This window comes from Lycium barbarum, chromosome 1, assembly GCF_019175385.1.
Source record: "Lycium barbarum isolate Lr01 chromosome 1, ASM1917538v2, whole genome shotgun sequence".
Taxonomy (NCBI): domain Eukaryota; kingdom Viridiplantae; phylum Streptophyta; class Magnoliopsida; order Solanales; family Solanaceae; genus Lycium; species Lycium barbarum.
The window spans coordinates 160,187,730-160,248,609 of NC_083337.1; the positions used below are offsets into that span (position 1 = coordinate 160,187,730).

General features: G+C 36.2%; 5 protein-coding genes across 9 annotated transcripts; 2 read left to right on the forward strand and 3 right to left on the reverse strand.

Annotated features, from left to right (window-relative positions):
- Positions 1 to 3,844: 3,844 nt before the first annotated feature.
- Positions 3,845 to 7,165, reverse strand: LOC132601752 (probable pectate lyase 18). The gene is made up of 5 exons (XM_060314821.1): positions 6,934 to 7,165; positions 6,028 to 6,386; positions 5,262 to 5,643; positions 4,549 to 4,687; positions 3,845 to 4,373 (listed from the first exon to the last, which is right to left on the reverse strand). The coding sequence occupies exons 1-5, from the start codon at positions 7,047 to 7,049 to the stop codon at positions 4,152 to 4,154; spliced, it is 1,218 nt and encodes a 405-aa protein (XP_060170804.1). The 5' UTR covers positions 7,050 to 7,165; the 3' UTR covers positions 3,845 to 4,151.
- A 9,831-nt stretch (positions 7,166 to 16,996) lies between these two features.
- On the forward strand, positions 16,997 to 23,053 carry LOC132601759 (probable UDP-N-acetylglucosamine--peptide N-acetylglucosaminyltransferase SPINDLY). Of its 2 annotated transcripts, none has more exons than XM_060314830.1 (11): positions 16,997 to 17,277; positions 18,366 to 18,579; positions 19,342 to 19,434; positions 19,506 to 19,607; positions 19,731 to 19,898; positions 19,986 to 20,074; positions 20,927 to 21,048; positions 21,230 to 21,411; positions 21,555 to 21,839; positions 22,210 to 22,357; positions 22,477 to 23,053. In XM_060314830.1, exons 1-11 carry the CDS (start codon positions 17,105 to 17,107, stop codon positions 22,827 to 22,829), a joined length of 1,929 nt encoding a protein of 642 aa, XP_060170813.1. In that variant the 5' UTR covers positions 16,997 to 17,104; the 3' UTR covers positions 22,830 to 23,053. The 2 variants fall into 2 exon arrangements, with proteins under 2 accessions (XP_060170813.1, XP_060170810.1); XM_060314827.1 differs by having other exon boundaries at positions 16,998 to 17,277; positions 21,224 to 21,411.
- Positions 23,054 to 27,331: 4,278 nt separating this feature from the next.
- LOC132601777 (chaperone protein ClpB1-like) lies at positions 27,332 to 33,646 on the reverse strand. 4 transcript variants are annotated; one of them, XM_060314851.1, is made up of 11 exons: positions 33,453 to 33,643; positions 32,647 to 33,090; positions 32,252 to 32,536; positions 31,796 to 32,113; positions 31,380 to 31,709; positions 31,038 to 31,241; positions 30,001 to 30,378; positions 29,554 to 29,912; positions 29,192 to 29,477; positions 28,816 to 29,031; positions 27,332 to 27,771 (listed from the first exon to the last, which is right to left on the reverse strand). In XM_060314851.1, exons 7-11 carry the CDS (start codon positions 30,043 to 30,045, stop codon positions 27,718 to 27,720), a joined length of 960 nt encoding a protein of 319 aa, XP_060170834.1. In that variant the 5' UTR covers positions 30,046 to 30,378; positions 31,038 to 31,241; positions 31,380 to 31,709; positions 31,796 to 32,113; positions 32,252 to 32,536; positions 32,647 to 33,090; positions 33,453 to 33,643; the 3' UTR covers positions 27,332 to 27,717. The 4 variants fall into 4 exon arrangements, with proteins under 4 accessions (XP_060170834.1, XP_060170839.1, XP_060170827.1 ...); XM_060314856.1 differs by having other exon boundaries at positions 29,192 to 29,465; positions 32,647 to 33,646; XM_060314844.1 differs by having other exon boundaries at positions 31,414 to 31,709; positions 32,647 to 33,643.
- LOC132617098 (chaperone protein ClpB1-like) lies at positions 30,127 to 32,688 on the reverse strand. Its single transcript, XM_060331996.1, has 6 exons — positions 32,647 to 32,688; positions 32,252 to 32,536; positions 31,796 to 32,154; positions 31,550 to 31,709; positions 31,038 to 31,241; positions 30,127 to 30,378 (listed from the first exon to the last, which is right to left on the reverse strand). The coding sequence occupies exons 1-6, from the start codon at positions 32,686 to 32,688 to the stop codon at positions 30,127 to 30,129; spliced, it is 1,302 nt and encodes a 433-aa protein (XP_060187979.1).
- Positions 33,647 to 53,992: 20,346 nt separating the features above from the next.
- On the forward strand, positions 53,993 to 58,659 carry LOC132601797 (zinc finger CCCH domain-containing protein 43-like). Its single transcript, XM_060314862.1, has 6 exons — positions 53,993 to 54,789; positions 55,681 to 55,749; positions 56,619 to 56,738; positions 56,815 to 57,090; positions 57,559 to 57,831; positions 58,209 to 58,659. The coding sequence occupies exons 1-6, from the start codon at positions 54,103 to 54,105 to the stop codon at positions 58,290 to 58,292; spliced, it is 1,509 nt and encodes a 502-aa protein (XP_060170845.1). The 5' UTR covers positions 53,993 to 54,102; the 3' UTR covers positions 58,293 to 58,659.
- The last annotated feature ends 2,221 nt before the right edge of the window (positions 58,660 to 60,880 follow it).

Here is a 60,880-nt window from a genome sequence, read left to right on the forward strand (position 1 = left end):
CATTCAATTACTTCTTTCGAAACGCTCGCCGATGCCTTCATAAAAGCACACGCCGGAGCCAAAAAGGTGCAGGCTCGGAAGGCGGATATTTTCCGTATTGCCCAAAGAAACAATGAGTTACTGCGTGAATTTGTCAGCCGGTTCCAAAGGGAACCAATGGAGCTTCCCCCGGTTCCGGAGGAATGGGCTGCACAAGCTTTCACAAAGGGGCTCAATGTTCGGAGCTCGACGGCTTCGTTCAAATTAAAGGAAAGCTTGGTGGAATACGAGGCTGTGACATGGGCAAATGTCCATAACCGGTACGAGTCGAAGATTCGGGTGGAGGATGACCAACTCGAGCTTCCCCCGGGGCCCGTAAATATGAACAAAAGTCTGGAGAGACCAAGGAAGAATTACGAACCGGAGGCCAGATCGTCAAGGGAGAGGTATCGGCCATATTCTCATCCTGAGAAACCAAGCTTCAGGTCGGACTAAGGTATGGACTCCTCGTGTTTTTCTATTGACCTCTTTCTTTTTTTGCAGGAAGTCAAGTACTGGATAAAGTTAGAATCTAGGTCTGAAAACACGTGTTGCACTCTTTTCCTTAGTACGGATTTGTCCCAAAATGGGTTTTCCAACTAGGTTTTTAATGGGGCAACAAGTACAACGTGTTACTCAACAAAGATAAGGGACCAGCACCCGGAAACTCGAGGTCATACCCTCCGAAGTGGGGGCTTGATAGCACTCACCCGACCTCGCAGCTCGGATAAATACTAGGGGACTTATACCCACATCGAGGTTTACCCCGGTTAGTGGAAAACGGAGGGGCTCAACAAGTCAAGACCGGACCAAACGATCATAACGAATCGTGTCCCATTCAACATTTTCTACGGCAAAACTAAGGCCCGGCCACCGGCCACAGCCTCCGATGTAAGGACCAAACGATCATAATGAATCGTGTCTCATTCTTCATTTACTACAACAAGGCAGAAGGAATTAAAATTCCCATATGTACAAACATTTTGCAAACGCAAAAGCTGGTATAACAATATCTCGAGTGTCTTCTTGTTAAAATACTCTACCCCGATGATTATCGCCGTATTTCGGCATTACTTCATTCGTATACCCTATTCCGGGCACTACGGTCGAAATTCGACAAAGGCAACAAGGTCATAGTGAACCGAGCCAAAATCGTTAACCCCTCAAACGGGGACTATTACATCGAAATTTAGTTAAGGCTGAGATTCAGGTGTCCAAAAAATACCGGCCCTAAAAATGCCTGTCGTGATTCGGAGACGTCTGAATTCACAAAGCATAAGATAAGTCCCACGGGCGGCAAAAACTCCATCAAATTTCCGGACAAAACATACCGGATGAAGAGAAAAGCCAATATTCAGGCACAGCGCGGAATAATGACTCCGAGTCTACTTGCCCTTAAATCGGACCGACAACTCGGGCGAAGGTCATAACAGATATTCAAGCAAAAGAATAAAGAAAATCAAGAAAAATGCGTGTTCCATTTATGCGAAGGTCTTTACACCGGAAACCCCTACAAAAGCAAAAAACAAAAGGCTAAGTACAGCCCCTAGTCTATCCGATATGGATGAATCCGGAGTGTTCGGACATTGTCCGCTCGGAATCGCGGGAGTCAGTCTCGAGGACTCTCTTAGCTTCTTCCTCGACCCTCTTAGCCTCAAGTATCAGGGCCGGAAGATCCGCGAAACTATGCCCGGCTTGCTCAAGGGTGACCCTCCGAGACTTCCACCATTCATAATACAAACGATGAACCAAAGGGGATAAACGGTTAAATCAGCAACAAACCTGAGATGGAAGATGATTAGAGGTGACGAAATGAAGAGAGAATAAAGTGAAGTGAAGAAAATAAAATGGAGGAAGAATGAAATGAAGCCGTGATTCATCCACTTCCCGTACTCCGATAAAACTACGGTCCGGAAAGTGTGGGGGCTATCTGTATACGGTAAAAATCGGACATATGTTAGAACTGGTAAGACCAGAGATCGAAGGAAAAGAGGGAATATCGTCATCTGGTCCGGTTCCTCCATAGCCGAATTGATCGTGGCCGTTGGTCCGAACTGATTGTGGCCGTTGGTCCGGGAAATCGTGGCCGTTAGTCCGGGAAATCGTGGCCGTTAGTCCGTTTTGGCCCGGTCTCTATGCCACCGATGGTTCGGGGACTCTTCCCGAGGGTTCATCACCGTTGATCCGGACAACCGTTTGCCCGTGTATCCGTTGGTCCGTTATGACTGTTGCTGAAGCGCATCAGTGGTGTCACATCATGGTCGGCTACCAACTATGCGTGTGTCAGACGGCGCCGTCAGTCCAATCCCACCAAATCCGTGCAGATCTGTCCTTGTTGATATTATTTTATTAGCTCACATCATATGAGACCCATGGAGGTCACACTATAAATAGAGCACATCCCTCTCCTTTGTAGGGGCTGGCTCCCTGGGATCATCAACATTTTTGTACTAGAAGATATATACAAATCTCTCTCTCAATATTAGATTTTGGTCCGGAATCATTGTGTTCATCTCTATTACTTGTTCAAACAAATAATATTTATATGTTAGTAGATGTATAAATCCACAGTGGTCCTCTAAGCATCATCGTTTTCTTCACATCATAACCATACGAATCTTGTATCCATCAAATATATCGAGATTCAAACACATATCCTATACCCGCGTATAAATTCAATTGATTTACCAAATTCGGGGTAAACAAGGTCAACATATACCCTTTTTTCCCTTTTGGGGGTTGTCTTCCACATGGTTAAATCATATAAGTCTAGACACTATCACATACCTAAGGCTATAGTTGAAGCAAACCACTGTAATTATCTTTGACCATTGTTTGCTTCAATTAAGGAAGGGAATTTGGAAAAGGATGAGGTAAATTTTGATACTCCAATTTGATAGAGGCCGTACAATTACTTTTTCTCCATAGTTTAATTACTTTTCGCGTCAAAAATAATTTTCTTCTATGAGAGATATAATCCTATCCGGTTAAAGTTGCCGCTTTCTCAAAGTATCAATGAGGAGTCTTTCTCTCAATCCCTAATTAATGAAAGTGATCATATTTTAATTTGAATTTGGATAATTGAGTGGTCAATTCCACAAAATCGTTGATGTGTTGTCATGTTCAAAAGGTATTTAAGCTGGTTTCAAATCATAGACTGTTAACATTGTGGCATATTTAGACTTCATATCCTATTAGTTTCTAACCAGCTATTAGGGTCACTATAAGGCATTTTCAACATCCCATCTTAAGCATTTTAGTATTCATCTAATACTTCCAAAATCTTTTCTTTTTCCAAAAACAAGAAAAGTAAAAAAAAATAAGATGAAACATTGGACAATTGGAATGATCGACATCAATTACAGCTGAAAAAGATAAAAATTTGATCAATAATGCACGTCGGTTCTGTCATTATGCGTGAATAAGCCCTTAAACATTAACCATGAGGAAAAGTTGATAAGAACGTGTTGGCAACTTGGTTTTACTATAATAAACCCCCCTCTCTTTTAAAGTATGGGAGTTTAATTAGTATTCTATTGGTTGAGGGGCATCATTGGACGGTTAACATGTTAAGTTATGGTGCATATATAAGAACTTACTAAAGGACAATATGGCCTGCAATGACACTAATCCTCAAATAGAATGTCCATTGACTTGAATATTGGTAGTTAAACTTGCCTATCACTTCGTATGGTATTTCGGTTGATAATGCTTTGAATCATTACCTTTGTCTTCATTAATCCACTTTAATCAATTTTTTGTCCTTTGGACCCTTTTTGTCACCCCTCTAGTCCTATATGAATCAATGAGAGAGAGAAAAGACATCCACAAGATTCAAATTTATAGCAATATATTTAATTATATTGAAGTAATCAACAACACTTCTAGACTTGCTTTCTGGAGAAACCAGTTAGAAGGGGATCTGTAAGTCCCAGTGGCTGAGATAGCATGCAGAGGTTGTATTGGATAATCAAGTCAAATAGGCTGAATCAGAAATATGCAACCAAAAAAAAAAAAAAAAGTTACAACATAGTTCATGTCTTTTTCCTACCTTCACTCCATGATTTCCTTCAATAAAATCCATCTTTTTTCATAAAATGAAACTTTGTCATCTTTGTTAGGAAATACTTTAATCAGCAACGGGAACCTTTCCGGCAACTAAGGGCGCCGGCACCGGAGACAATGGAACTTATTAGTGAAGAAGGTTTAGCACTTAAGCTTGAAGCCTTGGCATAGTTTGAAGAGGCTCCAGCTCCTGATTTTATGAAAAATGCACCATTTAACATTAAGTCCCCATCAGTCCTCCAATTCCAATTCTTCCATTCACTTTCTGGTGCATCCTCATGCTTTGTCACCTATACACAATTCACAAAAAATTTCTATAATTTTAGGGGTCGTCTAATTTATGGTCTAGTTATGCATGCAGTGATTATAATGCAACAGTCGATAATAGTAACGGAAGTGACTAATAATAATAACATTAGATACAATATTTTAATTTTATTTGTTAATGAAAGTGAGAATGATAACCTCTTTGCTGAATCTAATATCAGGAGCAAGGAATCTGTTGCCCTGGCTATTAATGGTGGGATTAGCACTACCACCAATGGCATACATTTCCCAGTGTGTATAGTCATTGTTTACCACATGGAAGTAACCATGTCTACATCTGCATGCATGTTCAAAAACTCAACCCACAATTTCATCAAATCATATGTAACATACACTCGCTGTAATAGCTTGCTTAGTTAAGCTCTCAAAATCTGTTTATTTTAGTAAGTACATTTTGTCAGAATTAGTTTTCCAAAAATACTTTTGGACAATAATTTTTTTTGTTTGACTATCAATTTGAAAGACACTTTTGCCAATATAAGAGCAAGAATTTATAATTGGTTACGGTTCCAAAAGTGCTTCTAGGAAAAAAAAAAAGTTACAGTACTTTTGCAGCTTTTAAAATACAATTTATGTTACTACATACTTAAAATCACATATTGTTTTCCCTAAAAGCTTAAACAAATGCCTCAACTCTCCAAATTAAAGTAAACTCTTTTAGCTTTTTAAAAACTTAGTCAAACAAACTATAACTTCTAACCGATTTTTTGTGGCAGTTAAAATGGGAAAAATGTACTAGACCAAAATTTTGGTGTGTATATATACTTGGCCTAACACATCCATCATTTAATTTAACGAAAATGTTGAATAACTTTGGGACAAGTATAAAGTAGCTTTTTGATTTATATTACCTTGGCATTCTTTGGACAAGGCCTTCTCCAAAGTGATTGAAAGCAATGGTTACTTGCATGTTCTTGTCCTGGACATGGGAATCACTGTGTCCCAATAACATAACTTTATCATGGTGAGTCATGTAATTGTTAGAAATGGTAATTGCAGTGGACCCCATAATAGCATCAATCAACCCATCCATGCAATTAGACAAGGAGCAATGGTCTACCCAAATATGACTTCCAGTAAATATGGAGACTCCATCACCATCTGATATAGTCCTCCACCCATAGTGCTGTGAGGAGTTCCTCACCATAGCATTCCCCCCTTGCTTACAATCATGTATGTGGATTCCATGGATGATAATATTGGTCACACCTTGTATGGTTATGCATGGCCCACCTGCAAAATAAAATTTAAAATTATGGCGCGTTTTGTTAAGCTTTAGAGAAGTAAGCATTTCGTTTAGAGAGTTAGAGATATTTAGACAACCAACTTTTAGAAAAAAAATATGTGTCACTATCACAAAATCACTAGTTCAATTTCCAGAAACACTTTTGAAACAATGGCCACGAGAAAATTGCTGATCTAATATTGAAAAAAGTAATTTTTGAATTGAATAGCCAAATATTTCTACTCTCTAAAAGTAATTTTTCTAAAAAATATTTTTCAGAACAAGCAAATTAAATTTAGAAAGGTTAGTCAAACGTGCTATCAAACTTTACGAGTTTATTTCTGAAATTATGAATTCAGAATTTAATATTTGTCAAAACTCAAAATGTTAACCTGCAATGTGAACGCTAGCTCCTCTTCCATCAATAGTCTTGAAAGAATTCATAATAAGTTCTTCTTTCAGTTGAATGACCATATCCCTAGCAAAAATAATCCACAACGGCTCGTTTTGAATAACAGCATATCGGAGAGTGCCCGATTTAGGGGTAACGGGATCGTCGTTGCTGGAGTCAGTGACCACGTATATTTTGCCGTCTCTGCCACCAACAGCATTCTTGCCGAAGCCAATAGCACAATCAGCTAGCCTTTGGCGGTTTTTTTCCCAGTTGGGGTCACAACGCCAGCAGTCATCTATAGGGTTTCCAGTGCCACATGAGAGATAGCCCAAGTTCCTCCTTGACACATTTATGCTCCTGCCGAAAAAAGAAACTAGTAAGAAATTAAGAAAATGTCAAACCATGTTGTGCATAATCTACCATATGCCGAGGCGTATTTAGAATTTTAGTTTATAGATTTTAAATTATAATTTACTGGGTTTAGGATAAATTATTTATATATATTAAGTAAATTTCTTAGCACAAATACGTGATCCGTGTCAAAATAATTGGATTAGAACAAAACCGTAAATTAGTATACATCGCCATTGACCATATGAAAGTTCAAAAAAAAAAAATAAGAATAGACAAGTGAAAAGCTTAATATATACTGCGATGGTTCAATTTATGTTACAGTAGTTTGTCGTCATAATTTTAAAAAGAAGAAAGTTTTTTTAAATTTTGTGATCTTAAATCAGCGTATGACATATTGTGATTATAAAAGCATGCCATGACAAATAAAAATATAAAAATAAAATATAGCACTATATATCGTTGGTCTTTTCGAACGAATTTATAAGAAAATACTGCTACATAAAATGAAACGGACAGTAGTTAATTAGTGGAGCATGTGTGCAAAATGTACCTATCAACTTGATCAACAACAGATTGGGGATTTTGTAAGGGAGAAGAGGCAAGGAGGGAAGGAATTAAGAGAAGAGAGGACAAGAGGAAAAGGAGAGAAATAAAGGAGGTGGCCATATGTGCTTGTGGGTATCTTTTCTCAATGTGGTAAAGTGTTGAAGTGGGGTTGTATTAGTTAGAATAAAGGAGATTGGGCTGGGACATGGGAAAAAAGAGAGGAAAGAGGGGATTATAAAGAGAGAAAACGCCGGGGAAATTGGCGTAATTAATTAAACCAAACGATGTGGGGTATTTGTATGTATGTCTTTAACCTTCTTGATTACATTTTTTACGGAGATTCTTCTTTGGGAAGACTATTAGTAGCTTTGGTCGTTGAATGAGCATTCGTAGCTCAAAAACAACAAACATTATCATCTCTCTCCATCCTATTGGAGTAAATACTCTCTATTAAAGACAATTTTATTATTATGGCTCGAATATGTGACGTCCGGTTAAGAATAAGGAATACTTATGCCAATCGCCCCAACCTTTGATGATGTTTTTCTACTTTAGCATATTTTGTACTAAACATTTATATTTTCTTAATGAGTTTAAGTTATATACCTCGTCAGTTTTAAGATTTGTTTTTTTCACTATGAAATCACTCAAAAGATATATACAAGTCTCCATAGATGTAAGAGTTGTAATCTTGAAAATAAGACAGATTACCTATTGTAATGGATCAAGTGACTCCCCGGTGTAAATTTTCTTTATAGAAACTTAAATCTTTTTTAGTACAATCGCACGAATTATTTGAGGTTAAACTTTTGAATAACTTTATACTCCACTGGTGAAAGATTGATGTTGTAGACATATTTCTCCTCCTAGTTTCAAAAATTAGGTGACGTGATTTTTTTTTCTGTGAGAAAAATATATAGCAGTAGTAATAAACAAATGGACAATTCTTTCCCATTATGTTTCATCGTCTTATTTTTCTGGTATTCTGTAACAAAAGTGCCGTATTTCATTTTCATGTATATCCTTCATTCACGTCACGCATGTAAAACTCATAGATCGTTTCTACAGGATCTCTGCATTTACCCTTTAGAGAGAAACAACCTAACTATAATTTGCTTTGCTGTTTCTTTGGTAGTTTGGTTTCCTCTTATTTTCGTTAGTCTCCGAGTGAAATAGCTATTACTTTATGTAGCACCCTCGACTAAACAGAATAAAAGAGCTAACTTTGTTTTCCTTTTCTTTTGTTTGGGTTTGGGGGGAAAGCGGGGAGTTGGTTAGCCTTTAGCAGAGGCAGATTTATAGCTTGTTTGGCCAAGCTTCTAAAAACAGCTTATTTTAAAAAATATTTTTTTTCAAAAGTACTTGCTAAAAGCAGTTTTTGTTTGGACAATTAATTTAAAAAGTACTTTTGAGAAGTAATTAGTGTTTGACCAAGCTTTTAAAAAGTGCTTCTATGTGTATTTTTCTCAAAAGCACTTTTCAAAAAAGTGTTTTTGGGCAAAAACTATTTTTTATAGCTTCTGAAAAACTGTTTCTGCTACTCCCCAAAAGCACTTATTTTCTCCCAAAAGCACTTATTTTCTCCCAAAAGCTTGGTCAAACACTTCACTTTTTTTAAAATATGCATTTATTGAAAAAATAAATACTTTTGGGGGAAAATAAGCTTGGCCAAACAGGCTATTAAACTCTACGAGGTCAATCTTTTAATATTCTTAGCATTGAACCTCATTATATTTTTCAAGTTATAGGTTTATGTCCACTATTTGTTGCAATTTTAATGATTTTTTACCCATAAATTTATGCTTCATGTCAAAAATTATGGATTTAATTGAACCCGTACCTATAATGGTACATCTGCCCCTGGGCGTTGGAAGGTGAAAATTAAATAACTTTCTCTGTTAGCAATGTATTAGCAACTGCAAAAAAGATTTTATTAGCTACAAGCGATTTACCGATACATATAGCGATGAAGTTCGTAGCTAACTCTGTAGTGTTTTTTTTAATTGTTATTCATTTTCAGTTGTTTAATTAATTTTAGGATCAAATTACAGAAATACCCATATACAAATTAAGTCTGAGCTATCTAGGGAGTACACAATCTGAACTCACTGCAAGTCTTTCTTGTTAACCTTCACTTCATAAAAGTAGAAAGCAAGGAAATGTTATAGATTAGGCAATTAGCTAAGCTTAATCTCCTTCACATATTACTTGACATTATAACATGATTTTTGTCTAGTAAATCAAGGTTTCATGTGCTTAAAATGGGTCCAAGCTAATTAAGCCCCTATCTTCAAGTACCTAAAAATGTCTTCTTCAATATTTGGCTCATCATCTTATCATATTTCTGGCCGCAAACCTCGCCGTAACTCCACACTAATAGAACTGATGCTTGAAAACTCCACAACGCTGACATTATTGCCAATCGATCGACGATCACCTTGTCAATATTGTTTACCCCGAATTTGGTAATCAATTGAATTTGTACGCGGGTATAAGATATGTGTTTGAATCTCGATATACTTGATGGATACAAGATTTGTATGGTTAAGATGTGAAGAAAACGATGATGCTTAGAGGACCACTGTGGATTTATACATCTACTAACATATAAGTATTATTTGTTTGAACAAGTAATAGAGATGAACACAATGATTTCGAACCAAAATCTAATATTTAGAGAGAGATTTGTATATATCTTCTAGTACAAAAATGTTGTTGATCCCGGGGAACTAGCCCCTACAAAGGAGAGGGATGTGCTCTATTTATAGTGTGACCTCCATGGGTCTCATATGATGTGAGCTAATAAAATAATATCAACAAGGATAGCTCTGCACGGATTTGGTGGGATTAGACTGACGGCGCCGTCTGATACACGCATGGTGGGTAGTTGACCAGGACAGGACGTTACTGGCGCGTGACCCGCGTGCAACGGCCACCCGGACCAACGGCTACTCGGACCAACGGCCACGAATGCTCGGGTCACCGAGCTTGGTCGTTCCAATGACGAAGAAGGCAGATCAGTCAGCCCCCTCGCTCCACCGGTTTGCCACGCGACCGGTTTTTACCGTATACAGATAGCCCCATACTTCCCGGATCTCCGATCTATCGGAGTAACGGGGAGTGGATAACTTCCGAAACCGGTGGCCCTGTCAGCTCGTCGTTACCTTCTTATTTCTTTGTTTTGAATGTTTGCCATTATTTTGGTCATGATCGTTGGTCCGCTTTAGGACAGGTCGACTTATAGTCGTTAATTCACCGTGCCCGTGGGACTTATCCGATGCTTCATAAGTTCAGATGCCTCCGAATTACGATAGGCATTTTCTTCAGGGTCGGTATTTTTTCAACCTTGGCAAAGTTTTTGATGTAGCAGTCCCCGTTTTGGGGGAATTTGCCGAGCTTTGGCTTGGGTCATTGTGACCTTGTCGCCTTTGTCGAATTTCGGGCACAATCCTCGATATAGAGTATGTGAGTGGGGCAGTGCCGGAATACGGCGGTTACCATCGGGGCGAAGTCCTTTTAACAGAAAGACACCCAAGATTTTGTTATACCAGCTTTTGCGTTTGCAAAATGTTTGTAAATATGAGAATTTTAATTCCTTCTGCCTTGTTGTAGTAAATGAAAAATGGGACACGATTCATTATGATCGTTTGGTCCTTACATCGAAGGATGTGGCAGGTGGCCGGGCCTTAGTTTTGCCGTAGCAAATGTTGAATGGGACACGATTCATTATGATCGTTTGGTCCTTACATCGGAGGTTGTGGCCGGTGGCCGGGCCTTAGTTTTGCCGTAGCAAATGTTGAATGGGACACGATTCGTTATGATCGTTTGGTCCTTACGTCGAAGGCTATGGCCGGTGGCCGGGCCTTTGTTTTGCCGTAGTAAATGCTGAATGGGACACGATTCGTTATGATCGTTTGGTCCGGTCTTGACTTGTTGAGCCCCTCCGTTTTCCACTAACCGTGGTAAACCTCGATGTGGGTATAAGTCCCCTAGTATTTATCCGAGCTGCGAGGTCGGGTGAGTGCTATCATGCCCCCACTTCGGAGGGTGTGACCTTGAGTTTCCGGGTGCTGGTCCCTTATCTTTGTTGAGTAACACGTTGTACTCGTTGCCTCATTAAAAACCTAGTCGGAAAACCCATTTTGGGACAAAACCGTACTAAGAAAAAGAGTGCAACATGTGTTTTCAGACCTAGATTCTAACTTTATCCGGTACTTGACTTCCTGCAAAAAAAAAAAAGAGGTCAATAGAAAAACACGAGGAGTCCATACCTTAGTCCGACCTGAAGCTTGGTTTCTCCGGATGAGAATATGGCTGGTACCTCTCCCTCGACGATCTGGCCTCCGGTTCATAATTCTTCCTTGGTCTCTCCAGACTTTTGTTCATATTTACGGGCCCCGGGGGAAGCTCGAGTTGGTCATCCTCCACCCGAATCTTCGACTCGTACCGGTTATGGACATCTGCCCATGTCATAGCCTCGTATTCCACCAAGCTTTCCTTTAATTTGAACGAACCCGTCGAGCTCCGAACATTGAGCCCTTTTGTGAAAGCTTGTGCAGCCCATTCCTCCGGAACCGGGGGAAGCTCCATTCGTTCCCTTTGGAACCGGCTGACAAATTCGCGCAGTAACTCATCGTTTCTTTGGGCAATTCGGAAAATATCCGCCTTCCGAGCCTGCACCTTTTTGGCTCCGGCGTGTGTTTTTATGAAGGCATCGACGAGCGTTTCGAAAGAAGTGATTGAATGCTCGGGCAGATGATCGTACCAAGTCAATGCTCCTTTTGCCAGAGTTTCCCCGAATTTTTTCAACAACACGGATTCGATTTCATCCTCTTCTATATCATTGCCTTTTATAGCACAGATGTATGAGGTCACGTGTTCGCAAGGGTCCGTTGTGCCGTCATATTTTTGGATATCCGGCATTTTGAACCTCTTCGGGATCAATTTCGGGGCCGCACTCGGAGGAAAAGGCCTTTGAATGTACCTTTTCGAGTTTGGCCCTTTTAGCAAAGGTGGAGCCCCCGGTATTTGATCCACCCGGGAGTTATACGTCTCGACCCTCTTTTCGGTCGAGTCTACCCGTTTTGCCAAAGTTTCGAGCATCTTTAGAACCTCGGTGGAGGAACCGGCTCAGGAACCGTTACTCTCGACCATCCGTGGCTCGTTTCTTCCAATTTCGACAACACCCTTCTTCTTCCCCGGGGTCGCTTCATCTCCTCCATTTTGCAACCGGGCTATTGCGATTCCCTGTTCAGCAATCGCCGCTCTTTGTTCGTGCAACATTTCAAAAATTAAACGCAAGTCAATATTATCATTCGGGGTATCCGGTTCTTTCCGGACTTGTGTCCCGGACAAAGTAATCGAATTGTTAGTATTTAAAGGGTCAGTGGGGTTTGGCAATCCTCGCGGCCCGCTGCCTTCATTTTCGGCCACGATCTCGTTGTTGTTGACGTGACCAGATTGCCCACTGTTAGCCATTTGGTCTGTTTCTTCCGAGACGGACAGCAAATGTTTCCGATTTTGATGGGTAAGATAGAGATCAAGATCAAAGACCACTATTATCCTAGCCCCACGGTGGGCGCCAAACTGTTTACCCCGAATTTGGTAAATCAATTGAATTTGTACGCGGGTATAGGATATGTGTTTGAATCTCGATATATTTGATGGATACAAGATTCGTATGGTTAAGATGTGAAGAAAACGATGATGCTTAGAGGACCACTGTGGATTTATACATCTACTAACATATAAGTATTATTTGTTTGAACAAGTAATAGAGATGAACACAATGATTCCGGACCAAAATCTAATATTAAGAGAGAGATTTGTATATATCTTCTAGTACAAAAATGTTGTTGATCCCGGGGAGCCAGCCCCTACAAAGGAGAGGGATGTGCTCTATTTATAGTGTGACCTCCATGGGTCTCATATGATGTGAGCTAATAAAATAATATCAACAAGGACAGCTCTACACGGATTTAGTTGGATTAGACTGACGGCGCCGTCTGACACACGCATGGTGGGTAGTTGACCAGGACAGGACGTTACTGGCGCGTGACCCGCGTGCAACGGCCACCCGGACCAACGGCTACTCGGACCAACGGCCACGAATGCTCGGGTCACCGGGCTTGGTCGTTCCAATGACGAAGAAGGCAGATCAGTCGGCCCCCTCGCTCCACCGGTTTGCCTCGCGTCCGGTTTTTACCGTATACAAATATGACAAATTAAATTGCCAACACAAAGTCCCAATTAGAGATGTTACAAAGACGGTTGCAGTATGGCCCATATTATGTGATTCAACTGAACTCAACATCTTTTATACGTAATATAGGTATAATGTTTTTAAACATCTGAATTTTGAAATCATATTTGCAAAGTGCAATGCGTTTAATGGTAAAATATACTAAAAAGTTAAGCAGTTAAGCCCATCAAATTTAAACTTTTGGATCAACCTTTAGTCAACTGGTGTTGGTTCATCCTCTAGCTAGTATAGTCAAACTATTTATATAGTTAAGAAAATAATTGAGTAATGATGTAAAAAAAGTATACACTATCAGACCACTTACTATTAATTAATTTTTAAGTAAATCTCTTAACAAAAATCAGTTGGTAATCTAGTAAAAATGATAACTAACTTGCTATCATAAATTAAAATTCACTCATAGTATTAAGTATATTCTTACAATATATATCCATTGAAAATTTACACACCCATTACGTGTGCATATATTTTACTAAATATAATCACACTCATTGATTATCATAACGAAGGAAGTGATGCATGCAGTGGTTCTGGTACTCTATATCTACTGAATACTGACTTAAAATGTTAATCCTTCTATGCTATATAGAGTTGTGCTATTCCTTTTGAGAATGCAATTACAAACTGAAAGATAAATTCTCACATCGATATAATTTGCTTGAAAGAATTGGATTCTCTAGCCGGCCGTTGGCCTCAAATTAAATAAGGATATATAAATGGTATACATTACCAGCAATTTGTTGAGACTGAACATGTTGATAAATGATACTCCTCATCTTGACAAGTCACAAAACCAATATCGAGGTATTTTTATATGTAGGTATTGGTGGGGTTCAAATAAAGGGCATAGCTATGCATGTTAATTTTGGGATATAAGTTTGCCTCATGGTTGTGTTTTTGGATGATGACTTGTTCTGGGTGTGGATTGATACGTGATCACTTCTTATTCTTCTTCTTCTCGTTGCATCTGTCTAGCTTGGTCAGAATACCCCAAATCTGCCCGTGTTGATCATAAAGTTTAACTTATACATCCTAATAACAGTGTAAATTAAATTTTATACGATCAGGTTACTTACTTATAAATAGTTACAAGTAGTTGTTCATATGAAGTGGAATTAGGTACCAAAAAAAATAGATAGGCAGTCTGCTACTAACATATAAATTACACTAATAGCAATATTTACATTATCAATATAAGTATAATTACGTTAAATTCACTGGGAATATTCATGAGTTTAACTAATATATATATATATATATATAATATTTTTGTAATAACATGACATTATTAAATATCTTTATATTGTGTGTATATTAAACTCTTCTTAAATTGGAATATCTGATTTTTTATTTTTCCGATTTACAAACAAAGAGTTCTTCTGATTTTGCTCCTTAATTTATTGAAACAAAGTTCAGAATCTTCCCCATACAGTCTGCTAGCTGTTATAATTATATATGCACACAGCGACAGCACTCCTGATCATAATTGTGACCTATTACTAGAAAGAAAAATAAAATGCCTTGCGGGGACATGAGTCTAGGCTTCTAGTTGTGCCAAGGTAATAGTTCGAATTACTAGTTCAAAAAATCCAAAATAGATGCCTCCTGATCACTATTAGCCTGTCTGGGGACTTTTTAGAAGCAAAAAGGGTTTATTTTAAAAAGTTAAAATGTTTAGCCAAACTTCTAAAGAAATAAGTGTTTTTTTTATAGTAGTAGAAGTTGTTTTTATTATAAGTTGAAAAAAGTAATTTTCCTAGATTTTTTTTTTTCAAAGTGTATTCAAACGCAAATTGTTGCTCTAATATTGAAAAAATGCTTTTGAAATTGATTAATCAAATACAAACCGTTACTTTTAAAAATTACTTTTTTTTGAATAAACACATCTAATGAAAATTACTTTTTTAAATAATTAAGTAGATTTTGAAAAAATCAGCCAAAAACAAGTTAAAATATTCAAATATGTCAACTAGCACTTGGATCGTGTATTCACTACTAGAAACAGAAGTTTTTCTCACAGACATTCAATCGGAAATTTGTACTATAAAACGTGATTTTTCCACCTCATTCTCACCAAACCAGTTCATTGGGAAAACGCATGGTGGGAAATAAGTTCTCATTGAACCGCTGGAAAACTTCATAATTTTCTGTGTGAAGACACTAATATTTGGATTTTCTTACAGACGGTGAGTGGGAAATAACCACTAATATAGAGATTTTTTTAGTAGTGATTGTACTTTGAATCATTTGTTGGAATTTTGTCTAAATAAAATTAAATCTTTTAAGTGAAAATGTGTCTTTTAAATTAAAGGTTGTGTTATTTCATTCTTTGGTTACCCCAACTTCTATTGAAAGTCAATTTCTTAACATTCCAACATAACATTTTAATCCCGCAGAACTTTCTTATCTGAAAATTATGCTTTATTCTCCAATTACAAAAAGATCAAGTTCTAAGTTCTTGCTTTCCAATAGAATTTCTTCACTATTTTTTTAGTGCAGAAACTCAAAAGCTTGTCATATCCACTAAAACTATTTGCATACAATCTCATAGCAATCTCCCAAAGGAGAGAGAACAAATATCATTTTTAAAAAAGTATTTCGCACGTTTTTCAAGCCTCAATCTTGTATTCATTGTTCATATTGTCAAACCTTCATTTTTGCGTTCTTCTTCACGTATTTTTTGTGTTCTGGGATAATATTTTCCAACATCATCATCTTTAGACCTGGAGTAAGGGTAGGCCTATGATAAAATGGCATGATTGAAATCTTTTTCCACCTTTACAGAGGGAACAAACATATCAGATAGTCATCATTTATCATGTGGTTGAGTTGACCTGAATCATTTGAAGTCTTTTTTCTCTTGCTAACCTTTTTCCCACCACTATAGATGCTATGAAAAGAATATATTCAGAGTTAAAGTCAAACTGTACAGTGCTTTTGTAAATGTAAAGGGGCTGTGCTAAAGTCAAATTTCCACCGTGATTTACTGCTAACCAATTGGTGAACCTAATGCGTTATTACTGATGTATGCATGATGGGAAAGGAATTTTGTAAAGAAATTAAAAATAGTTATCTGCCCGAAAAATAGTTGAAAGATGTATAATATATATTAGTGTATACTATATATTAGTGTATAATATATGTATATTGGCTGGCAACTATAAATATTTTCGGCCAAGCAGGCAAATGTGTAACTTCCTAGGAAATCTACACACTATCCACTGTATGACCTTTCAAAAAATTATTTATATAATCTGATCACTTATAAAATTATTATTATTATATATATATATAATAATCATTAATAACTTGATAAAATGATAATATATCACAATGGTTAACATATACTCCCAAAAAAAAAAAAACACGCTTCCAATAAGTTTGTTAGCCAATTCAATGACTTCAGGTTGTGCTTAATGGAAGCTAGTACATGTAAATAAAGGAATCTTACTAGATGCTTAAGGACACACACAAAAGCATTTTCAAATTTAACTCGGAAGTATCTAATATGAACATTTTATCATGTGTTCAAGTGCTCAATAAAAACATTTTGTAATTTGAGTGTCTAAATGAAATTTAAACAAATATCTTTTTTCCCTACAATCTAATCTACATTAGATTTTCTAAGCCAGTGGTATAGGTTTTAACAATGCAATTTGGGTCTCTCTCGCCAATGTCACAATCGTAGTGCAACAAACAGACTACTACAATTTTAGGGTCAAACTGAATCTCAGATCAAATATTAAGGACCAATAAATATAAGAAATTAAAATAGTGAAACAAAACCGGATATAGGCAAAAACTCAAGGACCAAAAGGCTAAACTTCATTCCAAAAGAGGAACCTTTTCAGCAGGAGATTCTTCGTTTCGGCTGTCCGAAATGTCCTAAAATTCCGGCGTCGAATTCCGTCAAATGAAGTCAGAATCTGCCGTCGTTGATAGCACCTCCGTCAACTTGAGGTTACAGCCACCACTTCAATCTCAGCCGTCCAAAATCATTTTGGCTGACCTCAACGTTGACCCTCCTGATTCCGACGCCAATGATTCACTGCCCCTTCCTGCTGTGTCTCCTGCATGTTTCTCCAGGTCTTTTCTGCTTTCCTCTTTCAAAATTCTTATGAAAATAAAAAAATTAAAAACTTAATCTGTTTTTTTTTTTAAAAAAAAAAAAAACTTTTGGTAAACTATAGCTTAGTGTGTAAACTAGTTTCGGATTTGTATCATTTGGAATAAGGCTAGGCTTGATTCCACATTTCCACTCTAATAGTTTGTACTCACTCCTCAAGCATGTGTGTTTTTATTACTATGAATTTGGAATTTACTATAATTACAACTTGTCTCAGTTGAAAGTATCAAAATAGTGTAAAAGCATCATAAAAAGGGCAGTCCAGTGTACTAAGCTCCCGCTATGCGTGGGTCCGGGGAAGGCCCGGACCACAAGGGTCTATTGTGTGCAACCTTACCCTGCATTTCTCCGTGAGGCTGTTTCCACGGCTTGAACCAACTAATAAGAGTGTCATTCCTTTTGGGAAGGAAGTAGTTCTTAGTGAAGATGGCCCTATTTTGTATGGTTAGAGCTGTTATTAAAAATTCAGCTGGCAGCCATGAACACCTTGTATGGATGGTTGTTACCTGTTGTATTGTATTGTATTGTGTTGTGTTGTTAGTTTAATAAATACAATCCTTGTTTTGATTATTACTTAATTTTTTTTGTATGGTATCGTTAAATCCATCGTCATGTAACGTTGAGAAGTCCCATTTTATGTAACGACCGATTTGGTGTGATTGCGTCGTTACCTTTTCTTTTTTCTCATTTTGTCTTTGCTTATTATCTAATAATCATATTTTATCCTCTATCCTACCTTTTCATAATAGATCTACAAATTGCTGATGTGTGGTATTATGTAACGATGGGAAATGATACAATCTATCCAAACATTGTATTTATCAAAACTATACAGTATAATACAATACAATTATATAACAACCATCCAAGCGATTCTGAAAAGGTGAGAAACACCAAATGAAAATATATCTTGGAAAAGGAGTTCTTATATCACCAGAGGTGATTCACCTCGGTGTGATGCTTTATGATGTTTAGCGTTCTTTGGTTGACGTAATTGCTGCGACAAGAATCATTTTATTACTTTAACCAGGGCCTGATATATTTACAGGGTAATAGCTGACGAAATTTGTCAGGATAAGCTGAAGAAAGACATAGAGATTGCAGATACAGAAGGTAAACAATTGAAAAAATTGGGAAAGTGCCGTTCAAGAATGGGTAAGTTAGACTCTCCTCCTGATTGTAATGGAGCTGATGCAGAGGCTGATCATAATGTTCAAGGGGTACCTTCATCTCGGGAAGAAAAAGTTAGCAGCCTTAAAACTGTGAGTTGTATTTTGATCCCCTCGTGTTCAGTTGTATACATATCTTGTACATACTTCTTGACACCAACTTGGCATTTCGTAATGAATATTTTGACTTATCCAGAAAATAATTGATCCATTTTGTCTTTTGTTACCTAGCTATGTGCTTGTATCTATGTTTATACGTGTGTTGATTCTTTTTTTTTTTTTTTTGGTGCCAATTGTTTTCAATGTTTTCCATATCACATCTTTTAGTACTTGAATTGATGCAGTGTTTTCAAATGCGAAAAATGGGAAAAAGCAACAAAATCCATGGGACTTGAAACGAAAAGTGAGTGAAGCTTATAATTAGTTAAAACATTAAAAATACCAAACATATATGGATTTAGCACTGTAATAATCAACTTGTAATTAAAATAACTAATATCAGCATTAATATATAATATGGTCGATATAGATTCAACTTCTCAAAATTGATATTCAAAGAACCGAATGTTTTTCTTTTGGGATCTCTTTGAGCATCATTATTTGAAACTCTGAAGCGCATGGCTCCACCAATGAAGTGTTAACCTCTCGCTTCTTATTGCTTTATTGCTTTAAGCGAACAAGTGATAGCTTTGAATAACACTGTGAATGCATCCAATTTGCTTGCACTATTAAATTCACAATCAATCAAAAAAATTCTACCTTATCAAAAAAAAAAAAAAAAAAAAAAAAAAGGAGGGTAGTTAAAGAACTTGGTGCAGTTTGAACTTTGGCATGATTCATCTACTTTGCTCATAGGGCTTGATACATGTTGCACGAAAAATGCCAAAGAACGCACATGCTCATTTTGTACTTGGCTTGATGTATCAAAGGATGGGTCAGCCTCAAAAGGTAGCTTATGGTGCTGTTCTTTTCCTGGGTCAGTTTTCATTCTCTCTCTTGCACTGAACAGCTAATTCTAGGCGATTCTGGCATATGAGAAAGCGGAAGAAATCTTAGTTCGCTCTGAGGAAGAAATAGAGAGGCCTGAGTTGCTTTCTTTAGTCCAGGTTCATCGCGCGCAGGTATCAATGAACTTACACTCAGAGAAATTGCACATTTTCTAGTCAATGTTTCTCTATTAGCTTTTCAAACTGAAATAAGTAATTACTGCTACCCACATATTTTAACATCTCCTCCTGGTGCAGTGTATTCTGCTTGGAACCTTGGAAGATTGTAACTCAGATGAGGAATTAGAACCTGAAGAGCTTGAAAATATTCTTGCTAAACTAAAGGAAGCTGTGAAATCTGATGTTAGGCAGGTGTCTATTTGGAGCTCTCTTGGCATAATACTTCTTAGAACTGGTCGTTTACAGGTGCAGCCACATTAATCTTTTGGTTCTTACTCATTAACATACTTGGAACTTTCTTTGATTATCTTTTAACACTAATGGTTTCTGTAGAGTGCTATATCAGTTTTCTCAACTTTGTTGGACATTTCCCCGGACAACTTGGATTGCCTTGGTAATCTTGGAATGGCTTGTCTCCAGAGGTATGAATGGACTTTCGTTGCTACTGGTTTTAGGCTACTTAGTGTATTATTCACAGTGTATATTAATGTCTTCATTCAATATTCTCGTGTTTGATCAGATTAGACTAATGAAAAAAATAGATTGATGTAGGAGCTAAAAGAAATTGGAGGGGTGGAGAAGCACTTTTTATTTATGTGCTAAAAAGGGAAAAAACACAGAATATCCTCTATGCTGAATGATGTTTTTATTGATGTTGCAACTGAAAAGGAAAAAAAAAATGTATAACTTATATGTGAATCATTTGCTGGGAGATTAGTTTGTTTGTGGGCTGAAAAGCTGTTGATGCATCATTATACTCTGCAGCATATGGACTTTGCTCTTAATTGTAATCGAGTGTTTATTGGGAAAGACTCACTTACAATCCTCTTTTATCGAAGACTAGATTATACTGTTTCATTTAGTGATGTGTAAATATTCTTTGTTGTCACTTCTCTATTTAGTGTGGAACTTTTAGTTTTTCTTTAGGGGAACTCAAGTGGTAAAAACCCTTCTACCATTGATTAGATTTGTCTTTATCGCAGTCATCTTCTGCAAGCTTTCATGCTTTTATTGGTTTGCAATTTTGCATGGTATTTTGATCAGATGCATGTTCTGTTTTCTGATTCTCTCTGTATATGTTTTTTTTCTTTTGACTGTTGATGTTTGTTGTTGTGGGTTTGGAGGGGTGGTGGGTGGTGGAGGATTTCTGCTGCTGTTTAGCAGCTTTGTTAGATACACTAACTGATTAATATTTCATCAGGCACGTCTTCCTATATTGTTCACTTGAGCTCCTTTCTTTGCTGAATTGAATCACTTTGACAATGTCTTTCCAGTGGGAATCTAGAGCTTTCAGAGAAGTGCTTCCAAGATCTACTTCTAAAAGATCAGAACCATCCTACTGCTTTGACCAATTATGCTGCCATTATCTTGTATAAATACGGTTCAGTAGTTGCAGGTAAGAGGATTTTATGTGTTTCATAATTTATATCCTTAGGCTATCCGATTTAAGGTAACAGATCACTGCTTTAAAATATATTATTCATGGTGCTCATTAGCATCTTTTCAACATGGATGTAAAAGTTAAGTTGAAAAAATAAAACAGCGAGTAACTTGAAAGCAATGACTGTTAGTTTCAGGTGCGGGGGCAAATGCTCTGTATGGAACTTCTGCAGATCAAGTCACTGCAGCCAATGTTGCCAAGGAGTGTTTACTAGCAGCTTTAAAAGCAGACTCCAAAGCAGCTCACATTTGGACAAATCTAGCTAATGCTTATAACTTGATGGGTGATCATAGGAGCTCTGCTAAATGCTTGGAAAAGGTGCTTGTTCTTCAAGGCTACAAACAGTTTGAAACCTCTCTTTTATCTATTGTTAGAGGATATTTGATTCCTAAGCTTCATCAATAGATGCATTAATGTTGACCTTATATAAGTAATTTATATTCTTTTGCTTTAATAAGTAGGCAGGAAAAATTGAACCTAACTGTTTAGCAACAAGATATGCGGTTGGAGTTCACCGCATCAGGGATGCAGAGAGGTCCCAGAATCCCAATGAGCAGCTCTCATGGGCCGGTAATGAGATGGCCTCGATACTAAGAGAAGGAGATTCTACTTCGATAGAGCCTCCAATAGCATGGGCTGGTCTTGCCATGGTCCACAGGGCCCAACATGAAATTGTGTCAGGATTTGAAATTGAGCATAATGAATTGGTGGAAGTCAAGGAGCATGCTATCTACAGTCTAAAGCAGGTAGGCTTTAAAGTTTTTTTTTATTTCTATCTGAGACCTATTGCTTAGTTTGTTAATTTCTGATTTCCGGGAAGGGATTGGTTATTATTAGTTGAACATGTGATAAGGTGATCTACATATATTTCCTCTATGGTGCAACTGGCTGCTGATCTAGTTGCTTATGAGTTTTAATTCCTTGAACTTTATCTTCTGACGTGAAAGGAGATTAGTTGTTTAACTCTTTCTTGCATGACTTTTACTGCATTAAAGCTATTTTACTTCCTTGCATCTGCTTCCCGACCTTTGATTTTCATTATGTTCTGTGACACTATTGCAAAGTGAAGTTTGGACTGAAGGCTTGGATTTTGCATTTCTGATTTTCAAATGACAGGCAATAGCCGAAGATCCTGCTGATGCTGTTCAATGGCATCAGCTTGGCCTTCATAGTCTTTGTACCCAACAATTTAAGACGTCTCAAATGTACCTCAAGGCTGCAGTTGCACGTCGTAAGGACTGCACCTATGCCTGGTCAAACCTAGGTAAATGCATCTCTCTTACACAATGGTCATGCACATCTTTTTCCCCCCTCTTTTCTTCTTCATATTTAATTATTGTGAAAATAGCATTCATGTCTTTCTGAAAAGACATTGCACTATAGGTATTTCACTGCAACTGTCCGAGAATCCTTCTCAAGCTGAAGAGGTGTATAAACAGGCCTTGTCGCTAGCTACGTCAAAGCAAGCACACACGATATTTTCAAACCTTGGAAATCTCTTTCGCCAGCTAAAACAGTATGAATGTGCAAAGGCAATGTTCAATAAATCACTTGAACTCCAACCTGGGTATGCACCTGCTTTAAACAATTTAGGTCTTGTATTTGTCGCTGAAGGAAAGTGGGAGGAAGCAAAGGACTATTTCAACAAGGCGATCCAGGCAGATCCATTACTTGATGCTGCTAAATCCAATGTGATTAAAGCTTCTTGTATGTTCAAGATTACCAGCATGTCATGATGTCTGATTCATTGTATAATAATTTGTCCCCCTGTAATTATTTTGTGTCGGGAAATGAACACCCAAAAGGGGGTGGGGTGGGGTGCGGTGGGGTGGAGGGAGAAAAAGAGAAACAGAAAAGAAGTGTGGATCTTAAGATCTGGAAATCTCAGCTTTTTTGGAGTTTAGTTTGTATAACTTAGCTCCTTCTGGAGTGTTAGCAAAGTAGAGGTTTCCTTTTTAAAGATGATACTATTTCCTGCTTTTTCACTTCTACATGACTGTAACTCGTGCTATGGATGTGATGTGACTAGTGCACCACCAGTGGCCTCTGTTCAAATGAAAATTTATAGGGAAGTTGAAACTTTAGTCCAATTAATCCTTGATGAGGTTGATACAGGCACTGGGAATAAGTTAAATTGCATATCACTTTATGTTCATGTCTAACTTTCTGATTTTAAGTTATCATGCAGGGTTGTGGTCAACCTGGATTTACCCTGCCTGAGAGGAGGAGATTTAGTGTATGGAAGAGTATGTAAAGCTGTTTAACTTCTAAATTCCCAAAGATATCAAATATGGCTGTGATTATCATGACTCATGAGCTAATGATTCGAAAGCAAACTGCTTTTCTCTATTCACTTTCTTCAAAATGGAATGTGTATGGTTGTTTGTCTGCCTTTGTTTTTTCTGGCTTGCATTTTTCAAAAATTTGTTGATAATCTCTGCCAACTTTTCCTCTTCGTCATACTTTCTACTCATGCTAATTTTTCACTAACGCTGCCATTAATACTACTAGATTTGCCAATATCATAATTTTCTCAAGGAAGTGTTATAAACATTCCATCTTGACTGAAACGGTGTCAAAGGCATCTGAAAGCCCTGAGTCGTTTCACTTCTGAACTATTCAGTGAGGAAAATGTGAAGTTAGATTGATAAAAAATAAGGACAATCCAGTCAAACACAGTTGTGACAAATTTGAAATTCCTACTCTACCATTTGTTCCGGTTTGTGATGGAGCTTCTTATTATTGGGATCATTTGACTTGCCTCCTTTTATGTTCATTTCTAATGGAATCTCAGTAATGGCCCTACTATACAATAAGCATTTGTGATACATGTGCTGTTCTTTATGCATATCTTTCTGGATTACTCCCCTGACATTTTCCTTCGAAAATTGTGTGATTTTGTTGTAGTAGTGCTTTTTTGAGTATTGTCATTGGTGAGATGTTAACTGAAGAATGGCTTTTGCTACAATTAGAAGTTCACTGGTTTCCTAGAATAAAGTACTTGCTGTAAGGAAGTACTTGTATCAAAGCTAAGGAACACGGAAATGAAGAAGTGAAAAAGTTATATGAGCTGATAACTGCAATTGAGAGGTAGCAAATGGATTACTTGGTCCCTAAGCGTGCTTTGTGTTGAAACACTTCCTCTCTGTTCCTTTTCTTTCTGTTAGTTTATTTCCTTAGTTATGTTTCAGTACTGGTAATGTTGAACTCCATAGACGATGATGAAAGTACTGGAGGCAGAAACAAAGCTTCCATGACTCGTGAGGTTGCTCAAGACAATTTTTCCTATCTGAGGTTTATATTAGAGAATGTAAGTCTCATGTCTCATCACTCATGCGGCTACTTGTTAGTACGTACGAGTTTATTTCCACTGGATGAAACAACTGTACAATAGGTTTTGCTGCAATCCCTTACATTGAGCATCCTTAATACTTGGCCAAATTCATATGTGGCACACTAAACTTGTCAAGATTTTTCATTTAGACAACTGAACAAAATGTTGTACCCATTGAACACTTGAACTTGAATCAAACTCTACCTATTAGACGACAATCTTATACATCATGTTTAATGGAAAATTTAAAATGTTTGGATTCTGCAGGCAAGATATTCAAGGTTCGAAGCGCACATGAGACAGACATTTAGAGTTTGTATCAAAGGAATTGCAATATTACTTTCAAGATATTGATCTAAGGAACCCTTTATAGTCATCATATACTAACTGAAATTCCTTTTTCGAAGAATGGAAAAAGGTTCGATGTATCCTGTATGAGTTGTTATCCGTAAATTCACCATAGAACTTAAAATTATTGCAGGAATACTTATTATCTTTTATGTAAATATCTTAAGGGACTTTTGAGGCTTTGACATACTGAAACTACTGTGAAATTTTAATAACTACTTCTAATTTAAAAAATTTAAAATTTTATTACAACTAATTAAGTTTTGTCCTAAACAGTCATGTGGATTGTTATAAGTGGAGTCAGCATATAATTTTAAAGAGCATATATTTGTTTAACATTATATTTACGAATATCTACTTGCACTGTTATATCCTTATTGGAAATTGTTCAAAGTTTTAAGGAACTGTATCGCGTAACTAAACTATTACCCATTGTATCTAGTACTAAAGTTTTAGTGGTTCTGTCAAACTATAATTAGTTCCAGTTTTTAAGTAGCTTATATAAATTAAAGTTCCTTTTTAGGAAATGACTTGCTTCTGATTGCTTAAGCCATGTATTTCATTCTTAAAAGTTAATTTTTTTCTACGCCTGAATAATCCATTTTTATAATTATAGTCACGTTGAAATTATGTATAAAAATTAAAAACTATCATATGAAAACTTGAAAGTGGAAGTTATATTTGAGTACCTGCATTATCTAATAATGCTCTTTTTTCAGGTAAGATTAGTTCCAGTATTGAAGGAAGCATTTTATAGAAAGCAGATTTTGTATAAGTTTCCCACATCCAATAAATAAGGGATCTTGCCCTATAACCTAGTGAAGAGGGGAAATCAGATCAAAATAGTTGGCTTTTTTCACTTCTAAATCTATTTCCAAATACCCTGAAAGCAGCAAGTGAAGAGATAAGACCTCTCATTTTCATTAGGGCGGATGCATTCCCATTGTAACGGCGGCGGAGGGTGCCTCCGGGTGGCAGCAGTTCTTCCATGTTAACTTAGTTGAAATTCTGACAATAAATGGCCTGTTGCTTGTCAAATACTTTTTGACCGTGATATTAAATAGTACAATAAAAGTAGCAGCATAGCAAATAACTGTCTAATATATGATGGCATTCCCTTTTACTTGCTTGCATCGTAGCATTCACGTATTCTTTGTCATCTAATAAACCCAGAGCATAACATGCAGGGTCATTTGCACGATTTCCCTTCAAAGGCATTGGTCTTTAAATTTTGCTCCTCAAATTGGTGGTCTTTAATTTTTGTCCTTCACTAAAAAAAAATTGGTTTCGGGTTCGAACCCCCGCTCAGTAAAAAATTAAAAAAAAATCGTAAGGTAGAGTTTGGATTGGCAAGACAGAGTTTCAAACTCTACCTCAAGATAGAGTTTTGCCTTCAGGCATAAGACAAACATCTGCCTTATCCTTCAGGGGATTATTACTTAGTTGGAATTTTACAAACATCTGGCTTAAGGCCTAACTTTTGCCCGAATAAGCCTAACTTTGCCCGAATATGCCTAACTTTCCTACAAACTTCTGTTTTGCAATTTTTTTTTAAAATAATTAACTGAGCAGGGATTCGAACCCAGAACCCATGAGTTTTAGGCGAAGGACAAAAATTAAAGATTTCAAATTTAAGGAGCAAAAATTAAAGACCAGTGCTTTTGGCATTCCGCACAAAAAAATGTGACACGCATCTCTTAAATGTCAGATGAACACGGTTGTTGTGTTCCGAGATCCATAGCACTTTGAACCTTTAATGACATTCGACAACAATCTAAGGTAATATTGCTCAGCAGATTCAGTGGAACAAAGAAGGTTTCTCCAAATGGAAAATGCAGATGTTTTTTTTTTCCCCATCTTTTCAATTGTTGTTTCCACTTTCCACACAAACTTCAGAGGGAATTCTCCATAAATTATTTTTCTTTCTTCAGGGAAGATGTCTTATTTGCTTCAAACCAGCTTAAAAATGCTGATTTCTTTACTTTTCGTCTATTGACAACATTATCAATTGAATCATCATCCGAAAATATGACAATACTTTTTATTCGGTAGATGAAATCATAGCCTTTCTACGGATGGTTCCGTATGGTGAATAAAAAATTCAAAAATTCTCCAAGCAGTGAAGCAATCATATATAATATATATTGATTTCATCAACCACTGGTGAGTCTTCCTTATATACACTTTGAGAAAAATTGGCGTAACACGAACATGTCCTTTATACTTAAATAAGTACCTAATGGATACACAATAACATGTACAACATACTTCAATAATAAGAATCTCATGCGGCACCACATGCCAATTACTCAAGTCAATACCTCCTCTCCGGGTACGTATAGAGTTCTACCATTATCCCTTCTTATATAAACATGATACCCATCTTCATCAATTGTCCACAAACTTTTAGTGCAATCAAACAAGAAAAAATAGGAAAACATTTTTGGTCATACCAAACAAACCCGAAGCATATATATATTTCACCCCCCCCCCCCCCCCCCCCCCCCACACCAAAAAAAAAAAAAAAAGAAGAAGAAGTCAGAAAACAGTCTACTTCATATGCAGATCGTTGAGAAAGAAAAGCTCTAACCTAAATCCAGCACTTTGCCTGTTTGTATGGACTTGTGGTTTTTGACTTACTTATTTTGGCTTAAAAACAAGTTCTTAAAAGCACTTTTGTATTTTACCCAAACACTATAAAAGTGCTTAAAAGCACTTAAAATAAGTCAATCCAAACAGGCTTTATACTTATTCATTGTTAATTCCTGAAAAGCAAAGGCATGAGCCAAAAAATTGCTATCTCTGGTTTGCGTGATTGATGTTAGCAGTCAAATCCTAAAGCAAATAAGCACAAGATATATTCAGCTAAAAGCTAAACTTAAATAATATACTTTGTCTATCAAACTATGATCCATTTACAAATTCAGGTGCATTCAGTTCCGTCAAAATTTGACGAGTCCTCTCCTGAGTTGGGACATACATGCATCTTCAGTGATCTGCCACCCAAAAAAAAAAAAAAACACATATTAGACAATAGTGCTGAAAAGCCTTTATTATTAAGACTAGCTGGGATCTAGCCAACAAAAAGGACAAATTGTGGGTTAGATGGATCCATGCATACTACATTAAAGGGGCACAGCAATATCAGTTCCTATGCAGGCCAGTTGCATGGGTTAGGAAAATCATGGAAGCAAATGTCCAGTTGCAACAACTTCAAGGAGATCCAAAACCTATTCAAAGCAGAATTGGGTGTTACTATATGCAGCTTTTTGGAATTCATCCCAAAGTACCGTGGAGACATGATGTGCCAAAACGATGCTCTACCAAAATCAAAATTTATTTTATGGATTTTTCTGCACGGTCAACTAGCTACTAAAGACAGTTGCAAAATGGGGAATTGGAGTGGATCATAGCTGAGTGTTTTTTTTTTTTTTTGGGTCGATCATAGCTGTGTTTTATGTCAAGCAGCAGATGAAACAAAGGAACACTCGTTTAGTGAGTGTGTGTTTATCAGAAGACTCTGGGATAGGACAATGCACTGGCTGGAATCGAGCAACAGATTGGCAGCCCATGGGACTTTGCAGCTGCCAAGTGTGTTGCAGCACAGTAAAGGGAAAACCACCGGAGCCAGGATCACGAATCAAGTGTATGCAGAGGTAATATATGAAACATGGAAGGAGAGGAATAACAGGATCTTTGAAGAAGTGAAAAGAGATGTCGTAGCCATAGCCAAAGACATAGCCTGTATTTGTACTGTTAGGGTGCCTGTTGTAGCTAGAACTTAGATCCAAAATCTAATTTCTTAGTCCTAGCAGTGGATTTGTGAGATCTGTAGTGAGCACGTTCATGTGGTTTTTAGAGAGTTGAGTCTTAGATTTGTTTTTGCTCGTTTTTCTTACTTTCTGGACAGCAAGCAGTGATCAGCTTGACTGTGCTTTTGTAATTTTGCCCTTTGGTGATTAATACTTAATTTAGTTACCAAAAAAAAACTATACTTGTTAATGTAAGACGGCAGACATGCTTAAAATGAAACTACTTACTCTCATTAATTCATCAAATAAGTTCCTGTTGTTTCCATCCACTTCTCTCTTGCCATTGTAAAACAGATTAACCAATGCATCATTTATCCCGGGTGAAGTCATTACGAGATGCCTGCCCTCTTTCATAGACAATCGAGCACCGTGGAGTAAATCTGCATTAAAAAGCATAATTTCATCCACCCGGTTAAGTACCTCAAATCTAAAGCCTATAGGATCCTGTAAAGGCAAAGACCACAAAGTTCAGTACATAGGAACTATATGCTCTTACGCTTCACTACAACACTAGATTAATAAAAAATTAAAAAAAAATTAAAACTAGTAGAGAAGAGATCAACACACTACTCATGAACAAGCCATAGGAGTTCCATTTAAATACCTTGTCCATGTTTCGATCCTGATTAATGGATCCATATGGACCTCCACCGACAAGCTTGGAAATTAAACCTTTATTTCCTTGATCCAGGACAAAAATGATAATAGTTTTCCGGAAATCTACAACAGTCCCATCATTGTCGGACACCAAACCATCATCTAGAATGGAAATAATCGTGGTAAAAGCAGATTGATGTGCCAATTGTAGGTTAAAAACCACTATGACGCTATAGGGTCTCATCAAAATAGTGTTCTTCAGCAAGAGACCACGTTCATTCCTACATGTGCATCTGAATCAAATAATCAGACTTAACAGCCTAAGAAGCTAAATCAAATTTTATACACATGATCATAAATATATCCTACCTGAGAAAAGAGTTTGGGCTAGTGCAGGTAGCCAAATCCACTTCTACCAACATCGTTGTCCCATCATCTGCAACCAAGTACTTTGAAAGGTCATCCACAAGCTGTCTTTGACCCATACTTGTTAGTCCTGTGAAAAGGAAAGATGCAACTTGTTGACAATGCTTGTCCTTGAGATGATCATGATCGGCATCAATGCACTTAAATAGAGCCTTTGCGACTGTCTGGACAGGTGTAACTTGCTCAACCAATTTACTTCGCATTTTGGAAAACATAGCCTCAGACGTGTACCTAGCCCTGTTGACCCTCTCATGCACAACATCCCCCACGCCATGTGAATATGCGAAGTACTCAAGTGACACCTGAAACAATTTTCAACAATGATGACTAAAATATAAAGTACATTTGAATACGCAATCTTGCTTTGCAAACAATGCCACTAACACATACCAGCTCTCTCCAATCTTTGGGTCTGGCCAATAAATTATCTACCATAGCATGCAATTCCAGTAAACTATTCAGAATACAAGGAAGTCGGGCATCATGCTTTGAATCCAACAAATTGACAAGATCAAACTAAACAATGCTTAGTTTGTATATCTGCTTAGCATGTTCTTTTTCGAACTGGTAGAGGATCCTCAACTTTCCCAAGGATACTTTGAACGTCTTAAAGTCATGGGCAACTGTCACATCACTTAAGTTCTGAGTTCTGACAGACAATTCATTGGTACCCACCAACTCATCAATGTATACTATGGACTGGCTATCCACATTGCTCAACTTGGAGACTAACTCCTCCACAAAATGCTTAACTACATGACCACCTTCCTGGCAAAGAAAGAAAAAAAAAACACAATCAGTGCAATATGAGATGAATCAATGGAGACGGTATTTGGCAGAAGACACACTTCTAAGCAACATTGTAACAAACAATGAAAAATCAGTTTCTTCTCCTAGGCAAATGTTTTAGGCTAAACATAAAAATAGAAACTTACTCAATTAGTTCAAAACTGAAAACTGACTCATCAAGACACTAGATGCTATAATTAACAATTTCACATACCAACATATGTTGCTTTTACAATTCAAGTCATTGGGTAGCCATTTATCGGACTTGCAGTTACAGAATGGTAAAACAGTATGAAATGTCCCAGGTGTCTACCCACCATGTATGTTCACAGGTTCTGCTATTATCCAGTCACAAAGTTTGACGGACCTCAAAATCAAAGAAAGTTGAGAACAGTCCATGAGACGAGAGAAAAATCCTCCTTAGCTAAGTTACAGATGCCTCAGCTATACATTCCGAATTAATCTCACTACCACTTCAAACAAATAATGAACATAGATACCTCTTAGCATCATGTAAGCATTCCTCCAAACATATCAAAACATAGATGCAAATTGGCAGCAAATACAATCCTACCCTAGTTACAAGACCCTCCACAACAAATTTAGAGACTTTCTGACAAGTAATCAAGCGTATGTACCTCTTGCATCTTGTCATACTTATTCCTCCAAATATAACGAAACACGGCGGCAGACGGGTAGACAACCACTTTTTCTTCGAATAAGGAGGCGGCATCGCGGACTTGTATTCTGAAAACTGACATAAACTGAGAAAGAGATAGCCAAGGGATCAAAATTACGTCATCCACAGAATCAAAAAACCGAGGCTTGAACTGCTTCTCTGCCTGAAAAGTAAAAATATTGCGTCAGTACAAATAAGCTGCGTATCAAATTAATTAAAATAGGATGTACAACAAAGCAGCCACTCACAAAATGCAGTTGGAATAAGTTATAATTAAGTTTTTATTTACGAAAAATCTCACATCACTTAGACATTCATGAAAACTGCAATCGCACCGTGGCTATTGTACTCCCCCTACACTTTTTAACCCTTGAAAGGAGGCTTGAAAGAAGTTTCCCAAACAACTCTTGCACAGCGGCACCTGGGAAACTCCACACGTGATGTGAAGAGAATCAGTGTGTTAGAGAAAACAATCTGCCTTCCAGAGGCATCGACATATGACCCAATCTCTAGAATCCGTAGGATAATGTCGAACAGTGCGGTGTTGGCTTTGTCAACGTTATCAAACACTAACACACAGCTCGAAATAAGCCGGACCGTCGAGTCGCTAGCCCCATCTGACTCGTTAACACTGCAGCAAAAGATATTAAGTAATAAGCTTATCAATGTTTCAATCCACCCTTTGAAATATGGAAAAGGGAGGAAGAGAACACGTACACCAAGAACGGACATGAGAAAACTTCTACTGTAAAATCATCTTCTGTAAAACCAGCCACATTATATTCAACAATCCTATTATCAAACATTTCTTTTGCAAGCGCCACAGCAAGTGCTGTCTTCCCATGACCTGGATGACCTAACAAGAGGAAAGAATACAGAGGGCGTGATCCAAGCTTATGGATTGACATTGCATTTATGATGGCCCTAAGTTGATTATCTAGACCTACAAGTTTCCGGGACAATCTTTGCACTAGGAGTTCAACCGGCAACTGGAACAGAGCAGGAAAGAAATTTCTTGGAACACCCGTGATTGAGCTAGCAACCAGAAAATTGAAATACTTATTCTTTGTTGGAAACTTCAAGCATAAAAAAGAAAGTATCCATGGTATCTCCTTCTACGAAAGGATCTTGGACAGTAGCAAGATTGACTAGAACGAAGTAGGAAAAACAAACCTTTGCAACTATGCGAGGAGCGACGGTGAGATGCTGTGTACACCTTATATCTATAGTTTCCGAAAGTGCAGAAAAGGCAACATGGAGATCTCGAATGGCGTTTGTGACACCATCCAAGTTCCCCTGTTCTTTCGCGCCATTAAGAATATCCCAAAATAAGCTGAGCAGATTTTTCAAATATTTATCTCTAACCACTGTGATGTGATGTTGACCATGTAGAGGGGCAGGCCAGCGCTTTGTAAAAGCTTCAAGGGCACCTGTCACCTCCTCTAGTTCTTCTTTCACCTGGGAAAATTGAGTAATAAAATGATGTGCCATATAAAGAAACCATGGACAAGAAAGACGGATATATAATATGCCTTGTGCAACATGAATGCAGAAAATTCGTCACTTACGCAAGGAAGCAGGGCAGACAGTGCACAATCCTTCTCCTTCATGATCTCCCTTGACTCAACAAAGACACGATTAAACAGAAACCCGTAACGATCAAGGTCTTTCTCTCCTGAATCGCAATCAAAGTCTTTTCTCGACTTAGTGGCAGCTTCTTCCAACAGTTAAGCCATTCCAACTTTTGGCGAGATGCTCTCAAGGATTTCACAAGCGGCTTGCACAGCATTGAGGGGAATTTTAACACCATAACGTAATTCTAAGCTCTTTCGACTGTCTTCGTACTGTGCAGTGGCAGCATGCACACCACATGGCACAGCATGCTGGGTTGTTACGTGCGATTCCAATATTGCATTAAAAAAAGTAGACTTAAAAAGCTTTGTGCTGTCTTTGCACCGTTCAGGGTCCATATTAATGGCAGCATTGGCGGTAGTGCATAACAAAATCAAACCCTAACCATAGGAGTTAAAAAAAAAAAAAAAAAAAAAAAAGATATCAGCGAGTTAACAGAAATTCATAGCACACGGGGAGGGAAATGTAAGTTCAACTCCAAACAAATTTATATTTAGGAAAAAAAAGAAAAACTAAACTTTTAACTCCCCAATTTTTGTAAACGTCCCAAGAGAAACTTAGAAGAATAAGAGAGTTTGAAAGAAAGGAGTTGTATCTGTTTATAGGCTACTATTCCTAGAAAATAATTTGCAAAAAGGAGATATAAAAGGAGTATTATAAGGCAACTTGACTCTAAATTAAAATTCTACCTAATTTGTTTAGGATTCTGACTTGGCTTACAAAAAATTAGGAATTTTCTCACCGCTCGTCTTCAGCACCATTGAAGCTGCCAGCATACACCATTGTGCTAAATTTTTTTTTTTTTTTCCAACTATTGTCATTACCCATCTCGTGCAATAATATTGTAGTATGTGGTACTTGTGCTTGTCGGCATCTTTTTCATATATGTGTTTAACTGGTACTTGCTCCGTCCCAAAATAAGTTTTAACCTAATAAAAATCACGTCATCAATTAGGAAATCACTAAATGTGTTCATATATTAAATATTTGCACCCGTTAGTTTATTTAGTTATTGTTGTATATTAATTTGACATCGCTGGAAATTTATAGCTTTTAAATTTTAGATCCACCTCTGCCTAAAAAATAAAATAAAAGGGGATAACCCCATGCACTAAGCTCCGCGCGGAGTTCGAAAATGGGCCGGACCACAAGATCTATTGTATACCTGCATTTCTATAAGAGGTTGATTCCGCAACTTGAACCCGTGACCTCCTAGTCACGGAGTCGTAGGTTCAAGCCGACACCCGTGACCAGGAGATCTCAAAGTATATACACGTTCTAGAAATTTGTTCATATTTCTTATTAGGCTTAAATCAAGCAACGTAAATGTGATTTAATCAATATTCCTTGACTAAAGGCACAAATGACTCTATTTATCCATACATTTTTATGAAAATCAGAATATGTCATATTGTTGTGCAAGTTGATGACTTGACTATTATAGGAATTCTTGAAGAATTTTCATATAATTTACTGAAAGAAGTTGAAATGAGAAACTTGCAAAATTCTTCGGATTTGAAGTACCACATCTTTATGCAGTTGATGCATTTATATATCTTACTATAACTATGAACCTGATATAGTTTTACTCTTATATGGAGATATTAAAAAAGATCAAATGCATATTGCAAATGAAATTCCTGATATGAATATGTTTATCCTAATAAATATTTTTAATTTTTGTTAATTATTATGCAAATGCAGGACATTTATTTAATCAACGTAGATATTAGATCCAACTATGTTATCTATTTTCATGTAGGACTGTCACACTATGTTGTTTTGCATGACAGTCAAATCATGCAAAGATAGTAGCAGTTTATAAAGAAACAGTTGTGAATTTCTTCTTGATGTGAATTTCTTTGCAGTAGGATCGAGTGAGCAGCGCCAAGTGAAATCAAGGTTTTGATTGCAATGGAAATCCTCAAAGTCAAGTCTCTTAAAGCAAAGTATTCAATAATGTATAATTGATTAAAATTGTTTTTCCTGTTGCACTCTCAAGTATTCAACCTAAAAGAATGAGTATAGTGCAGGACACATAATAAATGCATGTGTTGGTAAAGTAGCCAGTTGTATGTTCTCTTTTCTATCGGTAGACTAAAGTAAGCGCAGTTTTTCAGTGTGCGTTCTTTTTCCGTGCGTGTTAAAATTATAGAGTACATTTTTTTTATTAAAAAATAAAAAAAGAACTACTCTTTATCAATGCATACGTGTCTTACACGGAGATTACACAAACTATTGTGGAAATTATTTATTAAACGGAAAAGGCTCAAACATTACCCTAACGTATGAAAAATAATTCATAAATATCTTTTTTTTTTTACCTTTTGGTCTAAAAATATTTCAATTCTTTATTTTGATTTATTTTGGCTCAAAATACCCATCCTTGTATACCTCATCCTTTAACATATTTCAACTAAATTCTTTTCCCTTTACCGCAACTCCATTTTTTGTAGTGCTGAACCAAAAATGGTATGTTGGGGAAGGTTCTCAGTTATGACTAATTTGCTTTGTGCTTCACTGTCAATCCCAAGATTGATAAATAGGTGTGTAGCGGTTTCGACTGTAATTTTATAAAGTTTCTTCCAGTTTCGCGTTCTGTTTCTATGTTAAAGTTGTTTACTGATCTGATCTAAATGTTCTGCTAGTGAATTCCTCTTTCTTTGTGCATTTGTTTCACACCTTTATCTAACTTAGATTCAAGAAGCTAATGTAACGCTCCCTAAATTTGAATTAGGTGTGGATGTATTAAATGAGTATTAATGTGATATTTTATACATGTGAAGTACTATTGGGATGAGTTTGGTGAAAATAGTTATTTTGAAGTCAAGACGATAGTGAGGTGCTTAAGGTTCGATAAAACCAGCTGAGTTTACGGAAGGTCCGAAATATGTTGGCAAACATCAAACCTGCTATGTTATTTATCCTCCTCCTTCACATGCAATATGCTCATATATCTGGGCTTGAAGTTGGACTTTTATGTTGGACTTTTATAATTGCAACTTCAAACCCGAAGAGCCGATATTTGAAACTTTCATACTTGCTATTTTCAACTTTATTTTCACAATTTTGAATTTAATTATGAAGTGGCTGACATTAAATACTTGCAATGTTTTACTTTTCTTTAATTAGAGGTACTTCAAGCGGTTATTTTTGCACTTGAGAAAGTCCATCTGCGTGAAGTAAAAAGTAGAGTAATTTGAAAGGGGACAGTTGTATAATGGTCCATCGAGTATCATGCGGTGCATATGTCCCTGCCAAAAACTATGTCATGTGAAGTGTGCCAAAAAACTAATGTAAGGAACTCAAACAAGATTTTGGATATAACTTAAAGACCCGTTTGGCCATCAGAATTATTCACTTTTTTCCAGAATATTTTTTTCACTTTTTTCACTTTATGGTGTTTGGCCATAAAAATTTCAAATATAACTTCATTTGAAAAATAACCAAAACCTTGTTTTTCACTATTTTCATTTTCTGTTTGGACCTTTACTTCTTTTTTTTTTTTTTCATTTTTTACCCTAAAAGTTCATACAACTTTTTTCACTGGTCAGATGCAACTGATGTTGCTCAGTTGCTCTCCACCCCTGCAACATTGAACATCATGTGCAAAAAGTCTCTAAAAGAAAAGAAGCAGGTGAGAATTTTGCAACAAAACCAGTTGCAGCCTTTTGATGGAAAGAAATTATTAGCTTTGAGCACTCCATAAGCTGTTCTCAAGTATAATTGTTATATTTCTCGCACTGGTTTATGTTTATTAATTGCTTTAGAAGATTTTGCTAGTTTTTAGAAATTGAGGGTATGAATCATATTTCATGTTTTTTAGAAAAAATACATTTCGACAACCAAATATTATTTACAAAAATAATGGTCAAACACAACTCTAACTCCAACTTCTAGAATTCTAAAAGAAGTGATTTTTTTTTATTTCTATGGCCAAACGCCTGCTTAATCTGTCCATTTATAAAAGTTATAATAATGTTCTCTAAATTTGCAATTTTTTTTTTTAAAATTTTGATATGATGTGATATGATATAATTTATCACACTCTGCATTTTGAAGAGTTGGCCTTTTCCTATAACCGAGAAATTTTGAAGGTCGATGACATAAGATTCAAAATTCAGTGGAGAATAAGATAGTTCCTCTATACGTTTTCATTTGATGCATCTACAGTCCCCTAAACTTGTCCCTTTTTTATTTTTTTTATTTTGACACCTCAACTAAGTATTATTTCTATTAAACTTCTGAACTTGGTCTCAATGTGTCTATTAAATACAATTCAACTTACATAGTAACATATATGGTGAGTTTCATTTTCTTTAGCCTGACAGGTGAATATCAATCGCATCCTACGTGAAAAATTCAACCAATTAAAACATCGCACCTATTTTAATTATACACATCAGATAGAAAAAAGTGTGCTACTGTGTTATACAAGTGAAGAAGCACCACTTAAACCAATCAAATAACAAAATTGGAAAATAAGAAATCAAAATTGGAAACCAAAACTGAAAACTGAAAAATAAGAAACCAAAACTGAAAAATAAGAAAGTCAAAAATATTAAGCAACACCAGATCCTATTATGTTATCCAGAACCCAAAAAAGCTTCAAAACCTATTATGTTGTTGTTGTGGATGGATAGTAGAGGCTTGTGGTGTTCTACTGTTTTGTTTGTTAAATTACAAGATTATTAAATTTGCTTATTTTTGCACTTGAGAAAGTCCATCTGCGTGAAGTAAAAAGTAGAGTAATTTGAAGGGGGACAGTTGTATAATGGTCCATAGAGTATCATGCGGTGCATATGTCCCTGCCAAAAACTATGTCATGTGAAGTGTGCCAATGTAAGGAACTCAAACAAGATTTTGGATACAAATTAGGACCCGTTTGACCATCAGAATTATTTACTTTTTTTTCAGAATATTTTTTCACTTTTTTCACTTTATGGTATTTGGTCATAAAAATTTAAAATACATCTTCATTTGAAAAATAACCAAAATCTTGTTTTTCACTATTTTCATTTTCTGTTTGGACCTTTACTTTTTTTTTTTTCATTTTTTACCGTAAAAGTTCATACAACCTTTTTCACTGGTCAGATGCAACTGATATTGCTCAGTTGCTCTCCACTCCTGCAACATTGAACATCATGTGCAAAAAGCCTCTAAAAGAAAAGAAGCATCTGAGAATTTTGCAACAAAATCATATTTAGAGATGCTATATTTTTTGTGTACACCAGTAAATCTCCCAGTTGCAGCCTTTTGATGGAAAGAAATTATTAGATTTGAGCACTCCATAAGTTATTCTCAAGTATAATTGTTATATTTCTCGCACTAGTTTATGTTTATTAATTGCTTTAGAAGGTTTTGCTAGTTTTTAGAAATTGAGGGTATGAATCATATTTCATGTTTTTTAAGAAAAATACATTTCAACAACTAAATATTATTTACAAAAATAATGGTCAAACACAACTCTAACTCCAACTTCAAGAATTCCAAAAGAAGTGATTTTTTTTTTCCGTTTCTATGGCCAAACGCCTGCTTAATCTGTGCATTTATAAAAGTTATAATAATGTTCTCTAAATTTGTAAAAAAAAATAAAAAAAAAAGTTTTGATATGATGTGATATAATATAATTTATCACACTCTGCATTTTGAAGAGTTGGCCTTTTCCTATAAGCGAGAAATTTTGAAGGTCGATGACATAAGATTCAAAATTTAGTGGAGAATAAGATAGTTCCTCTGTACGTTTTCATTTGATGCATGTACAGTCCCCTAAACTTGTTTTTTTATTTTATTTTGACACCTCAACCAAGTATTGTTTCTATTAAACTCTTGAACTTGGTCTCAATGTGTCTATTAAATACAATCCAACTTACATAGTAACATATATGGTGAGTGTTGACACCCAATTTTGTCCCTCCTTTATTTAATTTTATTTACTCGGGCTTCTAAATTTATTGACGAGCTAAATATTTTATTTCCAGTTTTTATCGCTACTACTATTAATATCGCTACTTTTATTTTTTCAACATTACGAGTATTACTTTATCACAAATTTTAAATGGTTCGTCATCGTTTCATTTTAGGATTTGTACTCGTTAAATAAATTTTACTTTGTTAAATCCTTACTTTCTATATACTAATTACTATTTATCTTCACATAATAAATATTGTACTAGTTGTCAAATTAGAAGCCCACAAATAATTGAAACATAAAAAGAAGAACTCATTTTCGGACCAACAAACGGACCATCCCACATTATCCCCCTACCCAAAACAATTCAGCCCACACTTAAAATTCAACTCAGCCCATGTTAATTTCGGACCAGCCCACTATTTTATACCTGACCCGGCCCACTACCTAAATTAAAACCCTAAACACTTTAACCCCTAACCCTTTTTTTTTTCGCCTCCTCCTCACCCTTTCCTCTCTTCCTTCTCTCCTCTCACCATCGCCGCCGCCTCATCTCCCTCGTCTCACTCCCCACTACCGCCGCTCCTCTTCCCTTTTCCCCACGCACGCTCATATACTTCACCAGCTTTAACCATTTTACTCTGAACTTTGCAGGAATTATTGTCAAGTCCCCGAAGACAACCGGAGACGCATCATCAAATCTCTGAAGACAACCGGAGACAGATCATCAAGTCCCGAAGACAACCGGGCATCACTCGGCTACACAGCCTCACCTGCATAAGTCAAACGGCTATACACTTATTTTACTCCTTACTTCATTTCTTTATTTCATCATCTACTTTTCCTACTTCCACAATTTTACCTTAAATTTCGCAGACAGCATCAAGTCCCCGAAAACAACCGGAAACGTAGCATCAAGCCCCCGAAAACAACCGGAGATAGAGCATCAAGTCCCCGAAGACAACCGGAGACATAGCATCAAGTCCCCGAAGACAACCGGAGACATAGCATCAAGTCCCCGAAAACAACCGGAGACGTAGCATCAAGTCCCCGAAAACAACCGGAGACGTAACATCAAGTCCCCGAAGACAACCGGAGACATATCATCAAGTCCCCGAAGACAACCGGAGACATCGCATGGCTACACGGCCTCACCTGCATAAAGCCAAACGGTTATACACTTATTTTACTCCTTACTTCATTCCTTTATTTCATCATCTACTTTACCACTTTAATGAATTTACCTTAAAATTCGCAGATATCAGTTATCATCGAGTCCCGGAAGACCGTCGGAGACCTTATCACTATCATCTTCAAAAGCAACTAGAGACATTATCACATCCTCAGCATACGCATCACGCATTCATTCAAGTCCCTGAAGACAACCAGAGAGAACATTGGCCACACGGCTTCATTTTCATTCCCCCAATCATATTTACTATCATTTACACTCTTTATAGTTTTACATTTTTTTTTTAACTTTATTACTAATTTTGACATGAATTTCAGTTTTGGCAGAAAATACAACCTGCAGGGACGCAACACAACGTGGAACTTTATCTTACGCAGTGAACTGGGGCAAATTTGCTGAAGAGGAATACCAAACTCACAAGCAAAGGTCACGGATCTACTCTCGAACTCAATTCCGCCTATACGTGATACGTAGGTTAATTTCTCTTTCACATCCTCCGCTAAAACCCTAATAAATCTACTCTTTTCACAATCTCATATTCCTTTCTACATCCCCAGTGTGTCCATAACTCAACACTGGGGCATTTTTTTGAAGAATTTACATCGTGTCTAGTAGAGTCCTATTTATAGGTGTGTTGTGCACCACATTTATAATTAGGAGGCTATAAGCATATGTTCCATTCTCGTCACCTGTCCCCAACCCTTGCAAAGTTATAAATCCATAAATAACATTCGCTCAACAGGTTCGACCACAATTCCTTCTGCCTTCATAATATTTTTCACCAATTCTCCTAACCCGTATTTCCTCACAAATCCATATTTTGTTGGTCGGAACAAAATTGGCTACTACGTCAACTTCTTCGCTCGAAAACTCTTACATCGTCTCCGATCGAAGAGGGGCATCTGTTGACACCCAATTTTGTCCCTCCTTTATTTAATTTTATTTACTCGGGCTTCTAAATTTATTGACGAGCTAAATATTTTATTTCCAGTTTTTATCGCTACTACTATTAATATCGCTACTTTTATTTTTTCAACATTACGAGTATTACTTTATCACAAATTTTAAATGGTTCGTCATCGTTTCATTTTAGGATTTGTACTCGTTAAATAAATTTTACTTTGTTAAATCCTTACTTTCTATATACTAATTACTGTTTATCTTCACATAATAAATATTGTACTAGTTGTCAAATTAGAAGCCCACAAATAATTGAAACATAAAAAGAAGAACTCATTTTCGGACCAACAAACGGACCATCCCACATTATCCCCCTACCCAAAACAATTCAGCCCACACTTAAAATTCAACTCAGCCCATGTTAATTTCGGACCAGCCCACTATTTTATACCTGACCCGGCCCACTACCTAAATTAAAACCCTAAACACTTTAATCCCTAACCCTTTTTTTTTTCGCCTCCTCCTCACCCTTTCCTATCTTCCTTCTCTCCTCTCACCATCGCCGCCGCCTCATCTCCCTCGTCTCACTCCCCACTACCGCCGCTCCTCTTCCCTTTTCCCCACGCACGCTCCCCTCCACTCACTCGACATCACTCCTCTCTTTCCTCTTCCTCTCCACTCACCTCTGTCTCCCGCTTCGTCTCTCTCCCACGCTCCTCTCTTTACCAACGAAACCCTATAAATATAATGCAAGTTGAATCGTTGAAAGGGGGGAAAAACAGGAGAAAACGGAGAGAATCTGAAACGAAAAACAGATTGGAAACCCCCTAAAAAATGAGATCTTTTTTACTACCAACTTTATCATATTCAACATTTTGATCTTTCCACTACTCTAGGTTTTGGATTTGTACAACTTCCATTCTCTTTCGAACCATTTTTTACGTTTAGGATTATTTGAAAAAATCAAACCAGATCCCTCTTTTAAAAAAAAAAGTGTTCGGTTCTATTGAAATCTGGGACTCGAAAGATTTTTTGTCGAATTCGAGTTCGTCGTGTTCGAACGTAGATTCGACGTCGTCAACACCCAATTCACTGCACCCATAAAAGGTTCGTTTGAGTTCGAGTAGAAATCCGAGATTCATACCCCACTTCACTGCACCTACAAAAGGTCAGTAAACTTTTCTTCTTCTTTTTATTTTTGGTATTCTGTTTGTTTAGTCTAATTTTTGTTCATGTATTAGTTAACAACTATGTTGATGTTTGTTTAGTCCAGCTGAATTTGGTCTTAGTTGATATAACGTAGTATGAATTTAAGCTCGATGGGGTTCATTACCTTTCACCAAGTTAATGTCACCTGGTTTGAACATAGTAATTAATCAAGCGGTAATTTTTTCTAGTCGATGATATTTGTTAGCTTATTTGCTGGCTATGTTAGTTTAAATAATGTTTACGTGTTGATGTTTCTGATTCATAGTGATCAAGAATTGTGTTCATTGGGTCTGAATTATTGTTGTTATATTGTCAGCTCTGAACCTCCTGTGTATGACCTGAACTTGATTAGTGCTTATCTTCTATGGCTTTGTACTTTGACATAATGAGTGGTGTATAAAGTGATGTATATCCCTGAAACATTGCCCATATTTGTCTAATGTATAAGTTTGGCAACCTGTCTAGAAACGTCGATCTAATTTTGTGTTTCTCAAAATAGGTGTGTGGTCTGATACATACTTACACTTAGAGAAGCTGGGGATTGCTTTCTCTATGTTGGTCTATGTATATTTAGTTGTTAATCAAATTGTTAATCAAATTGTTTGTCTGGCTACCCCTGTTATCTTTGAAAGAAATTGATGCTATCTTTGTTTAAGTATTTCCTCTCCCACAGACCACCTACACAGCTGCTGTTTGCCATGAGTTTGTTATCGCTATTTGTTGTTGTTGTTTGATCATATGGCTGCTATCGCAAATGGTATCATTGATGAATGTTGAACCAAATAAATCATGTGCCATTTTACTGCATTAATAGCTGCGTATGCACTTTATAGGAAACTGTCTTTCTATAAATATTTTAGAGCATGCTTCCTTTAGTCTCCAATGTGTATAAAATAAGAACAGTTTCATCCAGCTGAAGGCAAGCCAATTTATTTTGTCTTAATTGTTAAGAAACAGAAGTGTTAGTATAGCTCACTTTTAGTTTAGTTATGTGTTTTCACTTGGTTTATTTCCTGCTCATTGTTAGTTAATGGTGGCTAGTATGATCTCTTTATTCCCTGTATATGCTGCATATCACGATTACTGCCTCTAAAGACAAGCTCAGTTATGCTTGAACTGTTGTCACATGTTGATGCTACGCTTAACATACATCTGGTTGACTGATCCGTTCGGGGAGTCATCCATATCTAAATGAATGTTAAATCGTTTCCTTTGAATACATTTGAGTGCTTGACAGTTTCAACAACGTATGTTGCCTTATTCAGTGTTAAGCAGAATATTATGTTTGTTGCTGTTTGGTCTTCTTTAGGATCATTTCCTTTTTTTTTTAATCAAATGAACAATGCTTTTGGTGACATCAACCTACCCTTATTTAGCCCCAAAACTGGGAAAGAGAATAATGTGTACCGCCTTGCCTTACTTTCAGTTAGTATTTGTTGTGTGTAACTAGTTTCCATATGGTGTGACCTTAAGTATGATGGTGCTAAGCTTATGCGATCAGTATGTTTTGCTTTGATCCATGCCTCATTCTCTAATCTTCTAGGTTGCTAGACATTATAAACATGTGACAAAACAGTTAGCTTCACATTTGATCTGACCTTTACTAAAACTGATAATTAGACTAAAGAGAATCTGCTTGCATAATGTGCTTCTTAAAACCTGCCTGCATACTTTGCTCACAGGGGTGTATTCTCTTAAATAATTCAGCTGTGTTTGCTTAATTAAGGCTATATGACATGTAGGCCTAAACCTGTTTGGCCCTATTTGAATCAAATCTGGAGTTTTTGAGTAACTATCCTCAAACGAATCAGTCTCCAATTTGAACATTTTGGAAATAGTTGGTCGTATTAGCATATACAATACCTGGAAAACGAATTAAAAGCAATTAGGAAACTGTCGCTGCACTCAACCATTTTGATTCTTTGCCCTACTATGTTCCTGTCCATTGGAAGACTGTAAATACTCCACATTTTTGTTATACATTGTGAAATAAGAAGGTGCAGTGCTGGACTTAATCATTTATCTTCTTGGGCCTATAACCGGGCCTGGTTGAGTTGAAATGGGAGTTGGAGTTACAGACTTGACCATTTATCTTAGCGAGTCTATCCATGTTTTCATTTTTTTTAGTTATAATTTATTCATTGTTTGCAGATTGTAATTAATTTCCAATATCAATCCTCTCCCCTTTCAGTTGTCCATAATGGACTTAGATTTATGAATGTCGTACGCATATAACCTATATACTCTTCATATATATTAGACTGTTTAGGACTCTTATTTGAGACTTGGGTTTGGTAATTCGGGGTCATTATAGATAAAGCTATCCGATATTAACCTTCTATACATCCTTATGAATGTGTATACCTAGGATATATCAAAATATACCTAATATATACATAATCTACTACTTTATTTAGCGTTATATTTTTGCATGTTTAAACTTGTTTATTGATCGTATACTATTTTTTTTTTTTTTTGCATGATCATCTCGCACACGAGTCCGAGGGACTCGTTTTCTTCCGTATTTGGCGTTGGGCTAAAAGCCCAACATGATTCCATTCTCTATCCAGCCGCAACAATCCAAAAATGACTGGGCCAAAGCCCAACAGCAGCCTAGTCACAACAATCCTAAAATGGGCTGAGCCTATTTAACTTATTTGCTCTTCCATTTCGTTTTTTCTTTTGTGTATTTAATTTGTGTTGTATGACTAACATTTTTTTGTTTTTTAATTTAGATGAACTTTAGCAAATTAGTGAAGTTTAGTTTAAATAATGGGTAGTTAATTCAAAGAGCTTCATTAGTTTATGTTGAAATTATTTATTATCCATAATATTTATCTTTTAGAATAATTGATTTTCAAAGTATCATGACTATATATTTTTGACTAAAGGAACCATAAATTATACTTACTATTCTGGAAGTTTTAAAACGCCCCAAATTTTACACTAACTTAGCTTATTCTAAAAAATAAAAGGCAAATTAGTTTCAACGGATAACTTTCCCACTTTAATTCCTTTCCAACACTTGAAATACATAATTGTTTGAAACAACCTTAGCACAATATATATATATATATTAAACTACTAGTCTTTATATGAAGCCTTTAATATTTATTCAACATTAATCTTAAAATAACTCTTTGAATTTGTGAGTCGGCATAGCTCACTTTCTCCGAATACATATAAACATTACATATTCTGTTTCTTTTAGTTTATTTTAACTAAACTCTTTATACAAATTATTGTGTTTTCTACAAGTATTATTTTAAACAATACTATTACACTTTCATTTAAAATTTTAACAACATTTATAAGTTGTATTTTAAAATAGCATAATGAGTATTCCTTTATACAAATTATTATTTATAAGTTCTATTTTTACAAATAGCATTTTTACATGCTTATCTATAACTTTAGCCATACTTACAAAGCTACTTTCTTTTCTATAATACTATATTTACACCTAGTCTAATTAATTATAAGTCCGGTCGGTTAACCATTGTTAATGGGTCTTAAAGGGTGCCTAATACCTTCCCTTTAGACTAATTGAACCCTTACCTAGAATCTTAAGTTTCGCAGACCTTAAACAGAGTTAACTTTAAACGTGACTTTAATAAATTTAGGTGTCCTAATTCACCATAAATAATTAGGTGGCGACTCCTTAAAACATAAACAAAAACAGGAATCTCCAATACGTCGTACTTCTACTTTAACCCGGGTTAAAAAGGGGTGTGACAGTGAGTTTCATTTTCTTTAGCCTGGCAGGTGAATATCAATCGCATCCTACGTGGAAAATTCAACCAATTAAAACACCGCACCTATTTTAATTATACACATCAGATAGAAAAAAGTGTGCTACTGTGTTATACAAGTGAAGAAGCACCACTTAAACCAATCAAATAACAAAATTGGAAAATAAGAAATCAAAATTGGAAACCAAAACTGAAAACTGAAAAATAAGAAACCAAAACTGAAAAATAAGAAAGCCAAAAATATTAAGCAACACCAGATCCTATTATATTATCCAGAACCCAAAAAAGCTTCAAAATCAATCTCAAAAGGCTAGTCTTCATTTCCTGGTTGGCCGAATTACTTGGTTCTTGAAAAAAGGTCGTTATACACATATTTTAATGATGTGTATAATTAAAATGAGTGGGGAGTTTTAATTGGTTGAATTTTTCACGTAGGATGCGATTAACGTTCACGCACAAGACTAAAGAAAATGAAACCCACCAAATATGTTATGTAAGTTGAATTGTATTTGATTGACACACTTGAGGCCAAGTTTATTGGTTCAATGGAAACAACACTTAGTCAAAAATTCGGATAGAGGATGACCAACTCGAGCTTCCCCCGGGGCCCGTAAAAATGAACAAAAGCTCGGAGAGATCACGAAAGAATTACGAACCGGAGGCCGGACCATCGAGAGAAAGGTATCGGCCATACTCTCGAAAACCAAGCTTCAGGTCGGAAAAATCAAGGGATGGCCCGAGTCATTTCTCCGGGCGGGGGTGATAAACGGGCCGAGTCCCCGGTTCAGGTATACCACCGAGGAGTCAAACGAGGAGGCCACGGCTGTGAAACTCGATCTCACGGATGAACTTCGCAAAAACGCGTTGGTCCGTATTGCAACCCAGAAGCAGAGAATGGAAAGGTACTACAATCGGAGAACCAATTTTTGATATTTCTAAGTTGGGGACTTGGTGCTTCGGAAAGATACCTTGAGCACCAAGAATCCCAACGGAGGAAAACTGGGTCCGAACTGGGAAAGACCGTAAGAGATAACCGAGGTAACGGGCAAAGGATCGTATCAGCTGGAATCCGTGGACGGGCAGCGATTGTGCAACAACCGGAACGTGGCTCATTTGAAGGGATATTACTGCTAAGGTATGGACACCTCATGTTTAACCTTTTTCTTTTTGCAGGAAGTCAAGTACCGGATAAAGTTAGGATCTAGGTCTGAAAACGCGTGTTGCACTCTTTTCCTTAGTACGGTTTTGTCCCAAAATGGATTTTTCGACAAGGTTTTTAATGAGGAAACAAGTACAACGTGTTACTTAACAAAATAAGGACAAACGGTCGGGAACTCGGGGTCACGGCCTACGAGTGGGGGCTTGATAGCGCTCGCCTGATCTTGCAGCTCGGATAAGCACTAGGGGACTTATACCCACATTGAGGTTTACCCCGGTTAATGGAAAACGGAGGAGCTCAACAAATCAAGACCGGACCTTCTGCATTAGATTTCGGTGTAAGGACCAAACGATCATAATGAATCGTGTCCCATTCAACATTTGCTACGGCAAAACTAAGGCCCGGTCACCGGCCACAGCCTCCGATGTAAGGACCAAACGATCATAATGAATCATGTCCCATTCAACATTTGCTACGGCAAAACTAAGTCCCGGCCACCGGCCACAGCCTCTGATGTAAGGACCAAACGATCATAATGAATCGTGTCCCATTCAACATTTGCTACGGCAAAACTAAGGCCCGGCCACAGCCTCCGATGTAAGGACCAAACGATCATAATGAATCGTGTCCCATTCAACATTTGCTACGGCAAAACTAAGGCCCGGCCACCGGCCACAGCCTCCGATGTAAGGACCAAACGATCATAATGAATCGTGTCCCATTCAACATTTGCTACGGCAAAACTAAGGCCCGGCCACCGGCCACAGCCTCCGATGTAAGGACCAAACGATCATAATGAATCGTGTCCCATTTTTCATTTACTACAACAAGGCAGAAGGAATTAAAATTCTCATATGTACAAACATTTTGCAAACGCAAAGTCATCAAAAGCTGGTATAACAAGATCTTGGGTGTCTTTCTGTTAAAAGGACTTCGCCCCGATGGTAACCGCCGTATTCCGGCACTACCCCACTCACATACTCTATATCGAGGATTGTGCCCGAAATTCGACAAAGGCGACAAGGTCACAATGACCCAAGCCAAAGCTCGGCAAATTCCCCCAAAACGGGGACTGCTACATCAAAAACTTTGCCAAGGTTGAAAAAATACCGACCTTGAAGAAAATGCCTATCGTAATTCGGAGACATCTGAACTTATGAAGCATCGGATAAGTCCCACGGGCACGGTGAATTAACGACTATGAGTCGACCTGTCCTAAAACGGACCAACGATCATGACTAAAATAATGGCAAACATTCAAAACAAAGAAATAAGAAGGTAACGACGAGCTGACAGGGCCACCGGTTTCGGAAGTTATCCACTCCCCGTTACTCCGATAGATCGGAGATCCGAGAAGTGTGGGGCTATCTGTATACGGTAAAAAACGGATGCGAGGCAAACCGGTGGAGCGAGGGGGCCGACTGATCTGCCTTCTTCGTCATTAGAACGACCAAGCCCGGTGACCCGAGCATTCGTGGCCGTTGGTCCGTACGGCTGTTGGTCCGAGTAGCCGTTGGTCCGTGTGGCCGTTGGTCCGAGTAGCCGTTGGTCCAGGTGGCCGTTGCACGCGGGTCACGCGCCAGTAACGTCCTGTCCTGGTCAACTACCCACCATGCGTGTGTCAAACGGCGCCGTCAGTCTAATCCCACCAAATCCGTGCAGAGCTATCCTTGTTGCTATTATTTTATCGGAAAAGGTCCAAAAATACCCCTGAACTATTGAAAAAGGCTCATAAATACCCTCCTTCCACCTTTTGGTCTAAAAATACCCTTAAGGTTTGTTTTTGGCTCAAATATACCCCTCAAACTAACAAAGTTAAAGTTAACTCTTTTAAAAAGCCAAATGGCATTTTGTGATTGGACACATATATTATTTAATTTAAAAATTAAAAAATATGAACAAAACTGATTTTTTTTTTGCATTTTGTGAATTAATCAACGAAATATGTTTTTTTTTTGCATTTCGTGAATAAAAAAACGAAATAGGAAATTATAATTTGTTTTTGCATTTCGTGTATTGAAAAATGAAATAGGATAAAAAAATTAATTTTGTTCATATAAAAACAAAATTGGAAAATATATTTTGTCCAATTTTCCAATTTCGTTTTTATATGAACGAAAATAATTTTTTTTTATCCTATTTCGTTTTTTAATACACGAAATGCAAAAAAAAATTATAATTTCCTATTTCGTTTTTTTATTCACGAAATGCAAAAAAAAACATATTTCGTTGATTAATTCAGGAAATGCAAAAAAAAAAAAAAACAGTTTCGTTCATATTTTTATATTTTTTAGTTTTTAAGTTTTAAGTTTAAACACAATTTGTTTTTAAAAAAATATGTAAATTACGGAATTTTATTATTGGCAATTTTTTTTTAAATCTGGAATTTTAAATTACTGGAAATTTATTATTGGCAATTTTTTTTTTTAAATTTGGATTTTTTTTTAAATTACGGAATTTTATTATTGACCAATTACAAATTGCCATTTGGCTTTTTAAAAGAGTTAATTTTAACTTGTTAGTTTGAGGGGTATATTTGAGCCAAAAACAAACCTTAAGGGTATTTTTAGACCTAAAAGGTGGATGGAAGGGTATTTTTAGACCAAAAGGTGGAAGGAGGGTATTTATGAGCCTTTTTCAATAGTTCAGGGGTATTTTTGGACCTTTTCCGTTATTTTATTAGTTCACATCATATGAGACCCATGGAGGTCACACTATAAATAGGGCACATCCCCCTCCTTTGTAAGGGTTGGCTTCTTCATCCTCCAAGAACACTTGTAATAGAAAAATATATATGCAATCTCTCTCTCAATATCCGATCCGGCCAAGGCCGTTTGTTTCCATTTACGTTGTGTTTCTTCCATTAAGTATTCAACATGACTTCTAAACGTTCATGTCCGTAGCAAATTAAGCAAATCACCGTTACTAGCCGTTTTATCGCCAAATACTCACACGCTTATTTTCCGCTATCAAATATACATCAAGATCCAAGCACATATCCTATACCCGCGTACAAATTCAATTGGTTTCCCAATTTCGGGGTAAACAATATTAAATATTTGCACCCGTTATTTTATTGAGTTATTGTTGTATATTAATTTGTGATCGCTGGAAATTCATAAATTTTAAATTTTAAATCCACCTCTGCCTAAAAAAAAGGGGCAACCCCATGCACTAAGCTCCGCGCGGAGTTCGGAAATGAGCCGGACCACAAGATCTATTGTATACCTGCATTTCTACAAGAGGTTGATTCCACAACTTGAACCCGTGACCTCCTAGTCACGGAGTCGTGGGTTCAAGCAGAGACTCGTGACCAGGAGATCTTGAAGTATATACACGTTCTAGAAATTTGTTCATATTTCTTATTAGGCTTAAATCAAGCAACGTAAATGTGATTTAATCAATATTCCTTGACTAAAGGCACAAATGACTCTATTTATCCATACATTTTTATGAAAATCAGAATATGTCATATTGTTGTGCAAGTTGATGACTTGACTATTATAGGAATTCTTGAAGAATTTTCATATAATTTACTGAAAGAAGTTGAAATGAGAAACTTGCAAAATTCTTCGGATCTGAAGTACCACATCTTTATACAGTTGATGCATTTATATATCTTACTATAACTATGAACCTGATATAGTTTTACTCTTATACGGAGATATTAAAAAAGATCAAATGCATATTGCAAATGAAATTCCTAATATGAATATGTTTACCCTAATAAATATTTTTAATTTTTGTTAATTATTATGCAAATGCAGGACATTTGTTTGATCAACGTAGATATTAGATCCAACTATGTTATCTATTTTCATGTAGGACTGTCACACTATATTGTTTTGCATGACAGTCAAATCATGCAAAAATAGCAGCAGTTTATAAAGAAACAGTTGTGAATTTCTTCTTGATGTGAATTTCTTTGCAGTAGGATCGAGTGAGCAGCGCCAAGTGAAATCAAGGTTTTGATTGCAATGGAAATCCTCAAAGTCAAGTCTCTTAAAGCAAAGTATTCAATAATGTATAATTGATTAAAATTGTTTTTCCTGTTGCACTCTCAGGTATTCAACCTAAAAGAATGAGTATAGTGCAGGACACATAATAAATGCATGTGTTGGTAAAGTAGCCAGTTGTATGTTCTCTTTTCTATCGGTAGACTAAAGTAAGCGCAGTTTTTCAGTGTGCGTTCTTTTTCCGTGCGTGTTAAAATTATAGAGTACATTTTTTTTATTAAAAAAAAAAAAACTACTCTTTATCAATGCATACGTGTCTTACACGGAGATTACACAAACTATTGTGGAAATTATTTATTAAACGGAAAAGGCTCAAACATTACCCTATGAAAAATAATTCATAAATATCTTTTTTTTACCTTTTGATCTAAAAATATCTCAATTCTTTATTTTGGCTCAAAATACCCATCCTTGTATACCTCATCCTTTAACATATCTTCAACTAAATTCTTTTCCCTTTACCGCAACTCCATTTTTTGTAGTGCTGAACCAAAAATGGTATGTTGGGGAAGGTTCTCAGTTATGACTAATTTGCTTTGTGCTTCACTGTCAATCCCAAGATTGATAAATAGGTGTGTAGCGGTTTCGACTGTAATTTTATAAAGTTTCTTCCAGTTTCGCGTTCTGTTTCTATGTTAAAGTTCTTTACTGATCTGATCTAAATGTTCTGCTAGTGAATTCATCTTTCTTTGTGCATTTGTTTCACACCTTTATCTAACTTAGATTCAAGAAGCTAATGTAACGCTCCGTAAATTTGGATTAGGTGTGGATGTATTAAATGAGTATTAATGTGATATTTTATACATGTGAAGTACTATTGGGATGAGTTTGGTGAAAATAGTTGTTTTGAAGTCAAGACGATAGTGAGGTGCTTAAGGTTCGATAAAACCAGCTGAGTTTACGGAAGGTCCGAAATATGTTGGCAAACATCAAACCTGCTATGTTATTTATCCTCCTCCTTCACATGCAATATGCTCATATATCTGGGCTTGAAGTTGGACTTTTATAATTGCAACTTCAAACCCGAAGAGCCGATATTTGAAACTTTCATACTTGTTATTTTCAACTTTATTTTCACAATTTTGAATTTAATTATGAAGTGGCTGACATTAAATACTTGCAATGTTTTACTTTTCTTTAATTAGAGGTACTTCAAGCGGTTATTTTTGCACTTGAGAAAGTCCATCTGCGTGAAGTAAAAAGTAGAGTAATTTGAAAGGGGACAGTTGTATAATGGTCCATCGAGTATCATGCGGTGCATATGTCCCTGCCAAAAACTATGTCATGTGAAGTGTGCCAAAAAACTAATGTAAGGAACTCAAACAAGATTTTGGATATAACTTAAGACCCGTTTGGCCATCAGAATTATTTTTCCAGAATATTTTTTCACTTTTTTCACTTTATGGTGTTTGGCCATAAAAATTTCAAATATACTTCATTTGAAAAATAACCAAAACCTTGTTTTTCACTATTTTCATTTTCTGTTTGGACCTTTACTTCTTTTTTTTTTTTTTTTTCATGTTTTACCCTAAAAGTTCATACAATTTTTTTCACTGGTCAGATGCAACTGATGTTGCTAAGTTGCTCTCCACCCCTGCATCATTGAACATCATGTGCAAAAAGCCTCTAAAAGAAAAGAAGCAGGTGAAAATTTTGCAACAAAACAATATTTAGAGATGCTATATTTTTTGTGTACACCAGTAAGTCTTCCAGTTGCAGTCTTTTGATGGAAAGAAATTATTAGTTTTGAGCACTCCATAAGCTGTTCTCAAGTATAATTGTTATATTTCTCGCACTGGTTTATGTTTATTAATTGCTTTAGAAGGTTTTGCTAGTTTTTAGAAATTGAGGGTACGAATCATATTTCATGTTTTTTTGGAAAAATACATTTCGACAACCAAATATTATTTACAAAAATAATGGTCAAACACAACTCTAACTCCAACTTCAAGAATTCCAAAAGAAGTGATTTTTTTTTTTGTTTCTATGGCCAAACGCCTGCTTAATCTGTCCATTTATAAAAGTTATAATAATGTTCTCTAAATTTGCAGATTTTTTTTTAAAGTTTTGATATGATGTTATATGATATAATTTATCACACTCTGCATTTTGAAGAGTTGGCCTTTTCCTATTTTAGAAAATTAAAAGAATTAATTGCTATTTTTTTAATCTTTAATCTTATTCTAATAAATGTAGAGAGAGATTAATACTTCAATTGGAATCAAAGAACAAATATAAGTCAAATTATCCTTTTAGTTTATGGTCTTTTAGGTAGGAGTGCTTATCGGTCGGTTCGGTTCGGTCTTGTGTATTATCGGTTCGGTTTATTGGTTTTTGATTTTTAAATATGCTAAACCGATAACCAAACCAATAAGATAATAGTTATCGGTTTTTGTTCCTTAACGATTTTGTTTAACCGATAGAAAAATGCTCCTCTACTTTTTTTTTTTTTTTTTGCTTGCTCCTGTTTTCATTTGTTCATGTATACACTGCCTTCATACATAAAAGATTAAAAGTCTACACAAATTACAAGTAGTAGCAAATCAAATACACTATTCTTATTTGCTAAAACAAACTTGGATGTTGTATCACTGTAGTAATCACCCAAAAAAGAAAAAGGAATCAGCAACTTCATATTACAAAAAGAAAAAAGCAGCACAAAGGCAACTATAAATTAAAGGGGGGCAGAGAGGCATCGCAAACCCTGATTTCATATGACAATTAAATGTCAGGGAATAGGCGTGCCTAGATTACGAATTTAGAAATAGGATTTGTATTTAAAAATTAAGATTTAAAGTCATTGTTATATAATTAGGAATTAAAAAATAATTTTAATATAAGTTTATTGGATTAATGGTTTAACCATTAACTAAATCCTTAAAATTGAAAACCGAACCGATAACCTAATAAAATATTTTACAAAAGTTTTTACAAGCCGTTAACCCAATAACTCTATACTGATAATAAACCAATGACGCTTTTATTGATTTGATTTGCCGGTTAAACTGATTTTTACGCACCCTTACGTTTAGGAGGCATGCAAAAGATAAACATGATAAAATGGACCAAAGGGTAAAACAAAAAATAACATTAGAAATTAGAAAAGAAAAAACGAAAAGGGTATATAAGCATTTAGTGGGGGTCGCAATCGTCGTTAATTTGGACTGATTTTGGCCACTGAACATTTCGCTCTCACTCTACTGAAAAATGCAGAATCAGGGTTTTACGCTTTGAAATTTTGGAGGCAAAACCAATGGAAGCCATTCAATCACACTACATACATAACCTGAATCACTCTACACTTGACTTAGGGTTTGATCCTCAACCTCAAAAAACGTCGTCGTTTTCACCCCATTCCATTCTTCAAAACCCTACTCAGAATGCACCAAATGCTGAGGAAAACGACGTTGATGATGAAATAGCGCTGAAAATCATTGTGGAAGAGCTTCAAAATCTGGTACTAAACCAGGCATTCAGTGAAGAGAGATTAAAAGGAGATATACATGAAGAAAATGAACCCATTAAGAAAAAAACTGCAAATGAGTACGTAGATAATGACTATGAAGATGAGATAGCGATGAAAATTATCATCGAAGAGCTTCAGAATTTGGTCTTAAACCAGGCATTTGAGGAAGAGAGAGCAAAAAGAGATATTTATGAAGAAAATGATATCACCATTAAGGTAAAAACTGAAACTGAGTACGGCAATAACCGTTGGGGAGATTGTGACTATGGTTGGGGCGAAAATGGAAATGGAAATGTGATTGATGTGGAAAATGAGAAGGGTGGTTCAAAGGAATGGGGATTTAATGCGAATGGAAGGAGTTTGAATTACCCGTTAAGACCTGATGCTGAGGATTGTGCTTATTATATGAGAACAGGGACATGTAAATATGGATTGAGTTGCAAGTTTAATCACCCTTCCCGAAGACAAAACCAGGTATGATTGGGTCCCCTTGTTTTGATTGAGTTGAAGTTGTTTAGCTATACTTATTCTATGTTTTGTAGATTGAATGAATGATATTTGTTGAATAAAAAGAGTGTTGTGAATGAATGACTGATGATATGACCTTAGATACGAAGGTATGAAGGTCGAGGATTAGGGTAGAAAGTTAGTAGGTAGCTGAGTGTTGCCATACTTTTAGTAGTAAGATTTAGGTATCGTGTAGTTTCGTTTTCGCAAATGTGTATTGATATCTGTTGCTGCACTTTTTTTTTGTACATTACTATTTTGTTCTCTTTTTCCTTTCCTACTTTCCCGTGTCGGTTACTTCTCTTTTGAGCCAAGGGTCTATCGGAAACAACCTCTCTACCCCGCAAAGGTAGAGGTAATGTATGCTTACATCCTACCCTTCCCAAACCCCACTTGTGGGGTCACTGGGTATGTTGTTGTTGTGGATGGATAGTAGAGGCTTGTGGTGTTCTACTGTTTTGTTTGTTAAATTACAAGATTATTAAATTTGCTTATTCTGCATAGTGCACTTCTAAAGTAATGGGAACGAAATGGACTTAAATGATGTAAAAAGGGGCTTGGAAATGATTGACGCTTCATAGTTAGTTGTTGGCACTTAAGGGGCATGATAAATCATGCATTGAAATGTGTGGTTAAAGAATGGTGAATTCATTACTATTCTCTGTAATGGGTTTTACTTGACATCTATGTGGATGGATGAGTATGACTAATATTATATGTTTTAGTAGGATGGTTGTCTGGAGGTTCTGTTAATCTTTGTCGTGGTCTTTCTTGCATTTACTGTTCATGTGCTTAGGTTAGATCTTAAAAAAGCGTTTGTGGCGCTTACTGTACTGATATCGTTTGTGATTTCTTCAGCATTGGGCAATGGAGAAGGGCAAGCAAAAGGAAGAAAGCGAGGAAAGAGCAGGGCAGATTGAATGCAAGGTTCTGAAAGTTTTGATAGTTAAAATCATGACAGACGATGAAAATCTTAGTTTCTTCTATGCTTGATCTGTTGGGAATAATTTGGTTTGATGTTGAATATTGAGTATCATAATGTGAAAAATAATGTTATTGCTTCATGAAATACAGCGTCTTTGGTATTGAGTGATAAACTTGTTTATCAACATGCACTTATTGTCTACCATTTAATTTATGGCAAAAACACTATAGGTGATGGCTGGTTGTGAATAATAATCTTGTGTGAGAGACGATTTAGGGTAAAAGCCGTTTTGGGTAGTCATCTTGATCTAGCTGTTACTTGTGATTTTGAAGCATGACTAATACAATCTGACATAAATGGGTTAGTAAAATAGTTTGGCTTAAAACAGTAAAGGTGCATTATCAATAAGTAGGGTTTAACATATATGTATGTAAAAACTTTGTAGGCGTTTCTGCTTTTTGGTATACTGCTTGTATGCAAGAGTTTTTCTTCCTTTTGTTTGAATGAAATTATCTTTTGCTTGATAAAAAAGCATATGTATTCACCAACGAATGTTGTGAGATTGGCCTTTACGTTATTTCTAGGCGTGTATCTACTATAGATGTGTGGGAAAAAAAAAATTATGCCTTGCTGCATATTATGGCTTTATCCTCTGTTCTTTTTTGGGGGGAATAAAATACTGTTTCTCAATTGCTTTAGCTCTTTTCTTTGCCCCTGGCATCGTTGTTTTAACGGAAAAAGCCTTCATTTGTTTTTAATGATGAAACTTAACTTTCTTGGCTCTGTTATAAGTACTTAACGTTTCTATACTGTTTTGAAGGTAGCATCTTTATTGTTGTTCAATTTTTCTCTTCTCATAATTCTATTGCAGTATTTCCTGACAGAAGGAGGGTGCAAGTATGGGAATGCCTGTAAATACAATCATAGCAGGAGAAAGGGTGTGATCTCCCCTGTTCAAGATTTTAACTTTCTTGGCCTGCCACTTCGATCGGTATTGTTCCTTTCTGTCATTCAGAGCCTTTCTGAATTTGAGAATTATGTCCTTAAGGGATTTGTCTTTATTTCAGGGAGGGAGGGATTGCCCCTACTATATGCGCACTGGCTCCTGCAAGTATGGATCCAATTGCAGGTTTCATCATCCTGATCCTACCACAATATATGGAAGTAATCCTTCTTCTGGATACAACAATGGTGGATCTGCTCCAATACAAAGTGCCTCCTATCCAACAGGGTCTTCTTGGTCTTCACCACTATTATTGAATGAGACAAGTCCATTAGTACCAGGGATATATCCAGCAAGTCAAGGAATTCCTCCTCTAAGTCCACAATGGAATAGGTTTCAGGTTAATTATTATTAACTTAACTGCCTTGTTTCTGAAATAATTGTTTATGGTTTGTTCTGAAAGTTGGATGTATATAATGCTTCAGCAGATCCCTATTTCTGCGATTCAGAATTGATTGAGTGTGGTACTTCTATTCCGTGTGAGCATATTGGTTTTAACTTAATGAAGGGAGATTCTACTAGTATATTTTTTAGCTTAACATAGTGACAGAACAGTTAGTCAAGCTCCACGTGCCATGTTATTCGGTTCAAGAAACTAAACGACTTTTGGACAAATGTTATAAAATACACTACAAAGAAAAGATTTTTCTATGATGTCATATGCCACGTGAATGAAGTGAAGTTATAATCTTTTTATTATTTGTCCTTGTTTTTTTAATCGTAAAACTAATTTGACAGACTGTTTGCCATTGTTTAATAAGTTTCCTCTGACTTGTACCTTTGACTTGTTTATTGTTTGCTGATTCAGGCCCCGGTCTATCCAACCTCAGATAAGACCCTACCTACACCTCCAGCACTTGCTATGAAGGATCTAGCAACTAAGACAAACTTCTATCCCCAACCTCAGCCGCCATGGCTTGTTGAAGAATACCCTGAACGTCCAGGTCAACCTGATTGCTCTTACTTCATTAAAACTGGAGACTGTAAATATAAATTTAACTGCAAATTTCATCATCCAAAGACTCAAATGTCCAAGACAAACCCGAGTGTTCTCAGTGTCAAGGGCCTGCCACTAAGACCAGTAAGTTTTTCTTCTATCCAGATCTAAAAGCTTTTGTGTTTTCTTAGAAAATTTTCTTTTCGATGCGTAAGTAGATGAAATATTTAGCTGAACTGGTATTTGAGGACATTTTTAATTCAATACTTTTCTAAGAAAATATCTGAATGATCATCTGTTGACCTCTGCGCATGCAACTTTTTCGAGGAATACTTCTTAATTCCTTTCAAGATGTTTTTGTTCAACCTATGTTTTTTGTTCCGATATAATAGTACTTGGCCAAGATTATAGGACTCTTTTTATTTATTTCACATTTTCTAACAATTAATCTCAATTATGGACCAAATAATTGTGAACTTGTTATTTCCACACAATTTATTTCATCTTGTTTTGAAATGTAGGGTCAAGATGTCTGTTCATTCTACAGCCGTTATGGGATTTGCAAGTTTGGACCTGCTTGTAAGTTTGACCATCCAGAACATTAGGACAACTCAGCTTCTTCTCTTGGGTTTGCTTTTTATCAGCCTCCATTAGGCAATTCTGCATCCACAGATGGCTTGAGGATGGGGAGGAAAGGAAATGGAAGTGGCTCACTACTGCAGCAGTCTGTCTAAGAAATCTTTGCATCCATTTCATTCAGAAGTTAGAATAGAAACCCCGTGGCTTACAAACAGAGTAGAAACTCTATATAGTCCTTTAATGTTTTATTTTGTCACAAGCTTAAGCAAATAGGTTTTTGTATATCTTAGCATGTTTATAGACTACAGGTGGGTATATGGATGTCGATGCAGCAGTATGTTATTAGGAACAGTAACTTAAATCAGAATATGCAACCCCTTTTAACTCCTTGAATATCGTTCGAAATTCTTTTGTGCTATGTTTGCTAGGAGTTTAATAGTATTGTTAGAGACTCATATGCCACTATATTCTCTGTTGGATAACATCTTCATCAAGCGCAACTTATCAGTAGAGCATCACCTTGAACGTGAATTTTGCTATATTTTGTCTAATTCTTTTGAAATTGAAGAAAACATTTTCTCCTTACTCCTATGAACTTTCCTCAGACGCAAAAAAAAAGAGGTTTATCAACTTGTTTCGACTTAGGATGATAAGCTCATGAGCTTGGTCTTCATTTTCGAGAAAGGATCAAACACATGTTTGAATTGAAATTGAGATATAGATGCAAGTTTTCCCTAATAAGCGTACCTCGCTTTCCATCACTTTTATACGTCTTCAGGGTGTCCTCTCTCGGTTTTGTTGACATGCTACTATCATCCATAAAATCTTTTTAAAAGAGTCAAAATTATCTCCTTAAATTTTCATTCGTTATCTAATATCCAACTTCCCAAAATTTGATTTCGTTACATGAATTTGCCACGAGTGTTTCAGTTAGAATTGAAGATTTTGTCTTAGTAGGCGTTTGGACATGCGATTTGAAATCATGGTTTGAAACCATGAGATGAAATCAGCGTTTGGACATGCATTTCATCTCATGATTTCAAATCATAATTTAAAATCCCAAATCATCCAAAAAAGTATGATTTGAGTTTCAAACCATGGTTTCAAAAAATTTAAATATAAAACTTGACCCATAAGTTTATATTTTATAAAAAAAGACCCATAAGTTGGTAGCTCCCACCAACCATTTACCAACCTTTATTTATGTGTACCATGTAGGAAGATTATATTAAAGAGTAATTACATTACTATTCATGTTAAATTTTCTTTTTTATTGAACTAAAATTTGGTCGATTGATGTTGTATTTTTTAGAAAGACATTTTAATAGTGTATTAATTTTGTTATGAATTATGATTTGCTCATTTGGTAAGATTGTATAAGAACTGAGAATATTTTGATAATTTTCACAACTTGTGGGTTTTTATGTCTAGAAGAAAAAATATAACTTAAGAAATCCAAATTGCATGTCCAAACATGATTTCAAATTATGGTTTCATCACATGGTTTCAAACCATGTCCAAAGCCACCAAGTGGTGCAGTAAAATACAGTAATTTGAATGGCTCACAAATGGACTAAATTCCGCTCAACATTAATTCTGAAATTACATCTTTTAAAATTGCCAAAGATGTCGGAAATTAGCTACGAAGGAGACCATCGTAAGTATATGACAAGAAAATGAACATGTACTCTTAAGTCTTAAGGAAATAAGTTCCTAGACTTGATTCAAACACCGAAAAGGAGTATATTTTAAGGGAACATGTCATTACCAACGCCAAAACAACAAATCAACATACAAACAGATCAAACATTAGTATACGATTAATTAATTGATGGGAAAAGGGTCAAATATACCCCTCTACTTTGTTTTATTAGTTAAGTATACCCTTCGTTAGTGAAAGTTAACAAAAATACATCTGCCGTCTTCAAACTTCACACTTATGCCCCTATTTGGATGGAAATCCCCAAATCCTCTCAAATTACCCAATTTCAAAAATATTATCCACTTTTTTTATTGACCCGCCCCGCCCGACCCGCCTATCATCATCATTAAGCTCTAGCTTCATCTTCTTCAATGGAGAAAAAAAATAAAAAATAAAAAACACACCCAAATGATGAAAACCCAAAGTTCACCTCAAATTTCATCTTTAAATTTTACTCCAAATCTTGGTGAAGCTAATACTTCTCACTGCATAATGATCGAACCGGCTACAATTATAGTTTGCTGTGCGATTTTCGCAAGAACATACAATGACTGATATTTAGGTTTATCTGATTTTGAGTATTAGTATTCAAATTTGGAGACTTTCTATTATAGAAGAGCGAAAACACAGTAAAAACATACAATGACTCCGATTTTTAGGTTAACAGTCGGACTTTTTGAGTATTAATGGTAATTAAATTTTGGAACTTTCTACTGGAGAAGAGCGAAAAACACATTAAATCATAGGAGAATAACATATTTATCATTCTATATATTGAGGTTTTAGTGCTCGGCATGAAAGACTTAAATTTGATGTCATTTTGTAAGTTCTGTTTGATTTTCGCCAGAGCATAAATGATCGAGTTTTAGATTTAATTACTCTGACTCCAAGTATTGGCTGCACCAAAATTTG

What these genes read in the sequence shown, in the direction of transcription:
- LOC132601752 (XM_060314821.1), bottom strand. Translation starts at nt 7,049, where the DNA reads ATGGCCACCTCCTTTATTTCTCTCCTTTTCCTCTTGTCCTCTCTTCTC. An exon ending in CTTGTCCAAAGAATGCCAAG is followed by an intron (nt 4,688 to 5,261) that starts GTAATATAAATC and finishes ACATGCATGCAG; the next exon opens with ATGTAGACATGGTTACTTCC. An exon ending in ATATTAGATTCAGCAAAGAG is followed by an intron (nt 4,374 to 4,548) that starts GTTATCATTCTC and finishes AATTGTGTATAG; the next exon opens with GTGACAAAGCATGAGGATGC.
- LOC132601759 (XM_060314827.1), top strand. Translation starts at nt 17,105, where the DNA reads ATGAAGTCAGAATCTGCCGTCGTTGATAGCACCTCCGTCAACTTGAGG. An exon ending in GGATGGGTCAGCCTCAAAAG is followed by an intron (nt 19,435 to 19,505) that starts GTAGCTTATGGT and finishes AGCTAATTCTAG; the next exon opens with GCGATTCTGGCATATGAGAA. An exon ending in CTGCTAAATGCTTGGAAAAG is followed by an intron (nt 21,412 to 21,554) that starts GTGCTTGTTCTT and finishes TTTAATAAGTAG; the next exon opens with GCAGGAAAAATTGAACCTAA.
- LOC132601777 (XM_060314851.1), bottom strand. Translation starts at nt 30,045, where the DNA reads ATGGTAGATAATTTATTGGCCAGACCCAAAGATTGGAGAGAGCTG. An exon ending in CCAAAGATTGGAGAGAGCTG is followed by an intron (nt 29,913 to 30,000) that starts GTATGTGTTAGT and finishes AAATTGTTTCAG; the next exon opens with GTGTCACTTGAGTACTTCGC. An exon ending in AGCCCAAACTCTTTTCTCAG is followed by an intron (nt 29,478 to 29,553) that starts GTAGGATATATT and finishes TATTTGATTCAG; the next exon opens with ATGCACATGTAGGAATGAAC.
- LOC132617098 (XM_060331996.1), bottom strand. Translation starts at nt 32,688, where the DNA reads ATGAAGGAGAAGGATTGTGCACTGTCTGCCCTGCTTCCTTGC. An exon ending in ATGCCTCTGGAAGGCAGATT is followed by an intron (nt 31,242 to 31,549) that starts GTTTTCTCTAAC and finishes TTTACTTTTCAG; the next exon opens with GCAGAGAAGCAGTTCAAGCC. An exon ending in AGTATGACAAGATGCAAGAG is followed by an intron (nt 30,379 to 31,037) that starts GTACATACGCTT and finishes TTTCTTTGCCAG; the next exon opens with GAAGGTGGTCATGTAGTTAA.
- LOC132601797 (XM_060314862.1), top strand. Translation starts at nt 54,103, where the DNA reads ATGGAAGCCATTCAATCACACTACATACATAACCTGAATCACTCTACA. An exon ending in TTGGCCTGCCACTTCGATCG is followed by an intron (nt 56,739 to 56,814) that starts GTATTGTTCCTT and finishes TCTTTATTTCAG; the next exon opens with GGAGGGAGGGATTGCCCCTA. An exon ending in AGGGCCTGCCACTAAGACCA is followed by an intron (nt 57,832 to 58,208) that starts GTAAGTTTTTCT and finishes TTTGAAATGTAG; the next exon opens with GGTCAAGATGTCTGTTCATT.